Source organism: Spea bombifrons, chromosome 1 (genome assembly GCF_027358695.1).
Source record: "Spea bombifrons isolate aSpeBom1 chromosome 1, aSpeBom1.2.pri, whole genome shotgun sequence".
Taxonomy (NCBI): Eukaryota; Metazoa; Chordata; class Amphibia; order Anura; family Pelobatidae; genus Spea; species Spea bombifrons.
Window position 1 is genome coordinate 61,673,032 of NC_071087.1, and position 72,089 is coordinate 61,745,120.

General features: G+C 39.7%; 3 protein-coding genes across 7 annotated transcripts in view; 1 reads left to right on the forward strand and 2 right to left on the reverse strand.

Moving 5' to 3' along the window:
* RFX2 (regulatory factor X2) overlaps positions 1-8,886 on the reverse strand; it is a 22,077-nt gene extending 13,191 nt beyond the window's left edge. For both annotated transcript variants that reach the window (XM_053462250.1, XM_053462244.1), the window contains exon 1: positions 8,747-8,886. The gene's annotated coding sequence lies outside the window, so the exon portion shown is untranslated. The remainder of the gene's footprint in view (positions 1-8,746) is intronic.
* Positions 8,887-32,394: 23,508 nt separating this feature from the next.
* On the forward strand, positions 32,395-57,618 carry ACSBG2 (acyl-CoA synthetase bubblegum family member 2). Of its 4 annotated transcripts, none has more exons than XM_053462225.1 (15): positions 32,395-32,505; positions 44,994-45,120; positions 45,337-45,434; positions 48,163-48,419; positions 48,509-48,597; positions 52,844-52,964; positions 53,249-53,329; positions 53,545-53,694; positions 54,429-54,605; positions 54,876-55,057; positions 55,250-55,483; positions 55,715-55,932; positions 56,774-56,913; positions 57,044-57,290; positions 57,476-57,618. In XM_053462225.1, exons 2-15 carry the CDS (start codon positions 45,017-45,019, stop codon positions 57,586-57,588), a joined length of 2,211 nt encoding a protein of 736 aa, XP_053318200.1. In that variant the 5' UTR covers positions 32,395-32,505; positions 44,994-45,016; the 3' UTR covers positions 57,589-57,618. The 4 variants fall into 4 exon arrangements, with proteins under 4 accessions (XP_053318200.1, XP_053318208.1, XP_053318195.1 ...); XM_053462233.1 differs by having other exon boundaries at positions 32,437-32,509; XM_053462220.1 differs by lacking the exon at positions 32,395-32,505 and adding an exon at positions 43,478-43,706 and having other exon boundaries at positions 48,178-48,419.
* Positions 57,619-62,752: 5,134 nt separating this feature from the next.
* Positions 62,753-72,089, reverse strand: part of MLLT1 (MLLT1 super elongation complex subunit) — a 14,248-nt gene continuing 4,911 nt past the window's right edge. Inside the window, exons 2-12 of the mRNA XM_053462276.1 lie at positions 71,317-71,497; positions 70,650-70,732; positions 70,396-70,539; positions 69,139-69,264; positions 68,403-68,945; positions 67,676-67,763; positions 67,079-67,187; positions 66,310-66,403; positions 65,892-65,963; positions 65,693-65,764; positions 62,753-65,516 (exon numbers count right to left, since the gene is read on the reverse strand). Of these exons, the coding sequence (XP_053318251.1) occupies positions 65,388-65,516; positions 65,693-65,764; positions 65,892-65,963; positions 66,310-66,403; positions 67,079-67,187; positions 67,676-67,763; positions 68,403-68,945; positions 69,139-69,264; positions 70,396-70,539; positions 70,650-70,732; positions 71,317-71,497 (1,641 nt within the window). The 3' untranslated portion in view covers positions 62,753-65,387. The remainder of the gene's footprint in view (positions 65,517-65,692; positions 65,765-65,891; positions 65,964-66,309; positions 66,404-67,078; positions 67,188-67,675; positions 67,764-68,402; positions 68,946-69,138; positions 69,265-70,395; positions 70,540-70,649; positions 70,733-71,316; positions 71,498-72,089) is intronic.

The window sequence follows — 72,089 nt, forward strand, 5'->3', positions numbered from 1 at the left end:
TTAGAAGAGCACAGATAGCCAGCCTCAGCTACAACTGAAATACAACTGCCGTGGCATTTCGCCAAATGAAGAGTAAATGTTGCCTTTCAATAGTTTAGACACTGACAGTCTGTGGGTCTTGTTTTTCAGCCCTCAACCCGGGACTGGCATTAATATAAGCTGTACAAACTACTCTGACAAGGGCGAGATTCCTAGATCACATGAGATGGGGCACCTAAATGAAAGCAGGTAGGGAAATGGCTTTGGGAGATAAACCGCAACAAATATAAAACTTTAAAAACAGAATGCGGGCAATGATAAACGTTCTTACGTTCATCCATTATCACAATAATAAAAAACGAATTTCTAAACATACAATTAACCAGGAAGGATATATTGAGATTTCTGGATTTGCTGTCCTGTAAATAATAGCCCATGCGAGTCTGATGAAAGTTAAAGGGTTAATTAGCAGAAAAACAGATGCAGATGTTCCATGCGTAAGGCGCAGGCTGCCATGCTCTGCTCTGTTTGCTCTCCTACGGATTGTTACTCGGCAAACAACGGTTGCTAGGAGCTACAGCAATCCACTCCCGTATCCATGAGCGAGTTGCTGGGCAACGTAGAGATTACATCCCAAACTAAACAATACGCCACTCCATTTCCCTCAGACCCTCCCCTCCTGTGTGCTGCTCCGCTCTCCACCATTAACCAGGCAATGTGTCATCTATTATAGCCAAATGCTCTGGGGGAGAGCTATACAGTTTATTCCACAGACATGTTGAAAGGAACCACTGTACCGTCAATCTATTTAAGTTTGAAAGACACACTCATACAATATATATTATATATATATATTACACACACACGCTGTTAAAGTGAATTGAGATTGCACAAATATTGTACATTGGACATATGTACATGGATATTACAATGTACATAACAAGTCTAGAGGAAGACAAAACAATGTATTCTCATCCAGGAGAGATTAGAGGGAGGATTGAAGAGACAGAATAAGAAATTAACCTGCCTGTTGAACCTAAAACACTGCCAACCTGTGGTTGTGTGCAGCAGATTTACATTCTTACTGAAAATCTACACAATGCCTCAGAATGAAACGTATCAATCAAGCTGGTTCCGTACAAAAATAGAGTGACCTTGACTCTGCGATCAAATAAAGTGGTTATATAAGGCACAGACTTTACTTCTGATAAGAATTGACATGCTAACAACTTTTTTCACTGTAGATCTGAATTGTACATAGTACATGAGTTAGGAGTAACCAAACAGAGAATCCAAATCAACAGAACAAAATAAAACTCAAACTAGAAAAATAAATAAAACAATACTACAAGGACAATTACAACATAGCAAAACGATCAGGCAGTCCTTATAGGCATTGATCCTCTGAGCATACATAATCCCAAATCTTGTATATTTTATGTTGGTTAAAAAGCTGGTAATAACCACTTTATGTGCTTTAATATTTTTTTTTTACGTTGAGCCACATTCAATAGGTCCATCCTTTGGTCATGGATACTTAAGCAGTGGGCAGAAGTAGGACATCTGGACATATGTAAAGAAAGGCTACGTAAATCCCATATACAGTACGCTCCAATATGTACATGGGACAAATCACATCTTCATAAAGTACATGTAGGGTTTCCTATTTAAGGACACTACACCAGAGTGTATTTTCCAGGCATGCTCTCATAAGCCATTTTGTATTAGTTAGTGGCTTTCATTATGGAAGATCTGCTTGCAGGGAATCACTAGAAAACGTCACTCTCATGAATGCGCTAAAGTATTATGCCTTAAGCCATCTGCAATTTAAAGGACGCTTTGAGCGCACCCTGGATGGAGACAATAAATGGCTCATCATATTCAGGCTCCACTCACTGAAAACTGTAATAGTCATGTAAATTCCTTGCCCGGCCAAGGGGCTGTTAAGAAGGAATTTGAAGAATGTACTCTCAAAGCAGGCTGCGAAGAAAGGAGAAAGGTGAAGAAAGAAAACCTCCATAAGCATGGCAAGTTAAAACATGCAGAGGAGGGGAGGGATTAAATCTGAAACGCATAAAAAAAAAAAAATATATATATATATATATATATATAACGATTGCAACACAGCATTTCTTTGATGCCTTACTGGCCTTGTGTCATTGGCAGAGTTGGCCAAATGCTTGGGCACATCTTATATACACGTACAGCTTCCTACTTGCTGGAATTAAATGGCGACCCTTTCAAGCGAGACATATACTTAGAGGAACCAATGACAACATGTATGTTGGAAAAGTATCATCAATCCCATAATGTATTTCATTTTGGTATAATGTACAAAGGTGTTGAACCTCATTTTGTCACTAGTAAAATAATGCATTCCAATAATTAACTAATATAAATATATATCTCAGACTATGTTCAAAAAAGCAGTGAAAACTGGAGCTGTAAGCATTTTACGCAGTGGAATGTTCTTATTGATCGTTAAGCATGTAGAAATTTGCCCCATAATATGAATATATATCCCAAGGCATCTCTGAAGAAAGAATGAAAAAAAAATGTCTACACAAGATGCAGAAAATGACAAGGATTTCAAAGGGTGTTGCATTCACTTTCCTGTTGAATAGATGGCTATGTTAGTGAGGATAGTACATCATCAACAGCCACAAATAATGGTTTAAACAATGAAATACGAGGAGGATCCGGGACAAAAGAGCAGGATATGGATGGTAAATAATGAAGAATGCTGGCTTCAGTTACCATCAATATTTAATGTATGGATGATGTATTTCAGCTCGGACAACCCTTAAGCCCTACACAAAGAAAACGAATAAACACATTATGTATGAATGTGTAAAATTATAATATATATATATATATATATATATATATATATATATATATATATATATATATATATATATATACACATACACACACACACACACATATATATATATACACACACACAGTGTTACAGTGAAGGAAATGTGGCCATCCAGATGTGTAAATATTAATGTGAGCACATGTACATGTGATCACGTCACAGCTAAATTATATACAAAAAGGTTTCTGCTAATCTGTACATTATCTAGAAGTATCCGGTATCTCCCTGTATCCCTTATAAACACTGCTGCTGGATTATCTCAATTACGTAATCACGTATTAAAGCAACATCATTTTAATGGACCGGATGGCTGAGAGAGCCCTTTAAATTTACATAGTGTGCCCTATAGGCATTTGCCAAGTTATTTGCTGTGCCGGAGATGTAAAAGTCACGGGGGGTCCGTGGAAAGCACGCTTACCGATTTCAGTAGGAAGGCTTCCCTGCCACCAATTGGCTGCTTCTAGCAGAATCAACTGGCCATGGAGGCAGGGCTTTTTCCCACTTTACTAAACTGTCCCTTTGAGCGATAGCGTTACTATGTACAAAAAAAAAAAAACATATCAAACCAAGATGTGGCAATTAAGTGGTGACTTAGGTAACCATTAGTTACTAATGGTAATCTTATCATTTGATGGGCAACATTAACATAACTCTATGCATTATCCCTTTCACTAATTAGAAGCAAACTGTTACAGGTTTGAACATTAGTCAAAGATCGGCGCAAACCCCTGCTATTTGTTGCCCACCGTACTATTGAAAGTAATTTAAAGACTCTGTGTTTGTATGCTGCGGAAGATAATTGCTAAATAGCCATTTTAAGATATGGAGTGGGGTGTAAACATTTCAGTCAGGCTACTTTGCAAGAGCCACCTCTAGTAAGTCCCGTAACAATTCCATGTCAGCAGACAAAGCTGACTCACAAAATGAACAGCAGAGTAACAATGATCGCACAACTGGAGCTAATCCAGTGAAGTGACTCGGCTGCACTTCCGAGCCCGAGGAAACAGATGTTGAGAGCATGAAAAATACACACTTACAACCCCACTGGATGCTTAAAGTAACCGTGCCTGTAACAAAAATCTAATTTACTGAGATAAACAAATCTAACCTACAGATAATCCAGACACACATTGTACAAATGTAAAGTACAGTTCCAATTAACCAAAAATAAAAAAAAAACAGCAATCGATCTTTTGTCAAAATGTCATCTTTTGTTTCAATACTTGCTACCAATGACTTAAATCAGTGTGATTTATTTGAAACACATTACATACAGTACTACTCTACAGTAGTCATTTAATATAATAGACATTTATTAAAAGATATGAAACTAAGGAAAAAATAAAAAGTTAGGTGGCGAGACTCACCATCATGCAGCTACCTGCCTGTCACCATTCTATGGAAACTTTAAGTTTGATTCCTAGCCTTACTGGGTAGTCATTTTTATTTTAGTTGGTATTGCTTTAGAATGCTGGTTTAAAATAATAATGGGATTTCAAGGAAGAGAGTCATGCTTTGGTGCCTGCACGTTTAAGAGAGATTTCCATCCGGCAATCAAGTTTCTGGAACGGAGCGTTTTTCCTCGCTAATAAGGAACAGCCAGATGACTCGGCAGTATGAGCTCGGCCTATTGTCTTCCAGCTCACCGAGGGGTCAAAAGGAAGCAATAGAGAAACACCCTTTCCAAAAGCACCAGCAATAAACTTGTCAGGAAAGGGGTCGGTGGCAAGGAGCCAATTCATAACAATGGTGATTGTCACAACAAGCACCAAAGAAATTCAGTAATCCCCTGTACTGGGTGCTTAATTCCAAACAATACTGCAAGTTACTAACAAGTGAAGGGACATGCATGATTATCTTAAAGAGGCATGTTCTAAAAGAAGACATCTGGAATGCCTTGCACAATTTTGCTCACTGTTGACAACACATAGGGGGTTATGCAAGAGAAATGATGGCGCAAAGTGATATTGTCACCATAGCAACCATTGAAGTGTTCAGGCTGATGCCTTTCCATTTACCACTTTGCACAGTTTATGCATAAAACATAGATCACATTAAAGCCACAATCTACACATTTGTTTGGCCATTCATACACAAAAGAACTACATTACCTTACACTTTTCAGAGGAGGCATTTAATATATTTCACCCTTTATTATTACAAAGAAAGACAGAAGCATCACTTTTCTTTATGGATTCCAAATATTCTTGCTATGCAGGACTGATCCCTTTAAAACAGTGGGGAGTCAGATTTAAAAATATCCTTGCCTCTTTGCCAGGCACAAAATTCCAGGCAGATTTAGAAGTTGAGCATGGAGGGGGGGGGCTGAAATCTCCTTTAACCGGTAGGGGTCTCTACTCTGGGAAATTTAAGGGGAAGTCCCCTTGTGTTTAGGACGGGAACCAAGGAGACAGAAGTTAAATATGAAAACACTGATGATGGCGTATTTTAAATAGTGCCTGGAGGCATTAAAGATACAGGTGGTGCGAAGGAGGTTTATAGCTTGTAAGTCTGGGTAAAGCAAATAATATCTTAACCCTGTGGCAGGGATCTAATTTCTTAATGAAAAGGCAAATTGAACTGTAAAAAACGGCACCGTTTAGTGTACAGGTCCAAGGGTATGGTAAGCATTACATCATTCAAATATAAGAAAATGATTTTGTGCTATCCAGCAGGGTCTGTTCTATTACGAGTGTCACCATAGCAACGCGACAAGTGACCATTCTACTTCATGTCTGTGGCAGCTGCTTACAAAACAGCACAAAACAAACACATCAATATGATAAAAGACTTAAAAAAAAAAACTTAAAGAAGAGCAAGAACTTTTGCTCAGTACAACTTACACTAAAACTGTTGGTGGGATGATTTTTATTATTATTATTATTATTATTATTATTATATGTGTTGGAGAAGAAAAAAAACATTATTATTACAGGTCACTCTCCAACATATATTATATTATATTATATATATTAAGAACTATTTAAATGTAAGCGGATTTATCTATACATAATATAATAATAAACAAGCTCTTGGAGGCTGGACCTTTATAACGTATAGTGAAGTGAAGGAGCTGAAACAACTCTTCTGCAAACTATCCTAGCATCTCTCCCTTTAGTGAATAGAGCCCAACGTCTGGTAGGTTCAGGCTTGGGTGCCATCAAGTGCAATGCTTTCAGTCAACCCCACAGGAGAATACGAATGGCACTGCAAAGGTGGGAGCGCTGCAGTGACTATACACGAGAGCCAAAGGGGTGAAATACTTTAAATACTTTGACTGGGGGCTTACATCTTTAGCATGTCATTCATATCGATGGACATATAAGTAGCATCTTAAAAGAAGGTAAGATGTTGGGGCAAATCACGCAGAAATGTATGTAAAAATATCTAATTCTAGAACATGAGAAATTATTAGCTATAGAAATGTGGATATGTTGTAAGCGGGTCAGATCTACTAATGGAAGGATTTGAAATTCAGGGGAGGAAAAATCAAGATTGGCAGATCAACTATGCAGAAAATAATAATTAATGGTAGGAGGCTGTGTGGCCAAATGACAGCCTTACCCAGTCGCATAATTAGCTGTCAATAGTCAAAGTTACATGAAAAAAGTTTGCCCCTTGGAAATGTTCAGGGGGTATATGCATATATCATCTTATTTTGAAACAAGATCCCAGTGAAATTAACCTCCGATGACTGTAGGGCTTGAAATAAATTATTTTTTTCCGCTCCCTCTGAAAACATCAATATTAGGCTAATAGAGAGGTTTGTTATAGTAGCCAATACACCGTTCCTTCAAGTGGTGGCCATCTAGAAGAGTGTAACATCATAACATGTGATTTTTAAACCAGATACTACAAAGACTTGGATCGAACACACAAAATAATAGTGAGAAAAAAAAAATGTAAGGCTTAGAGGCACAGGTTGGCTTCTGAAAACACGGATCATCTGAATAACATACTACAAGCAACAGAAATACACAGCCCCCAGTCGTTGCAATAAAATAAATGAAATAATTGCACATTTAAAAACAAAGCCTAAAGCCTCTGGCGAACAAATGAAAATTATATACTTAGTTTAAAAGCCCTCTGATGACAAATAAATTGTTCTCTTAAAGCTAACCCCACCTCTTTTACTACAAAAATAATTTCAGGAACTACAAATTCATAGTTTATTTCAAGCCAGGCACATTTATTTTTTACATATGCTTTCTTATGTTAATATCTTTCAACATGCTTCTTCTGCTCCTGTATATATATATATATATATATATATATATATATATATATATATATATATATAAATAAAATCACACACATCTCATGCAAATTGCATAGTGACTGTGCTATCCCTGAGAACGCTGCAACGCAGTTTACATATACAATTTGAATTCTTTTAAAAGGGATCTTGTCACCATAGCGACCAATGGAATGTTGCAGTTGACTAGACTGTTCCTTGGTTGCTATGGTGATAAGACCACTATTCCAACTTTGCATTACAATCTCCTTTAAGACATAACTCCCACTGTGTGGACTTAGCAGAAGACAATGCTCAGGCATGAATTTTGTTAGGAATCATGAAGAAATTCTACAACGCCTTCAGAGCTTTCCTAAAAATCTAAGCAACAAACAGTGGAAATGTAGTGCTGGGACTGTATATGCAGACAAACTAGAATAGCTGTAAATATATTATGTGAATTTGTGATATTTGTGAATTAAAAGTCAAAGCCAGTAAATTCACTTATTAGCCTTATTCTACATAAGAGCCCACAGATATTGGGGTTTATTCACTAAAGGGAGAGAGGTAGTTTTGGCTCATTCATTCCATTCTTTATGAAGGACCAACTCTAGCAAGTGTGTAAAGAGACTTTGACGAAGTCTTGTTGATTTAACTATTCACTATACAGGGCCTGACAACTCATCCTACAGCAAAAGTCCCCAAGGGTTGGACTTTCATAATGTACTCTCCCCATTGCAGCATACTCTGATAACCGGATGCACATCATACAAGCTCCCTTATAAATAACCCACTAAAAATTACAATAAAGCAACATACACCAATTCCCAGTAGAACACGCTGACATTACAACATGGAAAATGATGCGGTTTGAATCTATTTTTTCTATGAAAACAAGTTAGAGGTTTTTAATCCAACTGGACGACATACTCCAGCCCCTCACATTTATACAGGTACAAGTGTGAGCAAGAAAAAAAAACATCAGACATGCAAAAGGTGCGTATTAAAAAAAAAAAATCTGATGCAAAGTTTATATTATAGTCTAGTCCCCATAGCAACCAACTGAATGAATCAACAACGGAACCATTCCATTGGTTGCTGTGGTGACATGACCAGTTTTCCACTGCAGTACCAGAATCGGCTTTATGCATAACCCCCATTAACACACAATCACACACACACACACACATTGTGGCAAGTATGCATTTTTTTTTTAAAGTGCCGGTTATGTTTTTTTTGTTACTGTAACTTTCAACAAGAAAGGAATACACAGTTTAACTCTTAACTACATTTTATATATGGCATATAAAGCGTAAGAATAGAAACCAAAGAAGTTTACAAAAACTTTAAGATGCATTGGTATATATATATATATATATATATATATATATATATATATATATATATATATACACATATACATATACATATAGTACTAAAACATACTTCCTACGGAACTGTTTCTACTTCTAGTTGTGGCACCTGTCCCTATCAGTAATGATGTAGGGAAGGTAAATTAGGCATTAAGAGGTTCCTCTCCGGACGCTAGCACCCCTGGTCGCCCCATGTGACAGCCCGGCACCGTCGGTTTAACCCTGTCCCCAACTAGCTCCAAACTAAAGCCTGTGACAAAGGTGTGAGCGGGTCACCTGTCTCCGGCTCACTGTGCGGTAAAGGTGCGCGTTTTTAGTTGTAGCCCCGCGGTCCCCGGGTTTCTCCTCCGGCCACCGCTGCTCTTGTGTCTCCGGTTGGTAAGTAACAGTCTCCACGGCTACAGTCACTATGGCGCCGGGGGTCTCGAGGCAACTGTTGCTACCCTTTCCCTCTGACGTCACAAATGGCAATTCCACTCCCATTCCTGCCTCCTCTTTTGCTCCCAATGGCTGCATAGGCGTGACGTCAAACGAACCATCCAATCAGTTGTTCGTAAAGGCGTTTACGCTTTTACGGTGACCCAACCCTTCTTGTCTATCGACTACAAGGGGAAAAGGGAGGTACCATAGCTTTGGCGCCGGGAATGGCGGGAGGTGGCTATTGGTTAGAGATGGGGGAAGGGCAGTTACCATGACAACAAGCAAACTCCGAGGAAGTTGAGGCGCGGGTCTCGTGAAAGGGTCCGCGCCATTTTAATTAAGTGGAGGGCGCTTAAAAGTGTAGTTCATTCGAGTGTACACCCCATATACGCCTCTTACTACTAAACCAAAGCGATTTAAAGTGAGGATTAAATGTAGGTTTGGAATGCAAATTTTAGTTATGTGGCGTAACTGCTCACCAAAGTCTCTTATTAAAGCAATAGTTTGGTACAAGACCAGGAGCAGCTCTGATTTTAGAGGCCCTGAAATGACTTGAGGGGGGCTTCTGTAATGAAATGTATGTTTATACATGAACACAGTAACAATACTTTCTTAAGGGTATATTACTATGGTATAGGTTAATGAGAAATCTTGACCTCTGCAGCCTCTTAATAATTGACTATTTTATTTAATTACCATTAGATTCTGTTTTGTTCCGTGTTAATTAGGCTATGGTTGTTTTTGTGTGCTTTTATCCGCTCCTTAAATCTGTGGGGATTTTTTCATTCTTTTCTATTTTTGAAATATATACATGAAATATGTTACCTTAATGTGTCAAGATTACTGATTACCAGATAAATCTATATACCGGTATATCTCTCTCCCTCTCTCGTTCATGTAGCCACTACTGAAAATATATATTAAGCAACTACATCAAGTGCTGTATTATCCCTTCTGCATGTATTGTGGAGCTCCAAAACACTCTCCCATGCATGTACCTGTTGCCCATGGGAGGGGAAGGAGGTATTGGGAGACTTGGACATTTTTTTTTATACTTTTTTTTTTTCAATTTATTTTTTTTTAATACCTTTTTTGTCTTACCGGAGCTGTGCGACATTCACATGGGTCGTTATTTTCTTGTGTTACATTAATACCAACGCTGTATGTACATATGAGTGTATGTGAGATTGTATTAGGGGTACACTATTAACCCAATCTTTGAGATGCTGAATTGTAAGTAATTGGATGATATACAGATTATAATTTTAGAGAGACAGTTCGTGAAATGAGTTAGAGAGGAGTGGAACGTTGAAGTGGTCCCAAGGAAAAATATTTTTATCTTTACTATAATTGACATTGCTGTATATGGTAATGAAGGCTAGCTTCGACACAAATTTGGTTTATCTATTTTCTGTTCCGCCTTTATCTCATTTTGTTTCATTAAGCCCCTTTTTATCCGAAGACCTGGAGGCCGCCATTGCTGTCAATTATATGATATTTTGGGTGACTTTACCTTCTCAAAAACTGCACTGAGCTGATGCTTTATGGTAATGCTAGTGAAGGCCGTTCCTCCACAGGATCAGACTGGGTGATTATGATAAGTAGGACAAAAACAAATGGCTAATATGCAGCTGCCTGAATACATACGATGCAAAAAGTACAAGCGTTTGAGAAAAAAAAGCAATGCTTTTGAAAACTTTGTTTTCTATCTGCTAATTGTTGGCATTTCTCTTTAAATCAAAACAATTTAAAACTTGCTTTGTTTACTATAAAATGGCCTTTCATTAACCCCTTAGTTCCCCTATAGACGTACAGGGACGTCCAAAAAACGCCCACAAAGAAACCCCTATGGACGTCCCGGTACGTCCAGCCTTTCGTGCAGCGTCAGGGACACATCCCTGCCGCTGCACGGGAGACCAGGCTGTCGTTTGACAGCCTGGACTCCCCCCTGGCAGCAGAAGCCGGCATTGCCGGCTTTCTGCTGCCCGATCTCCCGTAACAGCTTCCGGCATGAAAGCCGGTAAGTTGTTACGGTTGAAAGTGCCCGATCGCGCAGTTGAAACGCGCGATCGGGCATTCCCTTCCGGGTTACGTCACTGCTGACGTAACCCGGAAGGTCATCGGAGGACAGGATATCCCCTGCGGGGATATCCTGCCCTCCGATGAGGCACAGAGACGCTGCGATCTCTATGCAGGTCTGTGAGGACCTGCATAGAGATCACAGTGTGATCGGTGCAGGGGGATCGCGGGGAGGGGAGTGAGAAACCTTCTCTCTCACTCCCCCTCCCGTCCTGTAAGAAAAAGCAGAAAAAAAAAACGGTTAGTCATTTAAAAAATAATATTAAAAAAATCATTAAAATATTAATATAAATAATACCAAAAAAATTATAATGTGGGCTGTGATGTCATTGTGACATCACTGGCATGTTCAGGAGGTCCCTAGGAGGACCTCTAACCATTACTGTGTAAAAATAATATATAAAAAATAAAAAAAAATGTAAAAAAATTAAAATAAAAAAAAATTTAAAAAAAAATATATAAAAAAAGATAATAAAAAAATTATTAAAAAACCTTACTTCCCATTGCCCTAGCATAACATCTAGCCAGTATAACCCTCCTGCCCCCGTTCACAACCCCCAAACCCATTAAGCCATAGGCATAAATATTTTACAAAATTGTACACCTAATAGAACGCTCCCTGGTGCTGGGAAAGTCTGGAAAATCTATATAAATTAGGTATTTCTGAAATCGGGACACCTGAATTAATAAACTTGGAGGGGATTTTCCATCACTTTACCTAATTTTGTGAGGATTCAGAGGGAAAATGTAAAAAAAAATTAGTTTAATTTTCTAATCTTCGCTAGTTTTTACTAAATTTCTCATTCTAAATTTCCAGCTAATCATCCAACTATGGTATCAAACGAAAGCTCTATCTCTCCTTGAAAAAACGATATATAGTTTACATGGGTACACTATTCACAGGAAAAGAGAATCATCGCTAAACCGACATACCCCAAAAATGGCAAAATTGCTCTGGGCTTTGAGGTACCAAAAACCCCTGGGATTGAAGGGGTTAAGTTCCAATTAACAATGTTAAGACCTCATGACGCTCATAAAAACATTGACCATTCTGGCAGGTAGCAGCTCAGCCTTTGGTTGGCTGGTGGGCAGCTAAGTCTCTGACTGCGGCAGAGCTGCACCGAACCACCTTCACTGAGTCAGCCCCTGTGTGTTGGAGTCAAAGTGTTATTCCAGTAATTGTCCTTATAATAATACACAAATATTGAAGAGCCTGCCTTTGGAATCAGATTTTACTTTAAATATACCTGCCAAATTACCTGGGTTTTTTTTTTGTGGGACATTCCAAATAGGTGCCATCATAAGCCAACAGCTCCCAGAAAGTAACTATCAATAGCATTTACTTTAGTCATGACAATAAAAATAACAAAAAAGTGTATTTTTTAGTGCTAAAATAAGTTTAATACTTTTTTTCTCACCCAATTTGGAGAAACCAACATTTCCCTAATCTCTTCTGTTTTCTTTGGTCAACGGAAGAGAGATGATACCTGTCACTGCTCACACGATAATGCTATGCTGCATTCAATTGTTCATCACACGTGCATTAATGAAGCATATCAGCTGTCTTTCCAATTATAGTTGGCATAATTGTCTAACATGTATAGAAGAATGACCTTTTTAAGTTGCTGGTGATTGGTTGCACGCATACTGAAAAATGCATTGGCAGATACGTTTTGTCCAGTCTCAAGCATAACTTTGATGCAATGCACTTGTGAAAGTAAGCGTGCCAAGATTACATTAGCCTTACAAAGGCAACCTGAACCACCAAAGCTGATCAACTTAACAAAGGGGTGATATAAGTTAATAGGACGTAATTTTAATGCAGATCCTAAGAAGATGTTATGATGGCTGCATCTATGATAAACACAGGAAGTGGACCTCCGTCCTTTTATATACTGTTTAATTTGTAAGCATCATTCCAGGTGATTAATTTGTTCCAGTATCATTTTTTTTAGGTGCCACCTAGCTGACCATCCAGAGCATATAATTTTCAATATCACCTGGGACTTTAACTTTGGTGCTCCTGCAACACTTGGAATATAAGGTCTCAGGCTCCTTTTTAGGCTCACATACCTGGCAGCTACTAGTCCACCAGTCAGCTTGTTAAGACACTGGGATTTTGTTAGAGCCAACAAACATGGATGTACTAGATTTAATATTTACAAATGGAGATTTTATTTTGGAGTGTTTGGGCTCTAGTGATCATCAATCAGTATGGTTTAATATTAGGACAGAGGTTGCATCGCACCACACTGAAACGGAGGTATTAGATTTTAGAAAGTATTGTAAGTCTTTGATGGTCTAGACATCTTTAGATAGATTATTTAAGTGATGTCATGCTAATGTCAGCAAAACATTGCATTAAACCTGTTAACAAGGCTAAAAGGAAACCACTGCAGTGCTTTACAAATGTGGCACAAATTTCAAAGGATTCGAAGGTTGTGCTTAGGCAACATAAGCAGACTCAGAATGAGAAAGATGAGTTCTATTTGAACTCTCCAAAGTAAAAATAAAAAAAAAAACACAAATCCATGAGACCTGATGGGATACAGCCAGATTGGAGTGCCCTAGCAAAACTGTTAGCAGTCTTATTTAACCATTTGCTATTACGAGTTCTAGAAGATTGGAAGTTGACAATTGTGATACCACTGCACATCATGAGTTTACTGCAGGTATATCTTCAAACAATTCTGTTTTGTTTTTGCTGGGTAAGTAAAATAATAGATCAACGAATAGCAGTATATAGTCTATTTATACTTGCCCTCATAGATATATTAATAGCAGTGTTTGGGTTTGGATGTTAAAACAGTTGAATGGATAAGGGAATGCTTGAGTGACAGGAGACAAAAGGATCTAGCTAACTGTGTATAGTCAAAAGAAGATCTTGTTAATAGTAAAATAATGCATTTGGTATGTAAAAATCCCACTATAAAATATCATTGGGGAATTGTTTTGCGACAACAGAAGAGAGGGACTTGAGGGTAATTATTTCTGAGGACTTAAAGGTAAACATGAGATGTGATAAACATAAGAAAAAGCAAACAGGGTGCTGGGTTGTATAGCTAGAGGCATTAGTAGCAGGAAGAGTGACGTGGTTCTGCCCCTTTACAGATTTCTGGTCAGACCTTAACTAGAGTATTGTGTAATGTTCTGGAGATATTGGAAATTGACCTATTGAAAAGGGTGAATAGTCTGCAGGCTAAAAACGATCAGGATACATTAAAGGAGCTCAATATGTATAACTATAGAGAAAGACGAAAGGGACGAGATTTGATAGAAACATTTAATACCTAAAGGAATTTTAAAACGTAAGGAAGGTTACCTCAAAAGTTAGTACAAGAGGTCATAATCTAAAACCAGAGGATAACATGTTTAGATCCAACGTAAGGAAGTTTTTCTCTATGAAGATGGTGGTACATAAATAGAGAGGGTAACACAGTGAGGGAATTTAAATAGCTTTATGCCTTTCCAATGGATATGTTTAATCTAAGATAAGACCAAGGACTAATTAATGTCTGAGTCTTTATGTCAAGAAAAATGGACAGACTAGATGGGCTGATTTTCATTTTCTGCTAATTGTTGTTTCAATGTTATCTTAATAAGCCTGTCCTGTTCCACATTCCTGACCAGGTCATTGGTGATGCTATTTAGCAGTCCTTGTTCCTTAGTGCCTTTGGTGGTTGTGCTCTGATTTCTGGTGGTCTGCACTGAAAGACTCTCCGGTTTCTGACCTTCTATCTGTGACCTACCTGTGTTCTTCGTGTTGCCTTGCACCCTGGCCCTGGTTAGTCTGACTGTGTTTTGCCTTTCCTGTGGTGTTTCTCTGCTACTGGTATCTTGACCTATCTAACCATCTGCTATCTTTGACGCAGGCATCAGCCTATGATACTTGAAAGCCCCAGGCATATGTTTTGTGTATTTGTTTGTTTTGCGTCAAACTCTGAGCTATATAAAGGACCACCTATCGAATTTGTTTTGGGACTACTTGAAATTACACATGCAACCTTCAGATTTGAGAAGGATCTATATTCAATGGATTGAAACCTCTATGGGTGTGTCGATAGCACCCACATATAATGATGTGTATATGTACAGTGAATGAAAAATGTATTAGATCCCCTGCTGATTTTGTACGTTTTCCCACTGACAAAGACATTATCAGTCTATAATTTTAATGGCAAAAACCCTCCTGAGATGTATGCAAACCTGGTGGCCAACTACAAGAAACGTCTGACCTCTGTGATTGCCAACAAAGGTTTTTCCACCAAGTACAAAGTAATGTTTTGCAAATTGACTAAATTGCAAATTAAAGTATAATTTATTTGAAATGTGTTATTCTGGATGTTTGTTTTTGTTATTCTGTCTCTCACTGTCACTCTGCCCTAGAAATGCCTTATACCCCCTATATGCCACTGTGCCCCATGATATGCCTTTGAACCCTCCAAACGCCACTGTGCCCCATGATATGCCTTTTGACCCCATATGTGCCACTCTGCCTCCAGAATTGCCTTATACCTCTATATGCCACTCTGGCATTCAGGGGGTTAAAAGGCATATTATGGGGCAGAGTGGCATATAGGGAGGTATAAGGCATTTCTCGAGGCAGAGTGACATTAAGGGGGTTAAAAGGCATTTCACAGAGCACTCTGCCTCCAGAAATGCCTTATGCCCCCCATTTAACACTCCCTCCCCCTCCCTCCTCCAAACTTACCGGAGCTTCTGAGTCCCCGGTGCGTAGTCCGGGCAGCATGTAGAGCTCTACGCGATTCGCGTACACAACTTAGCAGCGGGGGTTATCTGCGTCCCTCACGCAGACCTTCCCCGGCTGTCAGAGATCACGGGGAACTGCCCGCTGCTAACCGCACCTCCTCCAGGTTGCAGCGGAAGTTGTGTAGGCGAATCGCGTAGAGCTCTACACGCTGCCTGGTGCTTAGTCCTTGTCTACACGTTGCTTGGTGCTTAGGGACTCAGAAGTACCGGTAAGTGAGTGGGGGACAGGAGGATCCAGGTCCACTGCCTCGCTGCGGGGGATCTGGATCTTAGTCTCATAGTCAGACCTAGTTGAGGTCTAATTATAAGATGACCCTGATTATAAGACGAGGGGTATTTTTCGTCTTATAATCGAGCAAATACGGTAAATATTTATTTCTTTATAGAGGGAAAAGAAAAAATGTCGGTGCGCTACGCTAGTCTCCGGCTCAAATAATACAAATGTATAATATGAGGCCTACCAAACAGTGTGAGCATGCTGCAAAAACAGTGTGTTGGCTGTACAATGTATACAAAAACTGTCTGCGCTTCTCACCCTAATAAAGGTGAGAAGCGCAGACAGTTTTTGTATACATTGTTTTATATAGCACCATCATATTTTGCAACACAGTACAATGGGTACAGGACATAACAAGTAGTATACAACATAACAGATACAATTCAACAGAAACAAGGGGTAAGGAGGGCCCTGAAAAACACACTCTGTCAAGGTTTGGTGAATACATCTCGACCTATTGTAAATTTGTTGATGACATTCTTTTTGTGGCTGAGGTGATGTTACTCCCAATTTCTTAGGGTGATTAGAAGTAATTCTGATGTAAACGGGAATATTTTATCACATTGTAAAGGACTGCCCAAATACTTTCGAGCTCCTTCCATGATGTGTTATATACGAAGGGCCAACTTGCGTGATAGACTTGTGCAGACCGATCCTGTTCATTGTTACCAACATAAATCAAACACTATATATATTACACTTGTTTTGCTTGCTCTAAGTGCTTGGGGTGTGTGTGACGTGTTCACATATGTTGCTACCCTTGTGACTTATATCAGCAAATGGAGTTAACATTAAAAGACCATATACAGGTGATCGATCGCCCATTAGAATGGCTCATACAGATGCCAAGACCAACAAACCTGGAGTGAAATACTTCCTTGCACTGAGACAGCAATTACCAGAAATAAAATTTCTTGCTATCGATCGTGTTGATCCACTGAGTAGAGGTGGCGATGGTGCTAGAAAATTGTTTCTACGGGAAGCTTATTAGATATGAACGCTGAACATTATATTCCCAAAAGAGCCTAAATAAAAATATCACATATAAAGATTTTTTGGAATCTTGATTATATTCATTATGATTAGTATTTTATGCCAATTGTCTCTGTGACTATAAATTAAGTCTGGGCTGTGGGTCTTTTAATCACACATGGTCTCGGTGATTGTGTGAGTAGGTAATTATTCGGTAGTCCTTTTTAGCTCACACATTGAGTGGGTGCCGATTATATTCCCGGATTACTTCCTGGTGTCCTGCTGTATGGGTATGTGGTTCATTGTAATTAAATTATTTATGGTATGGATCACACTATAAATTGGTGTATTGATCAGTTGTCTCAGTGTCTCCATCGTTCTGCTGCTTTTTCTCCACTTTCTCTGCTTTCTCTTCTTTGTTTTTTCCTGTTTTGCGCTTCTTCATTCTTCTTCCCTGATTAACCACTTTTCCAGATGATCCGCTGTTTTACCCTAACCTCCTAAAGCACTTCCGCATCAGGGCAGAGCGTTGGCGGACAGCACAAGGATAACCTCTCTCCTGATTGGAAACGCTACTCTTTCTCCACGGCCACTATTTTCCTCTCCTGGAGCACTTCCACATCAAGGCAGAGCATCGACGCACACCATGGGGACAGCCTCTCGTCCATTCCTCCGATTGGGAGGAGAGATTGTTCTTGTAGTGTGCATCAAGCTTTGCCCTGATGCAGAAGTGCCCCAGATCACCAGAGAAGAAAGAATAATGAAGACGCAGAGAACACACAGCAGCGGAAGAGGTGGAGAACAAAAGGTGGAGCCATGGAAAAGGAGACAGTGAAGGTAGGGAACCCTCTAAGGCTGAGGACACATGGGGGTAGATTTGAGTTGAGGGGATACTGATGGATTTCTGGGAAGACTCCTTGTCCTGTCCATGAAATTACACAGATACAGGGTAAATTGGGGAATAATTTGGATATCCACATACCTTAGCAATTAAAAACTGCATTTGTATCTAAGTTAGAGAAAGCAGAAGAAGAGACAATACAAATTAAAAAAAAATTGGGGGATAAAAAAGATTATACAATGGAGAAGGTAAGGTCTTTTCACGATAAGAGCAGACAGAGAAATTAAATGGGATAATGGTATAGATAATGGGGGTATTCACATTGGAAACAATATAATCACAATGGGGATTTCACAGCAGAATGGCAGAAAATTCCAATGATGGTTTGAATTTTAAAAATGAATATAGTAAAACATTTAGATTTTTTGATTTAGAAATATTTATTGATAATGAAGCAATTCAAACTTAAAAAAAACAAACAAACTTGCGACCGGGTTCCCACTCCACTCAGTTTCCACGATACCCCTTGTAGAACACTTTCACCTGGTAGATGTATGGAGGCACACCCATCCTGTAGATAAACAACTTACATTTTTTTTTTTTTTTTTTACAAAGTACAAATATTAAAAGAACATAATACAATACAAAACATAATAAAGATAAAGTCATACATACATAAAGACTTACAGATACAAACACATACATTTGTGGATTCATTTATCTCTTTAGTTGTATAATATATAATTAAATCATTCTAGTACGTTAAACTATCTAAGGGTCCAAAAATATGCTTGTTTTTTCTATTTCGGCCAACTTAGCAAAATGGATATAAGGTAAAAAAGCCATACCTATTATCAGTCTAATTTACCCTCTAGGAGGATTTTAATCCAAGTATCCCATTTTTCCTGTTTTTTATTATTTCCTCAATCTTGTGTTAATATCAGCTTTTCCATATAACATTGATGTAAGATTTGTGATCTTACTTTTGGCCACAATATTGGGTCTGCAGATCTCCAGTTCCTAGCTATTACCATCTTAATGGCTGTCAAGAGGTGTAGTAAGATTTGTAAATCTTGGCGTGTTGCTTTAGGCAAATTAATGTGTAGTAGGGCTCTGTCTGGAGTTAAATTCCAGTGGGGACCGAATAAGTTTATAAGTTTTTCCGATATTTTCATCCATATTCTATTTACTGTAGTGCAGCTCCACCAAATGTGGAGAAAATCTCCCTTAAAATACCCACACCTCCAGCAATTCGGGATGTTGTTAGAATACATTTTTGCTAATGTCGAGGGAACTAAGTACCAACCATTCATGAGTTTATATTGCAACTCGTTCAGATTAAGACAATGTATGTTTTTATAGGTTAAATTCAACGCTTTGTTCCAATCCTCTATTGTTATTTTGCTTCCTAGATCATTCTCCCATTTTTTCATGGCCGCAGGGGTATAGTCTTTTTTTCAATAATGTTATCAAATTTAAGACTTTTGAGAGTGCTTTTCTTTGAATAACTCCTTCCATTAAGTAGCCTAGAAGCTCTTGAATTTTAGGATTTAAATTCCATTTTAATGATTTTAATAGGAAACTCTTAGTTCTTAGATAATTATAGAATTCTTCCATCGGTAACTTAAATTCAGTTTGAAGTTGTGTAAAAGATTTAATAACAACTCCATCAATCAAATGTTTTATTTTAAGTATACCTCTTTGGTTCCAAATTTTTAAATTTAGATTATCAATATTATTTTCTATAATAGAGATAGGAAGAGTCATTATGATCTTGTCTTTTAATGCCATCTTATTTTTTAACCAGTTCCAATTTTTGAGAAGCTGTCTCAAGACTGAGCTATTTGCATGTTCCATAATTTCAGTGGCCTTTTTGTTTGAAATCCAAAAAAGAGATTGTACATTTTTATATGGGTAATTTAGTGGGATTTCTCCTCTACACCAAGGTTCTTGAATTGCTTCGTTTCTCTGGGTTATACCTGCTTGTAGTAATAGGACTGCTTGTGAGTAATCCTGAATAAGGGGTACACTTAAGCCTCCTTGCAATTTATTCTTTGAAATCAATTGAAATGTCAATCTTGGCTTCCTGGCACCCCATATAAATCTATTAAAAGATTGCTGCATTATCTCCAACCAACTATAGGGTATACCATCCAGTTATTTGGGGTAGCTGAGATTTTAACTCCCAGATAACATAGTGATTGGTTGGCCCAACTTAATCCTATTCTCTCTATTTCTTGTTTTTGTTTAGCATCCAGACAAAATGGTAGAGCAATTGACTTGTTTATATTTAATTTATAATTAGAAACGGAACTATATACACCAGTATTAGTTCCATTGCCTGTTTCAGTGAGTTTAGGGGATCTTTAATCGTGAGCAATACAACGTCCGCATATAGCTTTATTTTTTGTAGCTCCCCCTCTCCACTACCTACAATTTCTGGATTAGCTCTTATATCTCTCGCTAAAGGCTCCAGTGATAAAACGTAGAGCAGGGGAGAGAGGGGACAACCCTGTCTTGTACCGTTTGAGATAGAGAACCAGTTAGATTTTATTCTGGACCCAATTACTCTACCCGTAGGTTTACCATACAGTGCCATAATGGCCTGTAGAAAATTCCCCCTAAATCCAAAGGCATTCATTGTTTCGGCCATGTATCTCCAGCTGACCCTGTCAAAAGCCTTCTCAGCATCTAATGACAGGGTCAGCTGGGGAACACTCTTTTGCACGTTGTCTTCAAATATGCCCACCAGGGCCCTCATATGATTAACCGCAGATCTCCCTTTTATAAATCCCACTTGGTCCTTATGGATCAACTGTGGCAACACTACACTTAGTCTCTGAGCTAAGATTCCTGCGTATATCTTTATATCTCTGTTTAGGAGAGATATGGGTCTGTAGCTGGTTAAGTTGTCTGGGTCCTTCCCTGCTTTTAGTATTGGTACAATATTTCCTCGTAGGAGTTCCTCCGGTAGTTCCCCTTTGTCCATGCCTTCATTGAATGCTCGAACTAAATATGGAGATATCTCGTCCAGAAACACTTTATAAAAGGTTGCATCGAAGCCATTTGGACCTGGGGATTTTTTTTCTTTTAGTCTACAGATTTCTCTTTGTACTTCCTCTAAAGTTATTCTTTCGTTTTAAACTGTCTATAGTCTGATTAGAGAGTTTAGGGAACGATCTTTTCAAAAAATATTCTTTTAAAACGGTTTCTGTGATAAATTATATAATTCTTCATAAAATTGGTTAAAGGCCTGTCCAATCTCGTTGGGTGCTAGTAATATTTTCCCTTTAAATAGGATTTTAGATATGATCTTATCTTCCCTTCTCTTCTTTAGTTGGTTAGACAACATTTTGTCAGCCCTGTTTCCTTTGTAGTATCTTCTAGAGTTCAAAATCATTAGAGCTTTATTGGTGTTTTCTAATAATTGGGAATTTATCTTATCTTTTATTATTTTAATTCTATCTGTGTTGAATTTAGTTGGATTCTGTTTATTAAGCTTATTTAGTTAGAACAAGGTTATATACAGGTCCGACAATTTCGCTTCTGATTTTTTTTTCACATAGGCACCCAATTTAATGAAATGTCCCCTAATGACAGCTTTGTAGGTACACCATAAGTTTAAAGCTGTTGTATTCTCTACGTCATTTTCCATAAATAAATGTTTTGTTATCTTCTTTATATATTCGATATCAACCCCTTTTTTCATTAGATTAGGATTTAGTCTCCAATCTGCTCTCCATTTTCCCCTACTCTCATCGATATCCATTGAGACCAAATTGTGATCTGACCATGTGATTTCGTGTATTTTTAAGTTTTTTGCCTTAAGCGCTAAGTTACTATCCCCCAATATTAAATCTATGCGAGAATATGCACAATATGATTTGGAAAAACATGTAAAATCTCTTTCTGTCGGGTGAAAAATTCGCCAGATATCGTATAATGCATGTTTTTTTAATAACGATTGAAATCTTTGGGCTTGTGAGAGAAGATTTCGATCTTTAGTAGGTCCTTTTGGGGACATCTTATCTAAGCAGGGGTCTAAAACACAATTGAAATCGCCCATTCATATTAAAAGGCCTTGTTCTACCTTTAATACTTTATCTAATAATTTAATCAAATACTTAACTGGGGAGTGGTTAGGCGCATATAAATTGAGTAGTGTAAATAGTATATTGTTGATTTCTACAATTGCTATTATGAACCTTCCCTCAGGGTCAATTTCTACATGTTTAAGCTTCAAGTCTAAAAAAATAGCCACCCCTCTTTTTTTTATCTGTTTTCAGTGATGCTTTTATGGAGAAGGGGAATCTTTAGTTATTTAAATCAATTTTATCCAAAAGTCGCCAATGGGTTTCCTGAAGGAAACAAACATTTATTTTTTCTTTCCAGAGTCTCTGCTGTACTATATCTTTTTTTTGGATGGAATTGAGACCCTGGGTATCTATTGTGCTGAATCTTATCATATCTATTAGATAGGAACAGGGCCGGCCGAAGACTTAACGCCGCCTGGGGCGAAGTTTAAAATGCCGTCCCCCCCGCCGAAGCCGGGGGAGGGCGGCAATTTAAACTTCGCCGACCCCATTATCTACTACAGCCCCCACCCCCCACGGGTACTTACCTTTAAACAGTCCTGCGGCGAGTCTCCCTGCTCTGCCACGGTGCCGGCTTGTAATGCTGAGCGCCGGAAATTGACGTCACTTCCGGCGCTCTGCATTACGAGCCGGCACCGGGACCGAACAGGGAGACTCGCCGCAGAGGAGAGAGAGAGAGAGGCGCCGAGCGGGTAAGCGAAAACCACTCGGTGCCCCTCTCTCTCTCCTCCGCTTCAAAAAACAAACAAAAAAAAAGCGCTTGGGGCGGCAAAGTGCCGCCCCTTCTAAAGTGCCGCCTGGGGCAATTGCCCCAGTCTGCCCCATTATAGGGCCGGCCCTGGATAGGAAGGATAATTATGTGACCTCAGTAGCGTCCCGTACTAGTAATACGATATAAAACAGAGATATGAATCCACATATAAAACGTTCAACACTTAAAAAACAACAAAATGATAAGTGGGGCATCCCCTGATGTCTCCACTTATATCCGAAATATATCCCCCTATTTTTGATGGGGATAGATATTGCCATCTTGACTATGGCTTTTAGAGTCTAGGGCTAATATTAATTATTTAATAGGCTATTTATATTTATCTAAACAAAAGAGAGGCGAGGGGAGAGAGGAAAAAAAAATTATAAATGTACATGTGTATAAATAAGTATATTTCCTGAGTTACCCCCATTTTAAAAAAAGTCTTTAAGGAATCGGTCCAATTTATCATTTACGAAGGATTCTGGTATGCCTCTTATTCTCAAGTTCATTCGCCGTGCCTGATCTTCAAAATCCGCCAGCTTTAGTTCTAGCGCTTCTATGTTGGTATTATTTTGTTTAATCTTGTCTTGCTGTGTCAGGTCTTGTATTAATAAGTGCTCTATTTTTTCTTCATTTAATTTGACTCGTGATGCTACTGACAAAAGATCAGTTCTCAAATCCTGGATCTGCGTTTGTATTTCATGTTTTATCCTCTCAAATTGAAAGTCTAGAGCCATTTTAAGTTGTTCTTGGATTAGAGGAGTAATATCACCTGTTGGTGCCTTTATTTTATACTGGTCTTCCTCTTCAGAGCTTGATCTGTTCAACGTGTGATCTAGTTCTGGTCTTTCAATGTCAAGTTTAGATGTTTGTGGTGAAAAAAAAAGATAATCTTTTTTTCAGGTTTATCCTTTTTGTCATCCCTTTTATCTCTTCTTGGGGGCTTTTTTGTCAGTTTTTTTGCCGCCATTTTAGAGTCAATAAATAGTGTGACTCCCGGTTTTGCTTGTGCTCTGTGTTGAATTTCCCCCTTTTATATCACGTTAAGGGATTGACCTTAATGTTGTATTTTTTTTGGGGATGTCTATGTAAAAATAACAATATTCATCCAATATAATTTTTCAGCATATATTATAAATTTCCAATTTTCACGTAGCACATATTAGTGTAACACCACAATAGTGCCAGGCAGCATAGAGTCCGGGTGAATATAGATATTTAACTTATATTATGAGTATTCACATAGCACGTATTCACGTAGCACCACAATTGAGCCAGTCAGCTCAATATAGTAATAGTACTATATAGTAAATATAGGTGTTTGATATCAGCAAAATTTTTAGAGTTGTCAGAAAAAGAAAAAAAATAAATAAAACATAAATAAATAAATAAAAAATAAATATATAAATTCAACTTATCTGAAAAAAAATGTCTTGATATTCAGTTCGTAGAGATTTGTTCAATTTATTCAGTTCCAATCTCTTCAGGAGTAAATTGTTGGTAAGTATACCATTTTATCTTGTGTCTGATACTGTTGTAGGAGACTTCTTCAATTATCCAGTGTCTGATATTCGTGTGTTCATGGATGCCGCCACTTCGGAACAATAAAGTTGATCTCTGTTGCTAGGCAGATCAGCCGCAGTTATATTTGCGGCAATTCAAATAGGATAACAGCCGAAGTAGACGGTCAGAATCGCCTCCGTTTGCGGTGTTTGCTCCCGGGACAGCTCAGTCAGACCTCAGCTCGATCGTCCCTCTCCGATCACCGCCTCTCCCCGGACCACCTCAAGCCAGCGACGGTTAGTCACCGGGTTGCGCCGTGCATTTTCGCGCCCTAGATTCTACACGCCGCGCACGCAACACGTTAGCGTGTAACGTCATCGCTCCACCCCCCCAGGTTGGTTTGATGATAAGCAACTTACATTTTATTCCCATCCCCATTGTCACGAATGCGTGCGCGTGACTTGGTTCTGGTGGTAAAAGGGTTAAAATTCAGTATCTGTCTGCTCTAGACCGGAAATAGTGATAAAAATAATCCACCCTTAATACCACCCGCAATTAACTATAATGATATAACTAATATCATAACGCTGCCACTACCAAGACAATTTATAAATGAGGTACCTTGGTCCCCCAAGCGAATCAGACTAAAAACCCACACAATATATTTTATCACAAATTACCAATAAAATGGTGTCATCAGGTAACGTGAGTCTTTCCCAGACAAAGGCAGAACTTAATAAAGGAATATTTATTATGAACAAAAAATAGTCACAGTGCATACAAAAAAAGATGATAAACAGGTTATTTACACCAAACAGATAAAATAAAAAGGAGAAGTTACAGAAAACTACTCACTTGAATGGTAAAGTAACAGTTTTTCTGTACGTAGGGCTCCAGCAAGGAAAGATGGCGACTTACTCAAAATTAGATCTTGGCCCCTAGTAAGCACACTGACCAATTAACTCTCATTAACTTCATACCTTTTCCAGTTCTTCCTGAGTTTTCAAGCCGGCCCAGAGGTGGTATAAGCTGATGGAAGGTGTACCTATAGGAACCATAAGTGACCTCCCCCTTGTGTTGTGAAAACATATCAGTCAAAATAACTTATTTTCATTCTATCATCCCTCCTGTGCTCGCCACAGCAATAATTCTTGCATTTAGGAATTTCTTGTTAATTATGAAGTCCATAGATATGTCACACTTGCTACTTATGATTGAATATCACAGACTTCATAATTTCTTCCAAACAGCTTAAGTTGCGCCACCATATTTGTATTCTTTTTGTAGGGTGCGCTTTCCCCGTTCTAGATATGCACAAAACGAGGTATGATTATGAATATATGGGTTATTATTGATGTATGTGTTGAATATGACCTGGATATGAAATGGTTTTCCTGACTGCTAGTGGTCACTTAGACCCACAAAAGAATGGTAACATTTAAAAATTATTATGCATCAGAGGAACCATCCAGTTCCAGCAAAATGTAAAAAAAAAAAAAAAAAAAAGTCCAAAAAGAATAAAATAAGTTTATTATTAGCGCTATATCTTCCCAAAAATCTTGACATGGAAAGAGTTAAAGTAAAAGCATTTCAAATACCCAAGGGGTGTCTGATTTAAAAAAACTGAATGGTTTGATGGGTAAATTACAGTGGCCGGGCTCAGAGATAGGGCATAGGCACAGACTGACCAAAATGGGGGGGGAAGCGCACTTCCCAAATGTGGCCTTTTAACCCCAAACACCAGACAAACACATGCAAGGGTGGTATCACTGTACTCCAGAGATGTTGCTGAATACATATTAGGGTGTTGTTTAATAGTGATGTATACCTGGAGCTATGGATTTATACCCAAAGTACAATTTGTGTGAAAAAAATAAAAAAAAATAGCAAAGGCTGGTGGTAGAAAGGGTTAAAATATTATCATTTGAAATACCTTGGGGTGTCTAGTTTTCAAAAATGTATGGTTTGATGGGGTAAATTGAATTAGCTGGCTTCAAAGATGGCCCTATTAGGACATGGAGGCAGTAGGACCAGATGTAAAAGTTCCAAGTTAAAAAATGTGGCGTTTTACCTCCCAAACAACCCAACAAACCTATGCATGTGGGGGGTATCACTGTACTCGGGAGATGTTGCTGAACACATATTGGGGTCTTGTTTGAAAGTGACATATACCAGGAGCTGTAAATCCATACCTGAAGCACAAAATAAATTACTACCACAAAGTTTGACAAAGGGTGGTAGTAGAATTAGTGCATGGAAAGGGTTAAAATACCAGCATTTGAAATACCTTGAGGTGTCTAGTTTTCAAAAATATATGGTTTGATGGGGTAAATTGCATTGGCCAGCTTCAAAGATACTCGAAATAGCACATGGGGCAGAATGCTACTTGTTCTTATTGTCCAAAAACTTGCACTAAAAAGCAAATAAACATAAAAACAATATTTCTAAACTCAGGACAAATAGTAGAATCTATTTAGTAGGTTTTTTCATTAGCATAAAAGATTTTCCAAATAAAAGTCAGAAATTTTTATTTTTTTTTCAATTTTTCACATTTTTTTTTTTTATAGAAAAAAGAAATGGTATACAAAGAAAGCCCTTCTTGTCCTGAAAAACAATATATAACTTGTGTGGGTACACTAAATGGGTGAGGAGAAAATTACATCTAAACACGAGCACTGCAAAAGTGTTAAAACAGCCTTGGTCCCAAAGGGTACAGAAAAGTAAAAAACAGCCTGGTCCTTAAATTTTTATACTCTGTAACCCGTTTATTTTTTTTGGAGCTAGATTTATGGATTTTGTATATTCTTCTTTTTGGTATTTAGGTAACACTACCAACCGGTAGTATTGCAGCGGCCCCTTTTTTACATTTTTTTTTATTTCTTGACTCTTTTTTTTTTTATTAAATTTTTTATTTACTTGACTTATATTACGCCGCAGACAAATACATTGTTAAATAAGACTCCTTGCCTGTCTGCCCAGCCCACTCTTTGGTCTAAGTCACCCTGTGCTCTTTGGGGGGCACAGGGTGAACGGGAAACCCAGTCTGGTCTAACCTAACCAGACTCCCATGAACTAGCAGGCTATGGGGGCTCTACATGGCCGAAACACTCCATGCGCCTGACCGGTACCTTGACGCAAATCCATTGAACTGTGCAGCAGCTGGGAACTGCAGAGATGCCCGCCGACAATTAGAACTGCATAGCTAAGGACACCTGTCGTCCCACCACGATGCACTTTTGGGTAATTTTATGCCGTGGCGGACAACACTCGGTGGAGGTAACAGAGAGGGAGCTCATTTGGGAACCCTGATTTGATAACTAATCTTAGTTCCAGCTGCGGCTATGGAACTGTGGCCCGGCTACCGCGCGGACTATTACCGGGGACGTTTCCGCCGCTGTCGCTCAGAGTCCCGAGGTTAGATCAAGTCTGTTTTTGGACCATAACATCCTCGAACCCTGAGCTCTCCATTGGTACCCCGGGCTTGATGCCACTCCCTTGGGATCACCTGAAATACTGACTCTTCGTGGGGTGGGCATTGCTGGCCATAGAACTGTATGGAGGTGCCGGGCTGTCCGGTAGTTGATGGGATTAAACCCCTAATCCTATCATGTTTTTGTGTATAAATATCTGTTCTGTCTTCAATAAACTGATTCCTGTTGAATTGGCCGACTTCAAAGGTGTCCTAACTAGGACATGGGGGCAGATTTTTCAACAAGTCTGAATTCCAAGTTGAAAAACTGGATTGCACATGTCCAAAATGTGGCTTATTACCCCCCAAACAACCCGACAAACCCATGCATGGGTGGCATCATTGTACGCGAGCTATGATGTTGCTGTAACGATTGGATGAGGAGGACCCCGGATGGCGGAGTGAGCCAGGCAAACAGGAACCAGGAGTAGCCAGGAGAGCTGGAACCGAGAATCAGGTCTGGTAACCGGTAAAGCAGGAAGCCAAATCAAATCCAGAAGAGTAGTCAAACAAGCCGAGTCAATACCAACAATCAGAGAACAGGAGCCAAATCAGAAAACAGGAGCAAAGTCAGCAAGCCGGGTCAAACGAAGAAATAGTCACAGCAAGTCCAGGAAAACCACAGAATACACCAACCAAGGGTGACCCAGAAGAGGAAGTCCAGGTTTAAATAGGGACAGGTGGAGGTGTGTCCTGCATTAAGGAGGTCACCCGAGGTAAGAACACGTTACAGATGTAACGTGTAATATCGTGTTTTGACCACACGATGTCGCTGTGCTACCTGTTTGCCGCATGGTCGGCCACGCGGTGAAGACGCCGACCAGGTAGCGGTGGTACTCGCTGCCCGGGAAGCTGGCCGTGGAGGAAGCGTCGCGGGACCGGCCACCGCACGGGACCGGAGAGGCAGGTAAGTCCTTACAGTTGCTGAACAAATATTGTGGTGTTGTTTGACAGTGACATACACCAGGAGCTGTAGATGTATACCTTAAATACAATGTGTGGAAAATAAAAGCAAAAAATTACTACCACACAGTTTGACAAAGGCTAGTAGTAAAAATAGTGCATGGAAAGGGTTAAAATACAGGTATTTCAAATACAGTGGGGTGTCTAGTTTTTAATGTTTTTATAGTTTGATGCGGGTAACTTGAACTGGGTTCAAAGATGTCCCAAATAGGACACGAGGGCGGTATGAACATATTTGAAAAATAGCCCCATGACTTGCAACAAAAAACATTGGGTATTTCTAAACTCAGGACAAATATTAGAATCTATTTAACATGTTTTTCATTGGCTTTTGTAGATGAGTAAATTTTGAGGAAAATTGAGGAATTTTTCCACCATATTTTGTATAGTGAAGTATATGATATAATCAAAATAATGGTACCTAAAGAAAACCCTTCTTGTTACAGTAAATCAGAGGGAGGAAAATTACAGCTAAACACAAGCACTGCAGAAATGTTAAAACAGACATTGTCACAAAAGGTACAAAAAATATAAAAAGCTCTGCCTTAAGGGGCTAACATTCATACGAATCCAAATGCACATGTCTACTGATCACAGTGTCATTGATGCAGGGGAGATCAAATGAAGGGGGTGACAAACAAAGTCTCGCTCTGTTGCAAGAAATGAAAAAAAAAGGAATATTGATTAAAGCAATATATGGTAAAAACTAAACTCCTTCTACTGAAGTGGTTAAGAAAGGGCATAACTAAACCATTTTGATTGAGAAAGTTAGTTACTCAACGTGAACATCTCATTTCTTCTTACGATAACGGTCTTGCTTGTGTTGTTAGTTCTATCATTGATCGACATCTAATGGCAGCTTTGTGGAATGACACCTTTTCTTTTTAAAAAGCCTCAGTCTGAACTTTTTCAAAATCACTAGCAAGAGGTTTTTAAATAACATGTTAACTTTGTTCTTTCTTTTATAGTTTCTCAGTTGACCAGACATGCACTGATATTCAGTTGATCAGAAATTGATTAGTTTCTTGCATAGTGGCATTATTCCTTCACAACACAGAGATGCACGTGCTACAAGGACATTGAGTAGCCAACTAGTTAAATTGAACTTTTCTTTGGGATGGAAAAAAATCCACATCAATCTAGGATTTAGTAGCTCTTTCTATAAGGGGAGCTTTAGTTTTGTCTACATTATATTCACTTTTGTCGACATGGAAATGTAGTAGTGCAAGCAAAATAAATACACAAATGCCAATATGGTCGTGTCTGAGACAGAGACATGCACACAACGATAGAAGGTACAGTATATGACCAAAACTATGTACCTGATCATCACACACATATACCAGCTTGTTGGACGTGCCATCCCAAAACCAAGGTCTTTAATATAAAGTTGTCCCTCCTTTGTGGCCATCTGGGGAGGTTATTTTAAAAAAATTGGAGCGTGCCTGTGGGATTTTGCGCCCGTTTATTCATAAGAGCATTTACAGTATGAGTGGTGTTTGTCAGCTGTTGTTCCGTTTACTCTTTTACAGTCACAGCAGTTGGTCAGTTTTTGAATGGTTGGTAAATTGGAGGCTGCACCTGAATGGGCTTGGTTACATTACACAACATTTATCTATAAAGCGCTTGTAGATTCTGTAGGACTGTTACAATAGAGGACAGTAGGAGACAGTAAGAGGATAACACAAAAATTTAAAATTGATAACATTAACACACACTAAAACATACAGGTGCAGAAGGAGACTAGGCCCTGTCCTTGTGATCTTATAATCTACTGGGTGGTTGAGCGGTAAATGAGACAGTAAGAGGATGACTTCATTGTAGTGAGGATCTTATGTGGAACCTTATGTTGATAGTGAGAAGGGGGGTATTGAAATAAAGAGAAACCTATAGGTGAGAGACACTGAGCAGAAAGAAAGGTGGCAGTTCCCATACGTGCAACCTTGGTGCTGGGGCAAGTTCTATGTGCGCAAACTGGGTGCTGCGGCAAGTACTATATGTGCAATCTGGGTGCTGAGCAAGTTGTTTAGATGTAACTTGGGTGCTGGGGCAAGTCCTGTGGATGCAACCTGGGTGTTGTGGTGAGTCCTATGAGGGCAGTCTGGGTGCTGCGGCAAGTCCTGTGGATGCAATCTGGGTGCCACGGCTAGCCTTGGGTGCGCGACCATGAATACTAATGTGCATTTTTCACTTGATCACACTTTGGTAGTTTTGTGTTTGGTTTTTGATTCTAACTTTAACACCATAAAAATGTAACTTGTTGATCTGTAAAGAATGTTCATATTCTTATTTGTGCATCCTGATGGGATAGTTTCTTCTGGCGCGTCCTTTTATATACTTAAACTGGATCCTTAATTATGTATCATTCAAGCTACTTGATGTAAAAACTAAGAAAGCTTGAACCAAATGGCCTAGCACATAAAATTAAAAAGAGATATTAATATACTGATGTGATATTGGGAATTATGCTGTATCACCGTCAGTGCCTGGCACATTATATAATCATGGGAGATATGCCATACCACCATCAATGTCTATCTTGCTATAATAAAAAGAGATACACTATACCTCCCTCAGTGGATCACTATATAATGGTAGGAGTTATACTGTTGTGGTATACCACTGACAGGCTCAGTATATATTGATGAGAGTCATGCTGTTCCACCCTCAATGTAAAAATGTGAATAAATCACTGGGTTTGGGGAAATTTGTTTAACTATTTATTTTTTTTATATTTTTCTACTCGTTAGTTCTAATATCATGAATTTCCTTGTTGTAAATTTATCTGCCTTCCTCAAAATAATCTCTGTATAGATGTAGAATTTCCTGTTCTTGCCTCAGGCACAAAAAGAGCTTGTAACAGTTTTGCCGCTCTCGCTCAGCTGCTTCTTTAAAGTCAGAGTGACGGCTGTTACTGACACACTTAGTGTAATTCTGTGTGGGGGCAAAGGTATCACTTAATACCTGTTTGGGCCTAAAATGGCACTGACAAGGTGTTTGGTGACACAGCTGGCACTGTGGGAAGTGACATATTACATGGTGAGGTTGGGTGCCGAAAGAGGTGTGGTAAAAGGTGTTGTTTGTTAAGGGGATGTGGCAATATTGCCACACCCACGGGGGAATGCCAAAAATATGTTTGCACCATAACGTCAGTGACCCTATGCTCGACCTTGACTATGTAGATCATGGTCATAAGCCAGTGGGGGGACTGGCACAGTGGGGCAGCAGATGAAGTTTGGTGTTTTAGGAAAATTTATTTAGGGCCGGTGTTCAGGATTAACTGGAGCAGTGAAAAGCGGGAGAGGGGTTAGTCGGTTAGTAAGGGGTAGCAATAATCCAGATGGATATGACAAGGTTTTTTTTTAGGTAAAGTGAAACTTACTGTTTAAGGTTTACACTTTACAATTGTAAGGTTGGAAAGTCATTCTCTCATCGTATACCATTCCCTTGAGATGCAAAAGTGGTACGATAACACAACCCTGTGTTGTAGTTCCAAGCTGTCAGGCAAGTACTTCTCTTTCATTGTCCAGCTAAGAATATTGTGTGACTTCCAAATTCACAAGCACCTGTAGACATCACCTATTGTAACACTTCCTCCTTGGGGCTCGCTCAGTTGTCATAGTTGCGTGTCGCACTTAAAGGTCTTCCCCAGCACATGAAAAAAGATATCCACGTGTCGCTTTGCACCTGTGTGTCCCGCGCCGCGCCTCTCTCACCTGATACGAAGCCACGCCCACTCGTTCCCCGAGAAGAGTCTCTTGCCCGTGGTGACCACGCCTATCCGCCCATCCTGCTTTAATTAAGCGCCGCGGTTTGTCAAAGAGGCGCGAGAAAGCAATTCGATCCCTCTTCTGTCAGTGTGCAGAGTCTTGCTTCGCCGAGCAACTGTGCGGGTGGGTAAGCGGTTATATAATACTGTGCTCGGTCTAATGTGCCCCCCCCTTATGTTTATATGTGGAAATGTCATCGTTCGCAATTTTTTGTTGTTTGAAGTACATGCTTCTTTCCCTTTCGTTGCTGTTATCTGAAGCGAATCTGCGGCGGTAGCCTTAGCAATTTAGTAATTGGTCTTAAATGTAATTTGAAATGTAGGAACTTAATGCAGTCTTCCAGTTTGTGATTGCCCTTAAGGCTAATTATGTATTATATATATAGGCTAATCTTTGGTGCCAACCTGTGACCACTGACACACACACACACACTTTGTCTGACCACCGACACACACACACACACACACCCACTGACACACACACACACACACACACACTTTGTCTGACCACTGACACACACACACACTTTGTCTGACCACCGACACACACACACACACCACTTTGTCTGTATCCATGGTACATGTTGCCAGGCCAGGGCATCGCATCCAGATAACAATTAGGGGTGCGTGTGTGTGCTTGTTTTGAATTAATTCATATTTATTCACACCCCTAATACACCCTGAATTTGGGCAGTTCCTGGTAGACAGATCTGACCTTTAAGACCAAGATATGCTCTAAAACTCTAAACTTTGTGAGAGTAGCGCAGGGTATACCGGTATTTTTGACCTTCACATTTATGAGGGGCAAGACTCCCATTTAGATCCTCCAAGGGTGCACTGATTCAATTGGAACAAACAGCAAGATAGTGTGGGACCTCCTCCCATTATTAAATAAAAGTGACCACCTATACACTGACAATTTTTATACCAGCATTGCATTATTTAAAAATCTGTACTGCATAGACTTGCTTGCCTGTGGGACTGTCAGAAAAGAAATAATCGTGAAAGCATTTCCCCAGCAGCTGGTTTACCCGTAGCAAGTCCTTGGGGAAGCATCCTCCTTACAAGTGATGAAAGCGCAGTGCCAGTGTGTATAAAGCCTTCCATCAAAAACTTTAAAAACCGCGTTGGAGGAGTAAGACATTGCAGGCAACTGTATAATACCATACATTGTGCAATGTAAATCAAACAGAAAAAAGTAGCAGCCTATGTAACTCAAATGGCCATGTACAACTTGTACAGTTTGGTTTAACCAGATAAAAGCATTTACAAATATCCTATTGGAGCAGCCCCCTATTCCTGCAAACTTGTCACCAGAAAATGTCTGACTGAGTCAGAGGCATTTCCCTCCAACTGTTCATAAGACAGCACCCTTAAAATGCTGCACAGTATGCTACAAAAGAGGTATAAACAAGAAGTCTACTACTGTCCTCTCCCAGGCGTGTGCGTGTGCGTGTGTGTGTGTAATGTTTTGGTCAATACCACTCGCAACTGGAACATGGGTTATATACACTATATGGTATTATGAAGGGGACATATAAAGACACTTTAAAGGAACAGTTTGGTGAAGGCCCTTTTCTATTCCACTGACTATGCCACAGTGCTCAAAGCAAGGTCCATAAAGACATGGTTGGAAGAGTTTGCTGTGGAAGAACTTGACTGACCCACAAAGTAATGACCTCTACCCCGTCGGACACCTTTGGGATGAACTGGAATGTAAATTGTGAGCCGGGCCTTCTTATCCAAATTCTGTGTCTGACCTTGCAGATGCTATACTGGATGAATGGGCAACAGTTCCCACAGAAAGGTAGAAGCTGTAGCTGCAAAGGGAGGACCATCTACATATTAATGTCGAATGTGATGTCAAAAAGTTCTTGTTCAGGCAGGCCACCTGAACCCTAGGGCTAAAAACAAAACAAAAACAACCCTAATTTTGCTTTGCTGATCCATCTACCACAGCAACAAACGGTAACTTTGTTTACCATAGTGCAGCGAGATAATCTTGTAGAAAGTTTTTTAGTAGATTGGTGTAGTTGTGTTTATAGCCCCAATCAAAATACTATTTCATAAACTGTTTTGAAATACATTTGTGCAGTAAGGTTATTGGCTATTCAGAAGGGTAAAATCTGACTATTATCGCTTTCAAGTCATCACATTGTGACTCATGAGTAAATGAACAAAAGTAACCTATGCTACCCCCTCCTCTTTCCCTACAAATTGTTTATCGTCTATGTTGGCTTACTTTTTTCCTATTCAATGCGGAAAGCAGAGTACCGGGGATTTTTTTTTTGTTTGCCTTGGTTGAGCAAAATATAAATAGCACAGCTGCATATCAGGTTAGATGAGATGGTGAACCGTGTTGTATCTTTCTACTCAGTGAGTACTTCTATTTTTTTTTTGTATTCTTCCTGAAGCGACCCCCCCTTACATGACACAGAATTTGCATTCATGCTACAAAATCTTTGTTCTTCTATGATTGACAGCTTCAAGCAACCAATCAGTGGCAGGAAAGTACTTCCAAGGAAAGCAATTGAAATACCCCTGGCTTCCGCAGAATCCCCTAGTTATTTGCAAAACAGACCACAAGGCTAATCGATTATCAACAATTTTTATTGAGGAATTGATTCTGCATGAATATAAGATGAGTTTTTTTTCAGAGCAGATGCTCTGAAAAATAGCCCTAGTCTTATAATGCGACCTCAGAAAGACTACGCCACTAGACACCAGGGAGTCTGGAGCACAGTGGCTAGTCTGCGGGGGGGGGGGCATAGTGGCATATGTGGCGGGCAGAATGGCAACTAAAAGGAAATACAAACAAGAAATGTGTTTTTTCTCAATCATAGTTTTTATTAAACATGAACAAATAGTTTATATGTGAATTTAATATTTACTAGTTAAACTTTTTTGGGGTATTAAAACCTAGCTTGAGAAATAGTTTGTCTTGTATCTTTTAAAATATAGCTTTTATTATGTCCTAGTAAAATAAGGCGATTTAAAGAAATGCCATTGTGATGAAGAGATAAAAGTGTAAAAGTACAGTGACGTTAAATTTGTTTTGCAATTCTGCTGTTTTTTAACACCCAGTTTAATGATCCATTTTTTTTCAATAGACGAAAAATTGCATTTTTTTTAATCCAATTAATCAAAAAAATATTCAGATCTAAAAAGGAGAAAAAACCCTCCCTTTTCACGGTTTTTCCATTCATTTTGTCAGTCTGCTGTGTGATGCTGCAAGAAAATAACACATGGTTTGTTTAGCAACATCTGAGTAGAGTGACCTATGCATAGGTTTGTTGGGTTGTTTGAGGATAAGAGGCCACATCTGGGACATGCACATTTCAGTTTTTCATCTTGGAATTTTGACATCTGGTCATACTAGGCCCAGATCTTATTTGGAACATGTTTTTCTTTAAATCGGCCAATTTAGTTTGCCCTGTCAAACCATTTATTTTTGAAAAATAGACAATCCAGGGTTTTTCAAATGGTGGTACTCTCCATGCATTAAGTCTACCACCAGTCTTTGTCAAAGCTTGTGGTAGCACTCTTTTCAAAAGTGGTCCAAGGAAGGAAAAGCGGCCAACCGGCGACAGGGTCATGGGCAGCCAAGGCTCGTTGATGCACGTGGGTGGCGAAGGCTGGCCCATGTGGTCAAATCCAACATTCAAGCTTCTTGGCTCAAATTGCTAATGGAGTCCATGCGTCACCTGGACAGGGCTGTTTTGGCGGCCAAAGGTGGACCTACACAATATTAGGCAGGTGGTCACAATGTTATGACTTATCTGTGTATATGTCACTGCAAAACACCCCTATATGTGTACAGTGATACGACCCATGTATAGGTTTGTTTGGGGGGATGTAAGGCCACATTTGGGAGATGTGCAGTTCAGTTTTTCAGCACTGAATTTGGACATCTGGTCGTCTTGCACCCATGTCTTGTTACAGACATATTTGAAGTCTACTAATTAAACTACCGTATTTGCTCGATTATAAGACGAGGTTTTTTTCAGAGCAAATGCTCTGAAAAATACCCCTCGTCTTATAATCGGGGTCGTCTTCTAATCAGACCTCAAATAGAGGTCTGATTAGTAGACTAAGATCCAGATCCCCCGCACCGCTGCAGGGGACCTGGATCCTCCTGTCGTCGCCCCCCCCCTCCCCACACACTTACCGGTGCCTCCGGAGGTGAAGTTGGCAGCGGGGGTTTGTATGCGTCCGTCGCAAATACCTTCCCCGACTGTCAGAGATTAGAGTTCCTGATCTCTGACAGCCGGGGAAGGTATTTGCGACGGACGCATACAAACCCCCGCTGCCAACTCCACCTCCTTCCGGCTGCCGCGGAATGAGACGTCAACCCGCTGCCCCGGCAATGCAGCAGGAAATTGGACCGGTAAGTGTGTGTGTGTGTGTGTGTGTGTGTGTGTAATGCCTTACACCCCTATATGCCACTCTGGCACTTAGGGGGTTAAAAGGCATATTATGGGGCAGAGTGGCATATAGGGAGGTATAAGGCATTTCAGGAGGCAGAGTGGCGTTAAGGGGGCATTTAATAGAGCACTCTGCCTCCTGAAATGCCTTATACCTCCCTATATGCCACTCTGCCCCATAATATGCCTTTTAACCCCCTAAATGCCAGAGTGGCATATAGGGGTATAAGGCATTTCTGGAGGCAGAGTGCTCTATATAATGCCTTTTAACTCCCTTAATGCCACTCTGCCTCCTGGAATGCCTTATACCTCCCTATATGCCACTCTGCCCCATAATATGCATTTTAACCCCCTAAATGCCAGAATGGGATATAGGGGTATAAGGCATTTCTGGAGGCAGAGTGGCACATAGGGGGTCAAAAGGCATACCATGGGGCACAGTGGCATATAGAGGGTTAAAAGGCATATCATGGGCCACAGTGCCATATTGGTGCGGCAAGCCTGGGGGCAGATGTGCGTAACTGGGGGACAGGTTGGAAAATACAAGAAATAAAAACAAAAAAAAAATATTTTTCTCAATCATAGCTTTTATTAAAAAAAATAGTTTACATGAATTAACATTTACTGGTAAAACTTTTTTCCTTTAAGGTCGTCTTATATTCAGGCTTTTTCTTTTTTTCCTAAGTTAATATTCAGATTTTGGGGGGTCGTCTTATAATCAGGGTCGTCTTATAATCGAGCAAATACGGTATATATTTTTCCTGCATATAGGGGCAGTACGTATGGGTTGTTCTTCCCCTCAGGACAAGCTTCTGAAAGACCAATGAAAAGTTAAACTCCTCCCCTCATACCAATAAAAGCCAGCAAACTGGTAGAGTCCTCAGTTCTTTCTTGTCCCTCGTAGGTGGAACAGCTTCGTGGATTCTTCTGATGGTGCGGCACACGGGTTGTTGCTGGGGGGGGCTCTGTGAGTGTTTGGCTGCGGTTTAAACTTCCCGGGTGGAAGTTCCGTGCTGCGCGCCTCGTAACTGGCTTACAGAGGCAGCGTTCACTCTATCCTTTTTTGGGAATGGAGGAGCGTGCGCAATTGCGTGGAATGCACGCCCGGGTGGCTATTCGTTCCACTGTTATCCTGTAGCGTGATCTGAGCATGCGGGGGACGGATCGTTTTTACGGCGCCAATTCTGTGCAAACCTGACTGATCACAAGAGTCCACACGGTTGTCTTGCATTGGATTTAATTTGTGTTTTATCTAATAAACATGTTGAACCCTTCATCTCCAGAAAAATACAAACCTGCTCCTCCTGCTGTAATAGCTGCTTCTAAAGCTAGACATCTAGCCTGTGCAGAGTATAATACACCGCTCCCGGACGGCTACAGAAAAAAGACTTGCCAACAGTGTGCTGCGGACATCTTGGCAAAAGAAAAGCAGAAGGAGATGCAGTCATTTTTATGCTGGTTACAAGATAATTTATCCCAGACCTTTCAGCATTTAAAGATGCAGCTAAATCTCCGGCACCTGAGTCACCTGCAAAAAGCCCCCCCCATTGTATTGTTAATCCCGTTACTGCCCCTGTTGTCTCTGGGAGGCAGATTAAGCGGGCGGTTTGTATCCCAATATCTTGTTTTATGTAAATGTATGGTTTGCTGGATATATCCAGTCCTGTGTGTCTAAAATAAATCGGTATTCGTTTGGTTTTACCCTACACTGAGTCACGGCTAGTGACCGGGGAACCGGGGAAAGTGTGTTGTCCCAGGCTAAAGGAGCACAAGTCAGCGGAGGTAGTCGGTCGAACTAGCCAGCTCCGTGACAACTGGGAAACCACAATGTCCATATAAACACCATCCAGATGTTTTGCTTAACGGCATGGATGCTGCAAAGGCCTCTTTCCAGGCTCTTTCCAGGTCGTCCGTTCCTCCCTGCGATTTATCTCTTGTTCTTCAAGCTTTATGTTCTGCGTCACTTGACCCTCTAGAGGAGATTTTTTAAAAAAAAAACTCCTCTCCCTAAAAACTGCATTTTTGGTCGCCATCACTTCAGCTAGAAGAGCAGGTGAAATTCAGGCTCTCTCGTCATCCAGTGAGTTCATTGTCTTTCATCAGGATAAAGTAGTTCTGCATCTCCGACCGTCTTTCCTCCCTAAGTCTTGTCGCGGACTAACATTAACCAGCCTATAGTGTTACCCACCTTTTTTCCTAATCCTTCTTCTCCAGAAGAGATCATGTGGCATTCTTTGGATGTTGAAAGAGCTCTTCATGTCTATTTACAACGTACTGCAACAGTTTGTGCGCCAGACCACCTGTTTCTTCAGTTTCATGGGAAATCTGCAGGTCAGGAGGTGTCCAAATCTGCTCGATGTGCTTTAACACATTCTTAAAGCACATCGTGCAGACGTGCCGGCAGCGGAGGTTGTTCACGCTTGCCGATGAACGTCTGCTAAGCTTTAACAATCTTCCTTGCCGGCACTTCCCACAGCGGAAGTGCCAGCACCGGAAGTTGTATTCCGTTCTGTGTAGAATTGATGTTCTCTGCCGGCCACGCAAGACACCCGGGACTCCGGGAATCTGCACAGGTAAGTCTGGCAGTCTCACTCACACGCGCGTGCACACACACACACACACACACACACACACACACACACACACACGCGCGCACACACAAACTCTGGAAGTCATGCACACACGCACACAGACTCTGGCAGTCACACACGCACACACACAGTCTATGTGTGTGTGCGTGCGCGCGCGCGCGTGTGTGTGTGACTGCCAGAGTGTGTGTGTGTGTGTGGTTTTTATTTTTTAGTAAGAAAGCTCGAAAGTGGTTAATAAAACAATTTGAATCCCTCTACTGGTCACAGGCTATTGAAGTGAAACTGATGAATGATTAATGACCAGACAATTAAAACATTTCAGGTTGAACTAAAATATATATATACATTTTTTTAAATGCATAAATTACCTGATCACTTGTCAGTGAGGCTGATCAATAATTTTTTTGTAGTTATTTGTTTAATGACCCCTGTCGATTTCTAGGGCAGGGCCATAATGATCAGATCATCAGCCCACTTCTGATTCTTATCTTGCAGCAATTGACCTGGAAGCACCCTTCACCCTTGTAGGAGTATTTGGCACCTTTTAATAAACTTGTTACTTTAGGTATTTCATTGTTAGTTCAGAGATATCCTATTTATTGTCTATCTTTTCTTGCAAACAAATCATCCCAGTCAGTTGAGGACAAGAAGGGCTTTCTTTAGATGCCATTTTTCTTTATTATATCTAATTTCCTATAATAAAATTTTTTTAAAAAAAAGAAAATTTTTTGTTTATTTAAAAAAAAAAATGGATGTTAAAAACAAACGGCAGAATAAAAACTTTGAGAAAAATGCAATTCTTTTTTATTTCCCAACCTGTTCCCCCAGTTACGCACATCTGAGCCCACACTGCCTCCCAGATTTGCCTTATATCCCCCTATATGCCTTATACCCCCTTGATATGCCACTCTGCCAAACACCGACCCCCCCCCCTTTGAGGTCGGATTATAAAAGAGGGGTATTTTTCAGAGCATTTGCTCTGGAAAAAAAACCTGATCTTCGAGTGGTAACAGTGCGTCCTAGATTGGGTGTTCGGTGTTGATGCCGCAGGGAGGGGCCAAACAAAGCCCCTGTTGGCGATCTCTGTGTTGCTAAATGCCCCGACATCTAGGCATTACAGCAACGCTGTAGATACTTTCTAAGCTTGTGTGATACCATGACTTGCCGGGCGTTTAGGGGTAAAGCTGGCCTTTTTAAGATTCAGTGTTTTGCGAATTAATCTTGCGTGTCACCATGTAATGTCCTGTTCCCTCACATGCCTTCTTACTTGAATATTCTACAAAAGCTCAGTTGGGTATGACCAGATTTAAAAACAGGTGTCCTTTCTGGTTGGTGTCTCTACTAATTGTGACATGAAGCGGTCATAAAATCGATCCCAAAACGTGCTCCTCTTTGGTGAAATAGTTGTTTTAATTACCCAAACATTGACTGTAATACTGGAAGATGATCCACATGCGCAGAGTCTGCAATTTCGGATAAAAGCTGATCATGTAGCCCCAACAATTGATGTACTGCCCATCTTTGTATTGGTGCAAATGTCTACTCATAAGGCTTTGACACCATCACCAGTATCGCTATATATAATGTTTCTTTGTTAAGGCCTGGCGTTAAAGACCTATCCAAGAGTCGCAATGGGAGGGGGGGTGATTTCTAGGTCTGAAATACTACCAAATATTGCTCAGGGACAGGTTCTGTGCTAACATAAGCAGGTGGAACCTTGGCATCATCTGACATGTCAGATATTGGCTCAATATCTGACACTGTTAGAGTAGCTGAGTTGTTCTTCAGACCCAGAATGGAGTACGATTTTGTTCAGAGCTGTAGGCACGAAACAACTCCCTGACCTACAGTGCCTACCCAATTCGCTCACAGACTCAACCAACCAACCAAACTGATTTTAGTGTTTGTGGGTTTTTTTTTTGTTTTTAATTTCTATTTTATATCAAATAAGATTGGGGGCGAGGGAAGGGTTAAACGTTATGAGGAATGGAAAAGGAACATACTAGATATGTGGTAAATATGCACTAAATTTGCAGATGATACACACGATGCTCTTTCTCCTTTTAGATCACAAAGATTAAAGCGTGGCAGAACATCTGCAGTAACGGTCATGCGGTCCTTGTGATTGGTCATCACAGTGAGCACATGACTGTACAGCCAGAACATTGGCGAATGAGCTGCTGTACTCTGTATTGGACGTACTGGTACATCCAGAAGGGGAATTTTGCAGTACCTTTTCTGAAGTGCTGGTACATCCATAGGGGACCAAAGAGTTTCATTTGCTTTGTGATGTAAGTTCAGAGAGTGTAACATCATTACCCCTCTTGTCTGCTCTCTGTACAGCCTGCCCTCTGCTCTGTATGGGCAAGTTATGTTGTGGCCTTACCTGCAGAATGTAACATTGAATCTTGGCCCCGGGGTCACTGTCCGTATGGACGATGATCTTATTGCACAGACTGTTTGTACTGTGATAAGTGTCAGACATTATGTAGTCATCAGAGGAGACTAAATAGTATAGGAAATATTACAACAGCATTACACCATCCAATTTAAACATTGGACTACATGTTTTAACAGTCTCAAATGCATCCACAGACAAGATCTGTAGACCTCTGCCGTACAGCTTAAGATGCCTACAGTCTACCATATCCCTAGTTTTAGCTAGACTTTCACTTTAACCACAGAGATAACACGGGAGGAATGGGTGACACGTAGCGATCTGAACAACTAAAATTGTCCCTAATCTGTAGCATATACAGAAGACGCTTACAAATCAAATCATTGTCACTGTCATGCTTTCTGTGGGATGTTTGTTTTTTGGGGGGTTTTTCCCTCTTGCTTTTCCAACACAATCGGCACAATTTTAGCTGTTGTATTCAGCATACATACATTGAAACATTAATTCCAACAACTAAAAACAATTCATTGTCCTGCTGCATGCTTCTAAGCCTCAGACCGCACATATTGTAAATTATGATCAGTTACATGTAACGGGGTGAAAAGGTTCCTGAAAAGTTTCAAAAATATATTGTGCTCTTTTCACAGTAGAGCAGTGGGATAATGGTACAGACCAAACAACTAACTTTCTTGCTAAAGCAGACAATAACAGCACCCAGTCGCCCCCCTCCCTGTACACTTTACGCACACATAATATTAAGGAGGGTTAAATAGCGCTTGCGCGGATGTACACTGCTGTCTATTGCATGGTCATAGACCAGGTTTAGCTATAGACATTGATCAAGGAAGCAGTAGTTCACCTGCATACGCTTTCTTAATGCGTTGTCATTGTTTCCATGGGACTGAAGCAACTGGGAGATCTGCGTCTCTTGCATTTGTTGTGCCAGTTTCCATGGAAGGGTGGGGTATCTACCAGTCTCTTGGCTGTTAAGACACCTGAGATTATGTACATACTGTATACCTCTACAATGGTTTGGTTGAGGTGTATGTGTATGTTTTTATATATGATCCCAAACCCTGTGAGATGGATATATCTCCCTGTCATACATGTTCAGCTTCAGTTATCCAGTTTTCGCAAGATACTATGGATTTAGCCTCAAGGCTAGGCATAATGTATTGTGTGGCATTCTACATCTACAATGGCAGCAACATCTCCCATCAAACCTGCTTGTACTTTATGCTGCCACGGTTTTACTTAATAACGAAAAAAGCCTAGTGATCTCTAGATATGATTCCACATTAAATATAGGAATACAATGTTCTTTTCAGGGGCTTCATTCTTCAGTTGCTTAACTGGGCTGTACATTGCTTTGAATAGCCTTTGCGCTTATATTATGGTCCTAATGCATATTAAAAATGCAATAAATGCATCACACCATGAGACGAGGATGAAATTTCTCCTCTGCTGGTGGCTTTTCTGTTCCCAATATTTCCCCCTGACATCTGTACTTCCTGCCTCTGCTGTTCCTGAGCTTATTTGTGTTCATGTTTGACCGACAGTAACCTCTCCTACGGCATCTAGCTGTGTATTTCTGAAAAGGGGAAATGATATGTAGATCGCATGAGAATGCAGGGTGTGATGCATCTGTGTGACTTCAGGAGAGCCTGAATGGTGGGTGGAGGGGAGTGCATCAACCCACCCATAGCAAGCAGCCATATAAGGCAGATGGTCTTGTGGGCTGATGAGAGGCTTCCAATTACAGAGAACTCGCAGGCTGATGTCATATCTCTAGTGTCTTTCCCGTTGGAGGCTGGTTTTAGTAATCAATTATAGTAGTGTGAGGAAGGAAGCTGCACCGGTCGTCATCACACTGCAGAGGAAAGAGCAGAATACCAGAGTGCAGGGATGCTGTGTGAGTATCTTCAACATCATCTTATAACATGTAACGGACAAAGCTCTCTATGCGTGTATGGTTTTAATGCTGAAAATGTGCGTATCGTTATGCCTACGTAAAATGTATATTGAAATAACTGCCAGTATGTTGCCAATGCAGAGAAGCTGTTCTACATACTAAAAATGTTTCAATAACATGCAGTGCATTTACCTTTCCTCATAAATCAACCCCTATAATTTCACTTGTATATGCTAGGTGTATTTTCATTTACGGTATGTGATGAGTGCTTCAGTGTTTGTGGGTTTGGAAATTCTATGGAAGGGGGAACTGCATTTATTTTAATTTTATTTTACCTATACCATTTTATTACTCCGACACGGCGCATAGTGCTGTGGAGCGATAAATTACAGATTTACTTTGAAAAACAAATATGTAAAATGCCGTAATCTGTTGAAAGGTTTACAAGCAGGAAACGCTTTAATCTTTCGTGCCACAAGGTTGCAATCCAATCTAACAACCACATTAGACACAAAATAAGGATACAGGGAGCAGCCATCTTGGCTGGACTAGAATAAACTATGACAACCTGTGATGCATAGAATTATATGCACCTGTTAAATATAAGTGGAGGCTCCCAAAACCTAAATTTTATTTCTGCCTTTTTTTTATATTGATTGTGTAGGTCTAGCTGCGGTTCTAGTTCCCAACATTGTAGTCAAACCAAAACTAACTGGTCCACTTGAGGGTTAGCTCAACCCAATGGTACATGTGCACAGATCTGAAAGACAGCTAGTATGCGGGACAGGCATAGTGTGTGTGTGTGTGTGTGTGTGTACATCCGATCATCCAATCCCACAGAAGTCTTTTAAAAAGCAACCCACATGGTTGTTCACACTGCAATGTGGTTTCACTGAAGACCCTGCTAATTTATGTACATGTACTCCTATAATGGGCAAGTGGAATGTATTTTTGGACTTAATATATTGCATGCGGTAGTGTCAGCTGACTGTTTAACAGTTTACCTCTGATTATGGTAATTTAGAGCTGCTAGAAATAACCAATGTAAAATTAATATATTCTGTACATCTGACTCTACATAGGTCCTATGTACCAAACTGAGGAAATGCTCAGTTACTGCTGCGAAGAATATATTCTGTATTAAGACGTTTTAAGTGTGGATTACTTTTAATATATATCTTGTGTTAAACTGAGAAACCAGTCTTCTGGTCTTAGTTGCAATCCTATTCCACTGGTTGCCCGTAATAGGTTTATTGTAAAGTTGTTTTTGTTTTGTTTTTTTTGTAGTGACATTACAGTGTGATTCAGACATGTCTGCTGTAATAAATGCTTCAAGTGCAGACCTCATAGAAAACTCCAAAACATCTGCGCAAGATGTGTGTCTGAATGATATCCTGCTATCTTCTCAACAGAGGTAAATATAAATGGCTAAAAGCACACAAATACTTAGAATTATGGTTTTATGCCAGCATATCTTTTATATTTTAAGAAAAGCTAATAGTAATTATACCATTAAAAAATAGTCGCCGCCTTTTTAATTTATTAAAATTTATATCAATTGTAAATGTTTTATTTTACCTAAATGCAGATCCCAAAGTGCATTGACTTTATGTTCTTTAAACTATTTCAGGCTTGATGTGAAAAACATACAGAATTGCATCTCTGAAGCCACCGACATGCAACAACTGACAGACTGCAAGACCAAAGAAGACCTGCCCCAGTCAGATGGTATGGCTTTACCCTGTACATGTGTGTGCATATATATTTCTTGGGGGGGGGGGCAGACGGTGTAAGATAATGCTTTCAAAAATAGAGACGCTAATTTTTGCATTTTGTAAAATTATAAAAATAAAGTGAGCAAACAGAAAAAAATCTAAATCAAATTAATATTGGGTGTGACCACCTTTTGCCTTTTTAAAACAACTTCAATTCTTCTAGGTGCACTTGCACAAAGTCGGTCACCAATTTAATATGTAGGTTAAAACACAATTATTAACTGAAACAAACGGCTGTGTAGGAGTGGTAAAAGAATGAGTGTTTGCAGGCAGCAGTGAAGCATGGTGGAGGTTCCTGGCAAGTTTGAGCTGCTTTTCTGCAAATGGAGTTGGGGAATTTTGCTGAATTAATTAATTTTGCTTAATGCAGAGAAGATGAGGCAGATGCATATCCTGATGCAGCTCAATCAGTGAAGTATCTGATTGGCCCCAAATATATTCTGCAGCATGGCAAGGGCCCCAAACATACAGCCAAAGTCACTAAGAACTACAATCTGGAGTCTTGGAAGTGATGGTGTGGTTCCCACAGAGCCCTGATAACATCATTGTCTATTTGGGATCACGTGGAGAGAAAAGTAACTGAGGCTGGCTAAATCCACAGAATTGTCAGTTCTCCAAGATTTGGAACAACCTACCTGCTGGGTTCCTTAAAAACAGTTTGCCTTCAAAACGGCTTTTTTTTTTTTTTTTTTTTTTAAATACACTTGCAAAGGGTGGTTAAACCAAATGTTGATAATGTGATTTAGGCTAGGTTTCCACTTGGGGTTTTGTCCTGTGTTTTTTTCTTGATGAAAAACGCCAAGAAAACTGCCACTGCATTTACCTGCGTTTTGGTGTTTTTTCTGGAGTTTTTTCTGGCGTTTTAGCCTTTCTGTGGAAATTGCTTTTTTTGACCTTAGGCAGTTTTTCCAGCCTTTACAAGTTAGATGTTTCACCCAGCTAAAAGGGATTTGGATAAATGGCAAGTATCTGCCCTCTCCTGATGTCATTTACTTGGTAGAGTTCTACTTAAACACCCCGGCGGACCCTTTTGTCTCTTTTCTGTGGTTTGTAAGGCATGCTTTATTCCGAATGTCTGCTCCTCTAGGAAGATTGGCCCCAAATGATGGTGCAAATTGTTTGCTGTTGCTTTTGGCACGCAGGATCCAGTTAATGCGTTGGGTATGTTTGTTTGTAAAGGCATGTTTGTTCCCAATGGTGTAAAGTTCAATATGAACTTTGTTTTGTGTGAAACTATTTGTTTCCAGCCTATTTCTCGTAGGACACACAGATACTGGGTCCATCCTCTGCATTGTGACTGTGGAAAAAAACGCCAAGGCAAAAAACCCACATGGCTTTTTCGTGGCGTTTTTTCTCTCCCGTTGACTTCTATTGGAGAAAAACGCCAAGATTTCCTTGCAAAAAACGCCAGAGTGTCAACATGCTGCGATTCTGAAAAACTGCCACAGAGCCCAAAAAAGCAAAAAAAACGCCAAAGAGGACTGAAAAAACGCCAAACAGAAAAACGCCAAGTGGATATGGCGTTCTGCGATTTCCTATTGAAGAACAACTAACATCTGGCTGCAGCGTTTTTTCACTAAGCCATGTGGCTGTATTGGCGTTTTTATGGGCGTTTTTAGCACAAAAAAAAACAAGTGGAAACCTAGCCTTAGGGTTTTTCTGGTCACTCGCTTTGCTTTTTGTTAAATTATAGATATTAACATTTTATTTTTGATAGCATTCTTACTTTATAGCATTTTTTTCATACCTTCCTAAAACCTTTGCACAGTACTATGTATGTGTGCGTATAATATATACACACACAAACACGTGTTAATCCCTTAAGGATATTTAATCTCTGATAAGGCTATGACAGCTTTAGTAATTTATCAAAATAAACCGATTTTATCTTTCTTGGAAGGGTATTATGCCATTGACCTTTGAATGCTGACATGTTTGATTGCAGGTACCTGATCTGTTGCTGCGCCAGATGTAACATAGGCAAACCTAGGTTGAAAAGTATAAACTATAAAGCTATGACAGTTCATCTTAAAATTTTAAGGAAGTGGTCCATTTCTCAAACTGTTTGTTTTCTGAAATTGCATAACCGTGCAGTGTAGAAACTCACTTTAACCAAATACTTTTGTATAGAAAAGATAGCAGTTACATAAACGCGACAACATGAGGGCATCAGTCTCCATGGATAAAAATGATCTGCAACCACAAGCAAACCTTAATTTATGTATTAAGTTACTACTTTAGTTTACACTCTAATTTTCAGCTTTTTCATATGCATTTTCCCTCCCTAACATCTCATCCATATTCCCTGTACCTATTACTTTTGTCCCAGTACTTCCTAATGACTTTATTCTTTTAGTGTCTTTCATATTTAGTAATTTATTTATTTTTTATTTAAATGTTGCTTCAAGTAGATTCTACGACAAATATCAACTGTCATATATATATTTTTGGAATAGGTTGTTCCATGTATTTCTGGACAGACTTTCTAATGGACACTATATTCTTATTTGAAGAGAAATCCCTGCATTGAATATTGTTTCCCAGAATGCTAGCGTTTTCGATTTCTAGGGTTAGGGAAATTGGTCTCCCCGTACTACTCAAAAGGGGAGGGCCAGCTGCAGCTTTTAATGGTGGTGGAAATACGAATGTTTTGTTTAAACTTCATGTTATCCATTTTCAAGGTGCTGCGCTTACAGGTTTACCATCCTCAAACACGAAGCTGTGGACCACTCAGAGGGATGGCACAGTGCAGCTCCGGATAGAAGAGTCTGGTGTGGCCAGTTTGCCTCCAATCACCATTCACCAGCTGTTCCAGGAATCTGTTGGCAAATATGGTGATTGTGTAGCGCTGGCATCAAAACAAGGAGATCAGTGGAACAAAATCACCTATAAACAATACTATGAACAATGTAGAATAGCAGCCAAAGGCTTCATTAAGGTATAGAACCTTAGCAGGTTTTTTTTTCTTCACCCCCCCCCTTCCCCCTGAATCTTTTGACTGTACAATTGTTTTCCCTTGTCTTACAGTTGGGTTTGGAGAGATATCATGGTGTAGGCATCCTGGGGTTTAACTCCGCAGAATGGTTTATTGCAGATGTGGGAGCTATTCTCGCTGGGTAGGTTAAACGTATCTGTGTTTTTCTTTTTTGTTTTTTTAGTTTGTTTTTTCAACACATTAGTAAAGGTTGCTGTAGTGCCTTATGTTTTTGGTCTGGCTTATGTGATTTTACACCTGGACAACTCGTCCCAAACATTTAGTATGAATGCTTTTTGTTGGGCTTACTTGATTGATTTGCTTATCAGTCTCCATAATGCTATTGCAATCCTTTTTCTTTTTGTTTTGTTACTAACTTCCCTAGATTCTTACAACATGTAATACTGCAGTATACATCCTAAACATATTCATCCTTAAAAATAACATGCTGTTTTGTTTTGTTTTTTTTATATTCTGATTTTCATATTACAATACATAATGTAGACATAGTTAACAGAATTTTTACAGATCGAAATCGTCCATACATGACATGTTTGAGCAGGTATATCCAATTTATAATTTCACTATCTCACTGATCTGTAAAGGAGCAACTCCAGTTTCAATAAAACTTTTGATGCATCCATTCGGTCATTCACACCATTGATACTGGGAGTTAGGGGAGTTCTAATCTAGATTGATCAATCATATCCTTGGGAGTCATGCTGGGGGGAAGCATTTTTGAAGAGGTGCCGTTCGCCTGTCTAATTGCTTCGTAGTCTCCTTACTTCTTTTTTATCTCCCATATTTGTCTTAAACCTTGGTTCCTTAGCTTGTTAGGTAGGATTTGATCTATTTATTCTATTCATTTTTGTTGGAACCATATACTTCCAAAACAATGGGGTACAATAATTTCTGTCGGATGATTTTCAGGTTCCCCCTAAATGAAATTGATCTTAAGAGTTAAAGTATCTTCGGGATGAGATACATCTTAACCAACTCTTTTTCCCAACCAAGATAACTCAAGATTTCTCCAGGCCACCAAGTTCCCCCTGACTTCTCCAAGTAATGCCGCATAATTAGTATCTATCGTACTTCCAATTTTGTGTTGTGCCAGTTCAACTTGGAATATAGTTCATCTATATCTCGCTCTACGAGAGCTAGGGTTAGCGTTTGTGGTTTAGATAAATTTAATTTATAGTTGGAGTAATTACTATATTCCTCAATGACCTGTAACAGTGCCTGGAAAGAGGTGAGTGGACTAGTCAGAGACTGTAATTTTATATTCTTGTTTATCAATCATTATACTGTTACATCTTTGGACTGTCGGATCATTTCTGCCAAAGGTTCTATGGATAAAATATATAGTTGTGGGGCCAATGGGCACCCCTGGCATGTCCCGCTTTTAATACTGAATTGCTTGGGCTCCAGCGTTGGACCTATTACTTTAGCACTTGGATTTGAGTAGAGAAGCATTGTATAATCCTTAAATCTTCCCTTAATTCCAAATATCTGTAGAACTTGGTCTAGGAAACCCCAGTCTACCCGATTGAATGACTTTTCGGCATCTAAGACCAGAAAGGCAGTCCTGGCACGATTAGGCTCCTGTTGCTGTATTAGGTTCAAAATCTTAAGAATATTATTCGCCACGCTCCTGCCCTGGCCAAATCCCACCTGCTCTTTTTGGACCAGTCTAGGACAACTTCCTTAAGTGTATCGGCAGGTATTTTTGAGAATAATTTAACATCCAAGTTGATCAGGGAATGGGTCTATAGTTCAGAATTCTGGATGGATCTATCCCAGGTTTTAAAATTGGTAAAATTGCGGCCTGGAGAAAATCATCTGGACATCTTTCTAGGTTTGGAAGCTCTGAGTATACCCTTAACAATATCGGGGCTATCATTTCATCCAATTTCTGATAGAAGATAGCAGTGTTGCCATCTGGGCCCTGGGGCTTTGCCCAATTTGAGTTTAGATATTCCTTTCCTAATTTCAGCCAGAGAGATAGGGAGGTCTAGCTATTCCAGTTTTTCAGTGTTGGAAACGCAAGCTTAGATAAAAAGCTCTTCGTTGTTCAGGAGTATCTACTTTGGTTAAATCTCTACAACTATTTATAATATTGACCAAAGGCTGCAGATATGGTTTTACTCTTATATATATATATATATATATATATATATATATATACTTTTACTCTTATTTTTTACCCTATTTGTGAGAGATTTGGCTGCCCTGCTATTCGAATGGTACAATTTGTGGCGCAAATATAATAGGGACTGATGTTATTGAATAGTTTAGATTTAATTTTCTCTTTAATTTCATTAATCTGTATATCTATTTGTTCATTTTGCTGTTTCACGGGTGTGGGGGTGCTTTGGAGAAATGAAAGGACAACTAGGCAACTGTAGTAACTTCTCTCTACATGAAGCGGTACTTACCGTATTTGCTCGATTATAAGACGAGGTTTTTTTCAGAGCAAATGCTCTGAAAAATACCCCTCGTCTTCTAATCGGGGTCGTCTTCTAATCAGACCTCAAATAGAGGTCTGATTAGGAGACTAAGATCCAGATCCCCCGCACCGCTGCAGGGGACCTGGATCCTCCTGTCTCACCCGACCCCCCCCATCATACACACACTTACCGGTGCTTCCTGCAGTGTTGCCGGGGCAGCGGGTTGACGTCTACGCGATACGCGTAGACAACGTCCGCTGCAGCCGGAAGGAGGTGTGGCTAGCAGCGGGGGTTGTCTGCGTCCGTCGCATAGACCTTCCCCGACTGTCAGAGATCAGAGTTCCCCGCTCCGGTGCGGGGAACTCAGATCTCTGACAGCCGGGGAAAGTATACGCGACGGACGCATACAAACCCCCGCTGCTAGCCACACCTCCTTCCGGCTGCAGCAGAAGGCGACGTCAACCCGCTGCCCCGGCTGGAAGCACCGGTAAGAGAGGGGGGGAGAGCGGGGGAAGGGGGGTGAGAGAGGGGGGGTAAGAGAGCGGGGGAAGGGGGGTGAGAGAGGGGGGGTGAGAGAGAGAGAGAGAGAGAGTGTGTGTTAGTTAAATGGGGGTATAGGGTGTGTGTGTGTGTGTGTGTGTGTGTGTTAGTTAGTTAGTTAAATGGGGTATAGGGGGTGTGTGTGTGTGTGTTAAATGGGGGCATAGGTCATTTCTGGAGTGGCGTTAAGGGGGCATTTAATAGAGCACTCTGCCTCCTGAAATGCCTTATACCTCCCTATATGCCACTCTGCCCCATAATATGCCTTTTAACCCCCTAAATGGCAGAGTGGCATATAGGGGTATAAGGCATTTCTGGAGGCAGAGTGCTCTATACAATGCCTTTTAACTCCCTTAATGCCACTCTGCCTCCTGAAATGCCTTATACCTCCCTATATGCCACTCTGCCCCATAATATGCATTTTAACCCCCTAAATGCCAGAATGGGATATAGGGGTATAAGGCATTTCTGGAGGCAGAGTGGCACATAGGGGGTCAAAAGGCATACCATGGGGCACAGTGGCATATAGAGGGTTAAAAGGCATATCATGGGCCACAGTGCCATATTGGAGTGGCAAGCCTGGGGGCAGATGTGTGTAACTGGGCGACAGGTTGGAAAATACAAGAAATAAAAACAAAAAAAATCTTTTTCTCAATCATAGCTTTTATTAAAAAAAATAGTTTACATGAATTAACATTTACTGGTAAAACTTTTTTCCTTTGGGGTCGTCTTATATTCAGGCTTTTTCTTTTTTTCCTAAGTTAATATTCAGATTTTGGGGGGTCGTCTTATAATCAGGGTCGTCTTATAATCGAGCAAATACGGTATTTAGTGACATTTAATAGCCTCCCTCGGAGGGACAGCACCTTTTTAAGTGCTACTTTCCACATAAGGGGAATTGCCTAGTCTATTTTCTGTTTGTATGTTCTGCTACATTGTTGTGCTCGCGCCCCGTTTAAGCAATCTAACTATATACTGGTGGCCCTGAGTTAGACTGAACACGCCACTGAACCTTTAGTTGAAGAATGTCGAGGCATGGAAAATAAGGGATCAAAGAAGATAAGATAAAGGTAGATAGGGTTTTATCTAGTATTGGTTGCAGCAGGCCATTTAGATACTCCTCACACTCTATTGTTGACTCTTTTTAGTCACTTGTCTTTTGACTGTATAATGCACCCTATCGAATAAAACGTGTGCTGTGGTTGTTAAGCTCTTGCAATACAGATACAAATATACACTTCACATACGTAACTCCTCCAACCCCCTCTGTAATTTTTTCACTGCTATCGTTTGTCTAAGACTATTGTGTGTTTTCAATGTGGGGGTTTTTTTGTTTTCCTACTAGTTTGTGTGCACGCGCCTTTAACTTTATCAAAAACGAGTTTTTCATTATTTCGTTAGTGGGTTTGCTGTTGGAATCTATACTACAAATTCAGCCGAGGCATGTCATTACGTGGCAGAGAATTGTGAGGCCAACATCCTTGTGGTGGAGAATCATAAACAGCTTCAAAAAATCCTTCAGGTTAGTGCGTGCATTTTGAGGATGAGACTGGAAAGCTGTAATGTAAAAATAATTTTACAATATTCCATTCTGTGACATTTTGTTAATGGGTGTGGTGGCTTTTTTTTTTTTTTTTTTTTATATATGCTCTGTGTACTCTTGGGTCTCTTCATAGTTCACAAAAATGTGCACAGCTTTTATTTTTGTAACAAATAGATAAATCTCACTATCATGCTTAGTTAAGTGGGATGGGGCAAGCACATTGTAGGCAAAGCTGACTGCTTTAGGTGTTTTCCCCCTTCCAGGTCCAGGATCAGCTACCTCATCTAAAGGCGATTATCCAGTACAAGGATGAACTGAAAGAAAAGAGACCCAATCTCTACACGGTTTGTGGGCTTTTTTTTCTTTTTTGTTTGTGTTTTTCCCCTCATATCTGCCACTTTCAATGCAGCCTGCTTTCTAGCAGAGACGTGCTTAGTGGCACACTTTCAGAGGTTGAATTTAGCCCTGCGTTCCATTAAAGGTTTGTGCCACAGAGGCAATCTAGTAAATGTTTATTTATATTAATATATATATATTTACTCCTTTGTCTGTCTTGCAGTGGGCTGACTTCATGCAGCTTGGGAAGGATGTCCCAGATTCGCAGCTGGACCAGATAATTGATTCACAGAAACCAAACCAATGCTGCACCCTGATTTACACATCTGGAACCACAGGCCAACCAAAGGGGGTTATGTTGAGCCATGATAATGTAAGCAAATAAGTGATACATTTTTCTATTTTACAATGCATAGTTTACCTTGGATGGATTTTATCAAGATACAGTACAAGCGGAAGAAAACAGTAATGCATTCTTTTCCCATTTCACAGTATACACCAAACTAAATAATGAAAGTAACAAAAAATTAATATCCAGCTTTTCTGTGCAAAAGGTTGTGTGGAAGGAGGGTGTACTTGTCATATAACAATGGCTGAAATCTGGATATAAGCAATAGACTGGCTACTAACATCCTTCTACTCTGTCATGTGTTACCATGAAAATCAGCAGGTTTTTTAAGCAATTTCACTAAGAAGTGGTTGCCACCCTAAGGGTTAATGATGAAGCCGGGTGTGCCTCCCCTCATATATGTGAGGGAATCCCAAAAGCCTGCATGCACTCTTAGAGGGGGCCTGGGAACAGTCGCTGGGCATAGTTCTTTAACTCCATGAAAAAAAAAGAAGTCTCTACAAACACTATAGTCTGAGAAATCGATGCTTGTAATTTAGTTATATTGGGTCAGTGCCTGACAGGCTACGTTTTAAATCAGGAAAAATGGGTAGACTAGATGGGCCAACTGGTTCTTATCTGCCGTCAAATTCTCTTTCTAAGTGGACATCTAAAGAATACATTGCCTTTTAGTTGCTTCATATCATACCTTCATATCTGCTGATTTTATTTAATGTCTCAGCATAACTTTGGAATAGTAACCATTTTACAATTTCCAGATAACTTGGACAGCCACAGCAGCTGGCAAAACTGTGCGGCTCAGAGAGGCCACTGACCAACAGGAGACTGTCATCAGTTATCTTCCGCTGAGCCATATTGCTGCACAGATGATAGATATCTGGCTGACCATGAAATATGGAGGAGCCACTTACTTTGCACAGCCAGATGCACTGAAGGTAACTTGACAGATGACAAGCTCTGAACCAGGAACCGTAGGTCACACAGAGCATATCTCTGGACTAGTGCAGATAACTGATCCAGTTTGTTGTTTTTTCTCTCTCTGAAATCTGTTGTATAATAGCCAATTGGATATCTCGTATTCAAGGTTAATTATCCCCTACCTCTGGATTTTTGTAAAGTAGACATGGGCCAGGATTTCAAGCATTTTCATGGCATGTGAGGTATTTCACATAACACAACCCCTCACATATCCTTTTTCCTCACAGGGCTCTCTAGCAAACACTTTGCGGGAGGTTAGGCCAACAGCCTTTCTTGGCGTTCCCAGAGTGTGGGAGAAAATGCAAGAGAAAATGAAAGCCATTGGAGCCAAATCTTCTACTATTAAACGAAAAGTGGCATCTTGGGCCAAGGGTGTAGGCTTGGAGACCAACCTGAAGCGGATGAATGGGTAACATACATTTTTATTGGGGGGTATTGACACAGGTTCCTCTGCCTGCATAGATTAAACTGGCCTTGCTTTAGGCTCTTTCTGTGAAACATTTGTGCCTGACCATACATGGAGGGAGATGTATAATTCATAGACCAATATGTGGCTATATGTTAACTTTGGATACTGACTGTTTGGTTTTCCCCAACCCAGGTCCTCCCTTAATCCCATGAAATACCATATGGCCAAGAAACTGGTTTTCAAAAAGGTGCGCAAGGCTCTTGGCCTAGACCGCTGCACGAAATGTTACACAGGGGCTGCCCCAATCACAAAAGACACCATTGAATTTTTCCTGAGTCTCAATATACCAGTGTACGAGCTGTATGGGATGAGTGAGAGTTCAGGCCCACACACTATCTCTCTGCCCGATGCCTTTAGAATCACAAGGTATGTTATGTAGGTCTGAACCTGTACTTGATGTGGGTTTTTAAAGGCCATACGTGAGGTCTTTTGGGTGTTTACTTCATCGGTAGCTTTTTTATTTTTTTTCTTCCTCTTTGTGTTAAACAGGCATTGCCTTGGACATTTTGTAATTGGGGGGGGGTCTTTTCCATCTTTAGAGGAGATCTTTCCTCTCCCTCGAGTAATATTAGTCTAATGTTTTTATCACATTTGCAGCTGTGGGAAAGTAATTTCAGGTTGCCAAACCAAAATATACCAACCAGACGGTGAAGGAGCTGGAGAGATTCTTTTTTGGGGACGACATGTCTTCATGGGTTATCTAAACATGGAGGAAAAAACAAAGGAGTCTCTGGATGAGAAGGGCTGGCTGCATTCTGGGGACATAGGGAAACATGATGACAAAGGATTCCTGTTTATCACAGGAAGAATCAAAGGTAATGCCTGTTACTTACAGAATTACATGCAATTATGTATGTGCATGTTTAATAGATGGGGGAAAAGCACCTTTTCACAAATACATCATTATGCAAATATTTTTTTTGTCTTAGTCTGTAGTTGTCAAAGGGACAGCCCCTTTAAACTAGGGCTTCTGTGCCTTTTAAAATGTACTTGTATGTCTTTAAAACTTGTCAGGAAGTCCATTAGGATGTACAGGTAGGTCCCAACTTTGTTGCAGAGACATCTCTCTGCCGCTACGAGAGTGACAACCTGGACTCTCCCCTGTTGGCAGCAGCCTTCTGATTGTGTGTAAAGGTGCTTGCCACAGTGATGGCAGATTTTAAGGCATACCAACGAACAGTAAATTTGCAGTAACATACGGAAAAATACTTTAACGGACTCCCCAAGAATCTTGCAGATAGTGAGTGCCGAATGTTAAGGTTCGCTTCACAGTATGTACGTTAGGTGGTTTTTAAGCAATATATAAACATTTTAATCTGTAATCACCACTACATAACCTGATATATTATATAGTGTATAATGTTTTATATCCTAAATGTAAAAAATATGTATGAAACTGGCACTTTTCAGCCATCATAACTTGTCTAGTTGCTATTTCTTGTGGGGCAGTAATATACTGTTCTAGTACAGTAGTGGTCTGCTTTGGGGTTGGTAAGTGGGTAGTATTGTTTTTTGTTCTGTTTTTTTTTTTTTTTTTTTTTTTTTTTTTTTTTTTTACATCTTGCCATTTATTTTACATTTTGATGGCTGAATTGGTTTTTAATAGGGTGACTCTTGTGACTCCTATAAGTTTGCGTTTCATTGATCTGTTTTCAGAACTGATAATTACTGCTGGTGGAGAAAACATCCCTCCAGTTCCCATTGAGGATGCCGTGAAGGAGCATGTCCCAATTATAAGTAATGCCATGTTGATAGGAGACAAGAAGAAGTTTCTCTCCATGTTACTTACACTTAAGGTAAGCTGTCATAATGGCAGCAGGCTATGTGAAGGGTAGCCTACCCATTCTAGTGTATTGCAGATGGTTTGAGTTTACATCGTGTTCACTGGGAATGTCTCAGTAATGTGTTACATGTTATCTATTGCAGTGCAATATAAATGCAGATACTGGAGATCCAGAAGATGAACTGACTCCAGAGGCCATTGAGTTTTGTTTGAAACTGGGCAGCAAGGCCACACGTGTGTCTGACATTATTGGTGGTAAAGAAAAGGCAGTGTATGCAGCTATCCAGGAAGGCATAAATACAGTGAATGAGATGTCCACTTCAAACGCACAGAAGATACAGAAGTGGCTGGTACTCCAGCGTGATTTCTCCATTGCCGGAGGAGAGCTGGGTGAGGGAGAAAAATGGGCAGACATTCGTATTGGGAGTGGCCTGGAAGTGGGATGTCTTTTACTAATAAGCAGTATTATTACTAATCCATACACATGACAAAATACCTAACAACATCAAATGAAATATATATCAGTATCTTTTCCGTTTTTTTTTTTTTTTAAATCTTCTATTTTTTTTTTTTAGGCCCCACCATGAAACTGAAGCGTCCAGTAGTTTTGAAGATGTACAACAATGAAATTGAGAGCTTTTATCAAGATGCATTGACACCCACAGAAAATGTAATTTCCCCAAAGTAGCTTGCTGTCTCGTGCTGCAATAAGGCATTCTTCTTCCTTTGCAACTTTCTTACTTGCAGCCCTATGACAATGGAAAATGATTTATCTGGCACGACTCTTAGCAGGCGTGCATGAAGGAACCCTTTTTGAATCCTATTTTTTTTTCTCTCTCTTCCCATTCCATTTGAGGTCATCTCAAGTACCTGCCAACCCTTTTGCTACTACAGCCTTTACGCAGTGGAAACCAGACTGGGTATTGGTGGGAGGGCATTCTCCCTTCATGCAATAAGTGCCTCGTGAGTGAAATGGGAAGCAAGGCAGTGGGTTAAAGGAAGACAAACACTGGCATTAAAAATATTTTTTTCTGAATATATAAGTGTCCCTGTAACCCACTGATTGCCTGAGAGGAAGCACACCACTCTGCTAGCCAAGTGAGCTAATGGATGGTGATGCCTCAGATCACATGAAGGGACGTAAGCCAAAAGTAGTATAATGCACCATGCATCCAGCCCTAGAGCTCAGGATTCTGACCAAATAATGTGAAGTCTCCAGTATATGGTTTAAGGTATATTTAATTTTGATATCTTAATTTTGGTGTTTAAACATGGTTAATTTATTTTCTTATTTTGAATGTACAGAAGAATATTTGAGCTTTGTATTTAATCTGTGAAACCTCTGTAATAGCACTAAAATAATCTATGCTGTCACGAGGATACTTAGAACACTTCTTGATCAGTAATTTATTAGCGGTTTGATCTTAAGATCAGAATGGCCAAAGAGTCCCATGCTCTCTATTCATTTTTCCACTGAAAAGACCTGGATAAATGGGCCTAACAAATGGAAAATTAACCAAGCAGTTAAACTGACCTCTGCATAGCTTGGTCTCACTTACTTCAGTCCTTTTTAACCCCTTAAGGACAATGGGCGGTCCCTAAACCCATTGAAAACAATGCATTTTGAGCCCATTAAACCCCCCCCATTATCATTAAGGGGTTAAGACTACAGAACAACCAAAACAGTTGAATATACATACTTCATTCTTCTGGAGATTCAAAGAGTTACTGTGACATAAGCAAGAAATACATTTATTTGCACTGCTCACTGAAACGCTTCACATCGGCTTTAATTCATTTCTGGTGGGATTTACTGCGTTTGTATATTTTGTGTTGGTGTTTACATTAAATATGTGGTTGTGTATTTTTTGTTTAAATTATAAAAATCATATTTTTCCATATACTTAGGCAGGCAGACGCAAAATCTTGTTGCAAGGTGTTCTCTAAATAGGACATGTCACCTTGGTGTTTGACCGTTCCATATGTGTCTATTTTACCAAGTAATACATATCTTAAAATGTTGGTGTCTTGTGCTAAGGAACGGAGGACAGAAATGTATGTATGCGGAGGGAGAGTTTGCTTCCTTTTCCTTGAATTAACACGATGACATTGGTGCACTAGTCACAAGCATGTAGCTTTGTGACCAGCTAGGGGCAATTGGGTATGCAATACTGGCATCTAACTTGTTGATTTTTGTTACATGTACTTCCTTGCTGAATAAATATCTGATGAAAGTAACATCTGTCTTATGTGTGTTTTGTTAATTGTGCAATCTTGGCATACGCACATTTAAACACTCCAAAAACTGCCTGAGTCATGAATATTCTGAGGTATGGGTATTTTGGAGCGGTGATTAGGAATTTGGACCTTGGGGTTTTGAAGAGGATTTCTGCTCCATACCATGAACATGGATATTTGTAACGGCAGCTGGGGGATATCTGTGTGAGAGTAAAGTGTGATTAAATAATGTATAATAATTATGGAAGCTAACTTTGGGCTATAGGAGGCAAACATAAGCAGCAATCCCTTCCGCTTCTAAATGAGAATCTGGCTGGGCCTCAGATTCTGCAAAAGAGCCCTTATGATTGGCTAATCCAGTCCTACAGGTTTAGGCAATGTGTACTGCTTTGGAACAATATCATTTGGGATGAAAATGCAGTTTTGCTCATATAAAGGTAAATGAGACTGTCATGTCTACACATATCAAATAAAATGGCAATCACAAGGGAAGGAAAACTGGCATGTGAACATGCGTAATAGTATTGTATAACCCTCTTCAGGATGAAGGCTTTTTATTTATTTTTTTTACACTTGTGGACAACTGCTTTTTCAACATTTCTGCCATGTACTTGTCTCACATTTAGTGCACCCACACAAATTATACATATATATAAATTATATAAAATGATTCTTCACGGCAAATAGGGCTCTTCTTTTATACCTTATGCCTGATTTGTTATGTTAGCAGTTATATGGCAAAATGTTAAAAGGTGTAAATTACTATGCTCCCCCCCCCCGATACAGCCTCTTTGAAAATATTACTAACCTCAATGGTGCAGACATTCCAAAACTGACAGAAAAGTAGACAAGCCAAGGGTATTGCACGTATGATCACGTCGATGTATTTCATGCATCCATCTTTTCACCACCTCAATTGACTTCCTGATTCCTTGTGTCTTGGTAGGGCCAAACCCTGACGCTTAAAGAGACAGAATGCAATGGTACGTCCTCCAGCATCAACTGGCAAAAATAGTGTAATATTTTACTTTCCATTTCTCAATTATATCAAATGTTTCAGATATAAACAAAAAATATAGACTGTAACGCACTCACTTGACTGGAAGCAGTTGTAATATGCCCGGGTGCTAACAATCCAAAAAGTATATACAGCAAATAAAGTTGATGCACTCAGCGGGTCTTCTTTTTATAAAATGTAATAACTTGGTGAAGGTCCAACATTATATATATATATAAAATATTTTTTTTTCCTGACAGGGCAGCTCTTAACTTGCTTTGCCTCATTGTCTAATCTTATAGATCTTTTACTTAGTGTTAACCTCTTGGTTTTTACTACTCTGGCCGTTTCTGCAGAGTACCACAGTGGTTTCTTAAACCGTTTGCTCTTACCGACAAGCCTAATACAATTCTGTTACCTTCGATAATTCATCTTTTAAATAATTCCTTTTCTCCTGGCCTCCATTTAAATTGCCCCAGTCTAATAATGACTCTTACACATTCTCATTCTAGAAAAGTCAGCAAAATGCTACGCTTCTTTGAAGAAATGGGCTTTCATATCTGTCTTGAGAGGGAGGGGGAGGTGAGGTGAAAGCTGATGGTTAGGTGGGAAAAAAGGGAAGAGGTGATAAGCGAGGAGGAAAGCCTTAACCTTCGAGTAGGGGAGTATTTTGTAATGAGGGCAAAATGTATGGGGCAGCAGTATTATGGAGGATATAAAGTGTTTTTCCTTCATATTTAAAACAGCTGCATTTGTAGCCAAGATCAGGTATAAGATGGAGGCAAATTGGTTTGGCTTACAGAAATTCACACAATGTAAACAACAATATATAAAATGGTGTTTTCTATCACTATTTTTTTGTTGCAGTTGCCACTGACATGGAAAGTCATAACAAACAGGGGGTTTGTTGGTTCCTGGGAATAGAGACGCATTTTAATCAAAGCAGTTCTGCATGATCCAGTAGCAGTCCCAGGTCAAATGATCTGCCAATTTCAGCCATCATATCTACATTTTCAGTCACTCCCTGCCTTACTGTGTTCATGAGGGTGGAAAAACTATGACTTTTCTCTCTCTCATCCCTTTCCATATGTATCACAAAAATAGGATCTGCATAATTTTGCACTGCACTCTTCTGGCGTGGACAAATGCCCTTTTTTATATGACAAAAAATCCATGGGTACATAGGATAAAGATGCCATGTTTGTGAGTGCAGCTCCCCCACCTCTAACAAATCTAGTAGTGACCGTGGGGGTTCTTTCATATGTACCCATTACTTCAAGAAAAGGTGGACAGCCCTGATCTATGCATTTGTCCTACACATATTCCCTTTTTCCTGTATGCTGTAGATAGTGTCCAGCTTTCTGGCAGTGACATCTAGTGGTTAATGTATATATTGCTAATTTGAGTATACCGGTATCAAGTTAACACCATCAAATTGGTTTATTTTGTGAGTAGAACTAGAACATGTAGTGTAGTGTTAATTTAGATAACCGCTAAACAGCAATTGCTAACATATCTAAGAACAATGTGGCATATAGATCCTGACAGCTTAACCTAAATCATGTATCCTGTCTGCTGATACAATGCATAACTATACTGCTACATCAGATGCTGAGCGTAATGAAGACAGAACATTTTGTTTGAATACATGTGTAGCTAGATGGCTAGTACTTGGCAGAAGACTCCCTGCTCTAATCTGAATAACTTGCTGCCGATGATAGTGAGCAAACACTGGCTAAAATAGACTGTGTTATGGCAGAGGTCCGTGCTGGCGATCACTTCCCTACCCCACGTATGGTTCGCTACTGGGCCTCTCCATCAGGGGTAATGGAGTATAATTTCATATACAGTATATGGAATTTATTTTAGATTAAATTACTTGACGCAAATAAATTACAGCTTGTATAAATTAATCTCATTCTTCAATAAGACCATCTGGAGTGCATGTTCTTAACGTACAACTCCAAAAGGATTCTCTTTGGAGAAGCTTATTAAGATCACCTTCATATGGACCTAAAAATTAACCTTCCAACTGCTGTAAATGTGAGGGGATTAGTTTGTCCCTTATGCTTTTCAATGTCTAAGCACAGGAGTGTCAATAATACTATTTGCTGAATTGATATGTTCCATCTTCTAAAGCAACAACAGGTTGTGCGTGCATGCGTACTGAATGCCACAAGAACATATTTGATAGTAAATACATGATAAGGGAACTGCAGTTTCAGAACTGCTGTGAATTCAGTAAGGACTGAGGGAAGAATAGTAGTAATCCGTACTAGACTCGCGCACTCGGCTTTGTGCAAAGCACTCTCCAAAAGTGATTGTTTTATCTAGGGTCATATACCTAGACAAGCTAGATTGGCATTTTTGGCGAGTGTGGTTAAGGTTCAAAGTGGGTACATGTGTTAAGCATTCAGAGCCCAATAACTTTAGCAGGTGCTGCTTATTAAGTATAAGCAAATGCAAACTCCACAGGAAGAATTCAAAGACACAAAATCTACATTGTGTGGTCATGTTGTATTAAAAGGCTTCACAAGAACATGTCATTTGTGACCCACTCTACCAAGCAAAATAAGGGTTGTAACTGCTATAAACAAAAAGACATTGTACAAATATAGCATTTCTCCATCTTTATTTCACATTTTTCTATAAAAACTCTTTCCAGGTTTCCAATATTAAAATAAAAATAATACAGGACCAAAACATCTCTGCATCATTAGCAATACAGTTTCCAAGCTTGCTTTTGGGTTAAAAAAAGCAACCCATTCAGCTTGATACATTAATAAATACTTCCAGGGCAATAAACCAGCTTGTTTAAATTTTGTTTCATTTAAAAGTGTATTTTTACACGCTGCAACTGTTGAAATTGAAGGTTTTCTTAAAGTGTCACAAAGGCCCAATATCAAATACTGGTAAATGGTAACAATGCATACCAAATTTGGCATGAACAAAGAGGAGACCGAGATGTCCTGGTAACAATGGATTATATATCCCACCCTTTTTTCTATAACAGCATTTATAGAATACATTTTGGGTCAAATTCCCCATGAATGATGCATTTACCTATGTAAAGTTATATAAAATATTTAACAAAAAAAAACCTGTGGGGAAAAGTAAAACCTTTTGCAGCTTATAAGAAATACTGATATCAAGAAGATTGAATTCAATACTGTGCATGGAAAACCCCTGACTAATCACAATGTGGGAAATGTCTGAAAATCTTGAATTTCTACACCCATACCATATGAGGTTCACAACACAAGTACAGGGTCTCTGTATAACCGGTGGAAAAGCAGAGGGAAAATTCCAGAGCTGTAGTGATCAGAGCATTTTTACCTTTTAAGAAGGGCGTGATGAGCTCATAGCCTGCCAAACACATTTACAACAAAAAAGAAAGTAAAATACAAATGTAGGTTATAAAAAAGGGACCATTCAGAGGCATCGCCTCTTTATATAATCATTTTGGTCCTTGGAGGGACTCAGGATGCTAACGTGGGGGGGGGGGGCAAACTAGAAAAAGGAGTGTAAAAACCTATGTAAAAATATAGTTAGTGTTTTGTATGTCAACAAAGGATGACAGGAAAGAACTGGAAGTGTACAACTTTTTAAACGTTCTACCCCTGTGCTGGAAACTTTTGGCATGTCAGATTTAATGCAAGGTTTCCAAATGTACTCCACAACAGCAATCTAACCATGGTTGTGAGATCTTTTTTCTTTTCAGATTAAACATATAATCAATCAACTTTGTGAGTAACTGAGCAGTGTCCCATATACCTGGGGTATTTGCAGCCCTTGAGGATTCATGTTCAAAAGCAGTGGGTTAAAACCTGTCATCCAGTGCATAGGATAGGCGTGTTAAACACAAAAACGAACAGGGCACTAGACACGGAGTTAGCAAAATTGCACATGGTCAGGAGAAATGTTCAGTGCAAACAACAGCAATTTCTGTGCACATGAAACTGGATTGTAACGTACACATGTAATTGGATGACTGATTCATTTAAAAACTCCAAAAGCAGAGGTTTTAGTGCGGAGGAAAGTGAAACACATGAACCGACTGCTTTTGGCTTACAAACGCATGGACAACACTGCCTTCATTGCAACAATAGAAAGAAGAGTAAACAGAGTGCTGGTATCAACCCAGCTGAGGTCCTATACAAATACTCTTCCACTGCCGGCCTGTAGATCTGCCTCCTTTTGGGGCAATATGCTTCACCTCTTTACAAACAGAAAGATACCTCAAAAGTACCCCTAGTATAAAAGAACAGAAATAGAATATGTTGCTAAAACCATTTTAAATGCATACCACCTCCACCATCCCTCTTGCATGTCAAATGCAGTATCTCATGCTCAATTGAGTAAAAATATTTAAAATTACAGCAAGAGACTAAAAAGAAATTAAAAGTATCAGTATTCAACCCTTAACCCTCAGAGAATAAAAAAAATAAAAAAATCAATCATACAATGCCCCTCCAGGCCCTCTTATACATAAAATACATACATACATATATATAATATATAATATACAGCTTACAGATCTGAAGTTCCATAATTATTCTGAAGCAGAGTTCAACCCTCTACTTGCTCGCCTGAAATACAACCTCTCTCAGTTACAACTGTCATGGGAAGAAGAACACTGATAGGTGATGGCAATCGAGAGGAGAGAGAGCCCGCTGTGAGATGCCTTCACAAGAACCAGTCCCTCTTGCCTCACAGCAGATTTCCTTTGTAAAATGTAATCTCAAAATACAGACGGAATTTTATTAGAGGAAATTAAAATGCAGCTGCATCTAAGGCCAGGTTGGATGAAAAAAAGGCATCAATTCAAATATATATATAAATGCAGATTACAGCCTAGATGTGCTTGTCCATGTATGTGTTCCAAAAACACATACAATTCTATACAAACACTTGCAATGATATGTCAGCTACCAACACGGATTCAATTTTTCCACCATAAACCGAACGAAACCTCTTAAAACTGAAACCTGGTTATATCTGTATTTTGAAAGTACAATAAAGGTTTAATAAACCTGTCAACCTCGTGTGCTTAGGAAGGTTAGAAAGCCTGACACTATTGGGAGTGATGGAATCCTGATTGGTGGAGCCAGGTGGCACAGTGAGAGAGGTCCTATTGATAGGGAGCAGCTGGTCGGCCTCAGACGCTCCCAGGACTGATTCAGGGGCTGGGGATGTTTCAGAGCAAACTGCTCAACATCACAATCTTCCTTTCTCACCCATCCCCCAGGAGGTCATGTAGCGCCAGCCTCCAGATAACTCTGCAGTTTGCGGACCGTTGTCTCATCCAGAGAGAAGAGATCAAAGTCAAAAGTTGTGTTGGTGACATTGAAATGACCCGTCTCCTCAATAAGGTTTACAATCTGAATGAAAAGAATTAAAAATTAGGAAGAAAGAAAGCATCTGCAAAGCTGGAGCAAGTTACAAAATACGGAAACATGTACAAGCAAATCCTCAAGACCTACGAATGAAATAACCCCCCCCCCCACACACACAGCTTCTATTTGCCAAGTTGACATGAGATGCTAGATGTGCTCACCTGCTGAAGTACATTTCTCTCCCGCAAAGCCATCAGCCTCCGGTGTAGTTCCACTAGCTCATCTGTATATGCCTGGAAAGAAGAAGAAAAGCCTCATTGTTATAGCCAATACAACCAGGGGGGTAACATATTGGTGACATGCAGGTCAAACCTACAAAACAATGAAGTCTCTGATTTAAATGCAACAGTTGGGGATTACCTTGTCGTATACACCTTTCTTCAGCATCTTGTCCGATTTAGTACAGCTCTCTGGGCTTCTTCGGCCAGTGGTCTGTGCATCAAAGCAAAAGAGCACAATCAAGAAGAGAGGTGGTATGGAAAAAAAAAAAGCCACTATGAAGGATACGGTTTCTCTGGTACATGACAGTAGCCCAATAGCTTCTGAAGTCTAAACATTATTTGCCTCCAAAGCAATTGACTGCCGAAGTGTGGTTTAAATGAATCTAACCCCTTTTTGAACATGGTCTCCCATTGTCCAACTAAACAAAATAAAAGTAAAAACCGGTTGGTTTCCCAAAGAGAGTAAAATAACTTGTGACCTCCTGTAATATAAACTCATTTAATTAAAGAGTGGTACATACATACATTGATATGCAAAACATTTACTCCCAATTTACCTTATTATTAGCAGGGGGCATTTTCTGTATGGGGGCAGCTCCACGGCTAGGGGCGCAAGAGTCGTCACTGCTGTCACTGTCACTAAGACTTATCCTGTCAGTCAAAAAACATGTTGTTATTAATACAGGAAAGACCCAGTATCACAGAGTCTGATGTCTAGCATACTAACTTCATGACTGTGGATAAGAAAGGGTCCACAATCAACATACAACACAGCCCTGTCCTAGCTGCTGACCCAAAAGGTGACATAAACATGCCAAAATTATTTCCAAGACTGATACAAGTTTAGCAACTCGTAATTGCAAATTATTCCAAAAATGTATATGGTCATTTGAAATTTTGTACAGTACCATTTATGGGTCGATTATGCATCTGAACTCCCTATGTTACTCAAAGAACATCATGCACTATTTTCCAGAACTTTTCAGAGATCCAACAGGGGTTTGCATCCCATGGATTTCTGCAGTATGGAAGGATTCCTCTGGTCTGTCAGCAGTGACTTCACTAGAGAGCAATACCTGAAGTTCAGGTCACTAAATGTATTTTAAGTTCAGGCCATTGATTTTGTTTCCAGCAGATAATGAAGAAATCAGGCAGTCAGCTGACCATGTGGTCTGGTAGAAGACTGCAGGACATACAGCACATCCATACATTTACATATCCAATAATTGTATGAAGTAATAGCACTTCCACTACAGAAACACTTTTGATTGTAAATGAAATATATAGCTTGAAGTGATTGTAATACATCATCAAAAAGGTGCTCACCGAGAATCTCTGCCAGTTGTCTTGGTCTTTGGAGCTGATTCTTCCCCACAGGAGCTATCATCGTCTGATTCCTCCGACTGAAGATCCTCCACCATGGATCTCAGGAGGCCTAGTATGTAAAAGCAAGAAACAGGTTCTTTAAGCGATTTCTGGAACATATTCATAGCTTGAAGCTATAACAACCAAATGACAAAATGTTATTGACCACAATTAAAATTTTAATACTGTGCTAAAGTACTGGAAAACAATAATAATAAAAAAAACTAGAACGCACCAAGCGTAAAAGAAAAAAAAAACGGCAGACTGTAGGACACGTTAGTGATATTTGCATACTGATGGGGGATATGTGTAAGAATTGGAACAAATGTTCTCAAAACTTAGTGATAGCTAACAACAAAGTCAATATAAAGCATTACCAAATACATTGATACATTCCAGCACACATCTAATTGTACTGTGTGTGCTGGGTCCTGGGGTATTATGGTCAACGAACTTAACACCCATTAAGATTCTCCATTCACTTATCAACTGTGACAGAGCTACAAAGCAACAAAATAATAAGCTGCCTTTCTTAACATTGTACTAATGTGTATTTACCTTGGCTATGATGCTGCGGGGGTTCAAAATCCGACTCTGAGCTCGAGTCAGAACTGGAGCTGCTGTTGGAGGGACTGGATGGGACTGACTGAACGTTAACATGCAAGAGATCGGAAAAGAAAAATGAAAGCTTAACAAAGAATTCAAATAAAGCAGACAAATAAGCAATATTCTCTTGTATTGTTAGAATACAATGCTATATGTTTTTATATTTGTAGTACAGAGCAGGAAATAATATATGCTATACTATTTGTGTAACTGTCCAATAGAAACATTTTGTTTTACAGGACAATTACTTTATCTGAAATGTTACACAGTTTTTAAATACCTTACTGTTATAAACCCTACAGGTCACTGACCGCAGGACTGACTGCATGTAGAAAGATACAAAATATGGATTTGCTCATCATTTTACAAATGTATATCTTACCATATAAAAATGTATATCTTACTCCACTTTCAGATGAAAGTCTAATAGATATATCTATCTATCTTGGAATATAAATGTATATATAGATAAATCATTTAGTATAGAAAAAAGATTAGCCACAAAGGACGTGGTATGCCCTCTGAAAGTTTTTGCAGGGACGTAACATTGTGTCCTCCATCCTAAAGGGGTTAAACATTGACGCATTCGTTTGATCTCAAATCAGAAAACAATTTACAGCGAAACAGCAGATTTAGCACCTGGACTTAACCTGTTCCTGACATGAAAGAGTTCACTTACTTCTGATTTTGATGACCCATCATCATCAGAGTTTGAATCTTCAGCCTCTGTAGACTTCTTAACCTCACTATCAGGCTTAGGTCTATCCACCTTGGTAATGGGTTTTTCTTTAAGCGGCTTCTTTTCTGGATAAGAAGAGGTGGTGGAAGTTGTGACAGGATTAGGAGGTCCTCGAGGGGACGTTCCAGACATAGGAAGCCCTTTGGAACTACCCTTCTTAAGTTTCTTGGTCATTGATTTTGGTGAATCAGAGTTTGGGGGCCTCTTGCTGCTGGGCTTAATATCAGCAGGAACACTTTTTGGAGACATGTTTTCAGGCTTGGGTTCTTTGAGGGTCATTTTCTGCTCCTTGAAGGCAACTTTAACAGGTGCTTTCTCTTCTTTAGGAGGTTTGATTTCAGCAGGTTTTCGGGAGGAGGTTTCCTTGTTTTGTTTATTTCCTTCACTCTCCTTAGTTTTGCTTTCTGAATCTTTTCTTGGCCGCTCCCGGTGCTCCTTTGTTACCTTATGGGGTTTTGAAGTCTTGCTGTCCTTGTTTCCATCCTGTAAAATATACTTATATTACAAAGAATGGGCAACAATTGCTCAAAGAGCATATTTTGACTAATAAAAATAACAAAACCACAAGATGTTTCTGAAAAGCTCTAGCTTTCTAGCTCTATTATGGCTTTTCCCATTTAATCTAAACAAAAAAACTAAAAAGGGGGTAGTATATTAGTAAGTAAGGACCACTAACCTTTGAGCCATGAGATGGCTTAGCTTTCTTTGGGTCTGAAAAGGCAGATAGGGGGATTGTTGGTAGCATTGGGTAATCTGGACTCGGTCTGGACACAGTCTCTGCTCCCTCTGGCATAACCATCACCTGAAAGCCACAACACAGGGTGGTGCAATGGTCTATATTTTGATAAACAAGAACAACAACTTGCCCCCCATGGTTTAGCCATCAAGATGCTCCTGTTCCTTAAGTCTGAATAACTATAGCAGAAGAGTTCCTGCACAGATTTCTAAGAGGAATTCAGCCTGATGTCGCTAACGTGTTCATAAAGCACAGCATTGATCTGTACATACACATATTTATATAAAACTAAGGGATGCTGGACCCCCCCCCCCGTTTATTATTTTCTTCCTCTTGTTTGCATTTCAGTGTATTCAGAATGACTCAACGTCTAGTCTACGTTTAAGCGTTACTTCCCTAATCACTAATGTGCCACCAGATGAAGCGATAAACGAAACGCGTAGTGTGTGTTGACGACATCGGGAGGAGGAGTAGCATTACGGAAGAGGATCAGAGGACTAAGACGGCGTCTCTTTGTGGTAGCGCTGCTACGAAGTTTGAAGCCTGGACTCTGTAACATCCGAAACGGTGGACAAGTTTGTCTTTCTTTTATACATTAAAATTATCGTTTTTATCTACTCCCCTCCGCTGCCTACCTTCTTTATCTACAAATACCAGTGTGGGATAAAAGAAACTCCAAAGGAGATCATCACACTCTATGTATGGGCATATTTATGCCCTTTAAATTGTAAGGGTCCGATCTGCTTAATAGCGTGTTTTTTTTGAGACCTACTTTGATATACTACACCATAATTTTTTTCTTTCTTTTTTCTCTTCCCTTTCTATATGAGCCTTTTGGATACTGTGTGTGGGAACTCTCGCTGGAAGGGTATCTTTGTATATATTATTTCCTGTTTCTCGTATATGTTTATTTGCCCAGCTATATAAACTATGCCTGGTGCCAATAAAGTGTGTTTCTTGCATCCTGACTGATGTGTAGTGCCATGATTGGTGGTACGGTTCTTTGGGAGACCCCCCCCCCCCAGAGGAACAGCTTTACTCTGAGCATAGCTGGCTTTTGCCGCAAGGAAGACATCAGCGTTCTGTTACAAATACATATGCAGTTCTTTGTATAAGTGATGAACATGCCAATGCTGCAAAGGAAAAGTAAGATATCTGCCTATTTTAAGAAACGTGTAGCTTCCATCCAACAATTACCCCTCCAGCTTTCAGTAGTTTTCGTCGGAACTCCTTTGTGGGGTTATTGAATGTCAGCTTTTCGCAGCGTAGATGATTTACTGGTGGATTCCCTTCCAAGTTCAAGAACAAGTCATAAGTAAAGCAGACCCTTTTGGGCTCCTCCTGCAGAACAAGGGACGAAAGGAAACATATTGGTGACAGAAACTTATGAATCGTTACTTGTGGCTATCAATTGATGCGCATACAAATAAAACACTTAAGACTTGTATTACCTTGTTTTTGAAGTACACTTCAATAGGCAGGATGAAACCAGCATACCCACTCTCTTCTACTTTATAGGGAGGTTCCTTGCACACTAAAAGACAAGCAAAATAAGGAAACCCAATGCATTTTATGCAATTTTGACATTTTCATGAAAATGCCGTTTAATAGCCAAACTAAACTTTACAGAGTCTGCGGGCATGTCATTAACCCATTTAAGAGCCATAAGTCTGTGGCCAACTTGCAAGTTAATAAGTGTGTTTTTCCTTTCTCTTCTAGGTAAGGGAATGTATATGCCTGCTCATGAGGGGTATACAAAGTTCCGGAAAACACATATGTTCACCAGATAAGGTAACTCAAGGTGTACCTACATAGCAACTGTAGGTAGCATAATGTTTTTAAATAAACTCAGCGTTCATACTTCAAGAAACAGCATTCTCCTTGTTTTTTCTTTTAATGGTGCATCATGTAGGAACACAATGTCAAACATATGCGCCAAACAAATGTCTATAAATGGTCCACCCATGCTTTATAACAAGGTATTACAATATTCTTATCCTGAAATGAGATTACCAATGGCGGAATACATACTCTGCGGTAACTAATTGTAACAAGCCTTACATGCCACGTAAGATTGTTCCTGGGAGACTTGTCCAACCATGCAGCAGGGTTACTCACCACGTTTAGGTTTGGGGAAGCTGTCATGCAGCCTGAAGACCACCTTTTCTACAAAATGCTGAATGTCACACTGCTCTGGGCCACGAACAAAGACCATCCAGTCATGGGTGAATCCCTCTGTAGTTGGCTTCTTCCTCAACTGGGCACGGTGACCCAGCTCCAGTTTCACCTGTACAGTGCACTAAAAAAAACTAAAAGTCAGAACCCTGTCTTTATCCAAATTGTTCATGTGCGCATTCCAAGGTTATAAACCAAAGATGGACTGCGCCGACATAAAATATTTTTCAGTGCGGTAACACCTGATAACAAAAAGTACTTGAAGGTTTTTTCATGTTTTTTTATTAAAAAAAGACAAGCACCCAATTCTAGCACCCAAACGCTTAACTTACTTAGTACTCATCAAAAATGACACGATTGCTCCTTTTATTGAGAGGAAATCTACCCCATGGTAACGAGAGTACCAACAGAAAACATTTGCAAGAAAATTCAAATTATAGAAATGCAGTTCTGCTCAAGAGATGGAGCACATGCACATAGACTTCATTTAGATCTGGAGCCATGGCAGTGGTATTGCTTCCACTAAAAAACACTTTTATTATAACTTCCAATAGTAATTCTCTGAAAATATTAAGTCAAGTCCATATTTGCAGATACTGACTTGCCTCAATGAGCCAGGAACACAATTGTGCAAACTAAATAAGCAGAACAGTACGGTGTCTATTATGTGTGAAAAGGTGAGCATGACCCTTTCCAGGCACACACAAACAAGAAAT

Excerpts from the sequence above, each read along its gene's own strand:
- ACSBG2 (XM_053462216.1), top strand. Across the intron at positions 48,598-52,843 it reads GTGGGAGCTATTCTCGCTGG|TGGGTTTGCTGTTGGAATCT; the intron begins GTAGGTTAAACG and ends TTATTTCGTTAG. Across the intron at positions 52,965-53,248 it reads AGCTTCAAAAAATCCTTCAG|GTCCAGGATCAGCTACCTCA; the intron begins GTTAGTGCGTGC and ends TCCCCCTTCCAG.